Source organism: Nelumbo lutea, chromosome 6, assembly GCF_056320005.1.
Source record: "Nelumbo lutea isolate HS-2025 chromosome 6, American lotus-T2T, whole genome shotgun sequence".
In the NCBI taxonomy this organism is placed as follows: domain Eukaryota; kingdom Viridiplantae; phylum Streptophyta; class Magnoliopsida; order Proteales; family Nelumbonaceae; genus Nelumbo; species Nelumbo lutea.
Window position 1 is genome coordinate 36526371 of NC_142689.1, and position 72089 is coordinate 36598459.

The 72089-nt window shown below is 40.3% G+C and overlaps 3 protein-coding genes across 3 annotated transcripts in view; 1 reads left to right on the forward strand and 2 right to left on the reverse strand.

Annotated features, from left to right (window-relative positions):
- LOC148848556 (F-box only protein) overlaps positions 1 to 5310 on the reverse strand; it is a 6324-nt gene extending 1014 nt beyond the window's left edge. The window contains exon 1 of the mRNA XM_088950606.1: positions 5087 to 5310. Coding sequence (XP_088806732.1) covers positions 5087 to 5250 — 164 coding nt within the window. The 5' untranslated portion in view covers positions 5251 to 5310. The remainder of the gene's footprint in view (positions 1 to 5086) is intronic.
- A 19804-nt stretch (positions 5311 to 25114) lies between these two features.
- Positions 25115 to 53686, forward strand: LOC148848557 (plasma protein). Its single transcript, XM_088950668.1, has 8 exons — positions 25115 to 25817; positions 25883 to 26051; positions 26165 to 26266; positions 26354 to 26468; positions 28582 to 28697; positions 33040 to 33228; positions 43784 to 43926; positions 53237 to 53686. The coding sequence occupies exons 1-8, from the start codon at positions 25760 to 25762 to the stop codon at positions 53416 to 53418; spliced, it is 1074 nt and encodes a 357-aa protein (XP_088806794.1). The 5' UTR covers positions 25115 to 25759; the 3' UTR covers positions 53419 to 53686.
- A 14755-nt stretch (positions 53687 to 68441) lies between these two features.
- The window catches only part of LOC148848558 (bifunctional UDP-glucose 4-epimerase and UDP-xylose 4-epimerase 1-like), a 4612-nt gene continuing 964 nt past the window's right edge, over positions 68442 to 72089 (reverse strand). Inside the window, exons 3-9 of the mRNA XM_088949062.1 lie at positions 72047 to 72089; positions 70220 to 70321; positions 69821 to 70048; positions 69648 to 69729; positions 69354 to 69436; positions 69171 to 69262; positions 68442 to 68846 (exon numbers count right to left, since the gene is read on the reverse strand). The exon at positions 72047 to 72089 is cut by the window's right edge and continues 93 nt beyond it. Coding sequence (XP_088805188.1) covers positions 68762 to 68846; positions 69171 to 69262; positions 69354 to 69436; positions 69648 to 69729; positions 69821 to 70048; positions 70220 to 70321; positions 72047 to 72089 — 715 coding nt within the window. The 3' untranslated portion in view covers positions 68442 to 68761. The remainder of the gene's footprint in view (positions 68847 to 69170; positions 69263 to 69353; positions 69437 to 69647; positions 69730 to 69820; positions 70049 to 70219; positions 70322 to 72046) is intronic.

Here is a 72089-nt window from a genome sequence, read left to right on the forward strand (position 1 = left end):
GTTATTAGTTAATATGCTTACATCATGCTTCTGTATAGGACCCATTTGGTAATATGCTAAAATCTCAGACTGACAAGCATGAGAATGCAGGTTTCAGTCTGACAGCGGCCACATTGTGCAAAAAAAATGTCAAAGGTTAGGTCTATGTCCAGCCCACCTCTCCCAAGACCCCAGAATGCTGGATAATGGTCTTTTATATCATGCTTCCAAATATAGGATTAAAGCCTAAAGTGTCAATACTATATAATATAGTCTAGAAGTATACACAGTATTTGGTGTTGTCTTGGTTGCATATCACGACAGTCCAACACCAGGATGCTAATGTAGAGGTATCCTGGTATTATAGATGGAATCCAAACTAACCACCAAGAAAAAAGGGAAAGATAAAGAAAAACAAATTAATCCATTTCCTTGAGAATCTAAGGTTGTGATGGCAACATGACTCCAAAACAACATGCACAGCTCAGTGAAGCAAAATATGATTTGCATGCTCCCCCCCAATATATAAAATATGGCAGTTAACTAAAAATTTCTTTACTTATAACTAGCTCATAACCAGGAAGTATTTCCCGAAACTTGCAGTCCATAAGCAAGAAGGCTATCACAGAATGCATCCTCTAAAAAGGGGTCTAGAGCATGAGAGAAGTTCTGAACCAACTGTTGTTACAAAGGAGCTTTTAGTGAATACTCCTTTGTAGTTCCATCTACTGACTCTTTTATTCTTCCCTAAACCTAGCTTTGGCTAGTCTGGGTAGTAAAACAGCTGCAATATCCACAACCCATTCATTCATTGTTCCTCTTGAATCTTGGCACCCAAATCATATCTTATTTAGTCTTGTAAAGAAGCAACCATCAGCACCTAGCTAGCTGTGCATAGTCAATGCATAATTCTGTAAAGTCAATGTAACAATCACCCCATACCCTGTCACTTTTTCCTACCTCACACTGCATGTCTTATATTATATTTTCAAAATCTTGGAAACACCTCTCCAAGAACTTAACCATAACTATTTGAAGACATTGAAATACTCTTACACAAAATTTCTGCATACCATATTTCTACACTACAACTTTCCCTCGTAACTTGCTAAACATCCAAAGCCACTTGACAAGGAGGGTTATGTTCCCTCCACCATTCGAAGCCCCATCCTTCATGTACCCCCCCCCCCGGTTTTTTTCAATGAATGCTACCATTTAAAAAAAAAAAATCTAAGCCCCTTTAATATCAGTGATATTTCTTCTAATTTATGAAACCCCTTAGTTGGAATAAATAAGGAAAACCCTGTAGTTCCACTCTAGCATGAAGAAACTAATTCTAGAATGGAAAACAATGATATGTAGTAAATGTAGATCTTCAAAATGTATTTGCTATTTATTGTCAGTGGATCTGAGCCAAGGGTTTATTATCTTAACTCAAAACCTCAGTTGGAATCAATAAAAGGAAATCTCTTGAGATCTTTCTAGCTGAGAGGTAACTAAATCATTCCAACATGAAAAATAATGACATAGAAGAAATGAAGAGACTTCAGAATTTTCTATTTATTGTCATTGATTCTGAGCCTGCGATTGTGATAATGTTGGTTCAAGTCTGAATAAGGACACGTGTGCAAAAAATCCCAAAGGTTAGGTTTGTATCCAGTTCACCCCTCCCAACCCCAAGTCCCAAGACCCTAGGTTTATGGAATTGTAAATATTTGCAGTTTAGATATATTGAACTTCCTATTTCTCAGTCCATAACTTTTTACAAAAAAGTCCAAACATCACTTATCCATCTACAGTTTAAACCTAAAGGTTAAACAGAATAATTTTCTTTTTTTTTTTTTGATAAACAAAAAAAAAGAACTTCTATTACTAATGAGGGAGAGGATCCCTCACCTCAACCACAAGCTTTGATTGTGATAATGTTGGGAGTGATTTTTCTTCAAAATTTCGCAAGTTTTTTTTGTTTTTTTTTTTTTATGAGTAAATTTCGCAAGTTTCTTTCTTTCCATAGTACCCAACAAATGGCCAAAGGGGTAGCCTGCCATAAGCTGTGCCTTTTTTGGATAAACTACCCAGTTTCCAGGCTGAGATTAATCCCTGAATCTCAGGTGGGCTCATCCAATGCAATTCAAAAAGCCTCACAAAATGGGTCCACAAATGAAAGAAGTACCTGCAACAAACCAGCAGATGTGGACTCATTTTCTCTGTTTCAGCACAGAGGGTACACACATTGACTAGAGCCAAACCCCTTTGGTTAAGTCGGTCCATGTCAAGATTCTATCTAATATTGCAGACCACAAGAAAAATAAAATTTTCAAAGGGACATGGGCTTTCCAGATCCATTGCCAATGAACAGAATTCACAGCTTCCACCATCACGAGGTTGTAGTATGATTTTTTTAGCGAAGTTAACTTTCATTAAAAGGAGAAGAAAAAGGGTACATGAGATGATGTACAGCGGCCTGAAGAGGCAGAAGCAGAGAAAATAACTGTCACTAAACAAATTTTCTCTAAAAGCCCCCAACTTTTCTAGGCTATCAGCAACAGTGTTCAACTCCCTAGGAATCCAAACCAGCTTTACATTCATTGAGTCCAAGACATCTCTGGCTTCAGCCAACAAGTGTGCTAGCCTCCAAGGCCCTCCTTCCTTCTCCCTTAACCATGCTATAGTAAGATCTGGTTGAATCCTGTTGTCACCCACATTAGGCTGGCTGGATGCAAACTCTAGCCAAGCTGGCCATCAACTCAATCAGATCCCCAACCTCCCAATCATTGAGGTGGCACCTAAAGTGGAGACCACACGACCTGGGACCCCACCAGCTCACAATTCTGTGCAACGGAGGCTTCCTTTTTTGCAGAAATTGCAAAGAGAGAAGGAATGACTGTGTCAAAGGTCTGTCCCCGCACCAGACATCTTCTCAAAATAGAATCCTATCACCAGCACCAGGATTTAGCCTAATGGATTTCCTAAACCCATCCCTGAGTTTTAGAATTCCTTTCCAAGGGCTCCAGCCAAAGGGTTGGGAAGAGTCAAGAGATTCACAGCCCATTATGGCTCTACCAAACTTTTCCACAACTACCTCCCTCCAAAGCTTCCCCTGTTTATTACCATACCTCCACCAGCATTTAGATAACAGAGCCTTATTCATCACCTGAAGGCTCCTTAGACCTGTCCCTCCTCTTGATTTTGGACCACATACTTTGTTCCACTATACAAAATGGAATTTGTGCTCCCCTTCCTTAAATCCTTCCCATAAGAAATCTCTCTTAGCTTTGTCCAAAATGCTTGGCACCAATGCAGGTATCGTAAACAATGACATATAATAAGTTGGTAGGTTGGATATGGAACTTTGCAACAATCCAAATTTCAAGGTTTTGTTGAGAATTTTCAAATGGCCACTTCTGCCTCACCTGGTTCTGAAGGCTTGTGTCAAGTGTATGAAAATATTTAAGTTCTTGAAAGTAATATGTATTTGAGGTGCATCAGAGATGGCCATTTGGACAGTACCTTACATAATATGTCTTTGAATCCCAGATATGGTCTTTATTGATGGTCCTTGGTTTTTGAAAGTTCTTAGTATAATGACACTAGTAGGCTCCCCACTAGTTCCCATGCTAAAATGCCCGCTTGGAATACTTCTTCTTTGCCTCAAAATGCCTAGAACAAGGCCTTTGAACTGCATAACATTGAAAATCATCCCCACACATGTTTTCTGAACCGTGAAACAAGTCAGAGCTTTTTCATCTACTAGGCATCTATTTATGACATCAGTAGAGATACTGCAATAAACATTAGCTGTGCTAGTAATGTTCTTTAGGTTGTTCACAACTTGGAAACTACCACTAGATTATTATAACCAAAATTAATTCCAACCACAAATAAAACAATTTGGATGGTTCAACTAGGAACTTACCTAATTAAAGTACTAGTTTTAGTAGGAAACAATGAAACAGAAGTCATCCATTTCCCACAGGTGAATTAGCATGCCCATACTAGTTTTTAGTAATTTACTTGATCAGTTTGAAGAGGTTGAACAGGGAGTTTTCCTATCCGGTAATGGTTTTCAAATCATACGGTGAAGCCCATTCTTGTAACCAGATATCCATTAATCCATGTAAATGAACTACTAAGTACCCGAAGTGACTAAAGAAGGGAAGAAGAAAAGGCTGCAAGCATACGGTAGCATGAAGATGGTGACCACCAAAAAAAAAAAAAAAGAAAAAACCTTCTTGAAAAAATAGTGACTAAAGAAAGGAACGAAGAAAAGGCTGCAAGCATACGGTAGAATACAGATGGTGGTCACCAAAAAAAAACTTCTCGAAAAAATAATTATAAATAATAGAACATGCACAAAATAATACTGACCCAGTATATAATGAGAAAACAAGTTCTAGACAATAGTGTCAGACTCTGCAATACAAATACAAATACGTACAGTACAAATTGACAAAATAATATAAAATACAAGGTTTTGTACTCTACGTATTTGTATTTGTACTCCTTCAAAACTGAGCCTGAGGAATAAATTTGCACTCTATGGATTTCGCTATAATTTCAACTAGTGCGATAAAAATAACCACTTAGATCATAATAATGGGATCATATTGGAATACACCATCTGCTTTGTGGATCATGCCTCATAAAGGTAAAGTGCAAGGATTTCCACTAAAATTTTCTTTATGGAAAGTTAGATCTCAGAACCAAAGCATGTCTCAGTTCATGGTTACTTTTAATTTCCAAACGAAATCAAGGAAAACTTCAAGCATATACGCTATCACATGAAATAGATGTTGGTTTGTTCGCTTTATTGACTCAAGCCACAAAATTTAGAAAATTGCCCACAATTAACCATCAATCATGCAAACGAAAGCCAGGATGTTCATGTTGGTCAACACCCATCAATTACTATTGTGAGATAATAACAAAAGAGAAAGAAATCGGCCAAACATGAGAAATAATCAACCATACAAAAGAAAGACTATGCTATTTGTTATTTGGGCCAACTACCATCGGCTAGTATATCTAGATTCCAGTGGTTGAAGATGGAAACCAAAATAATTGTGCAAACTATGGAGAGAAACAAAGACAGGGGCAGAGAGAGAACCTCTTCTGATCGTCATGTCTTCGAGAAACGAAGAATGAAGGGTGAAACCTGCACGAAGATGTGTTGTTAGAGGAAGGGTTGAACGTTTCTTTGCAACGTCTGCAGAGCTTCTCCACCACCTTTTCCTTCTCTTCTCCACCATTTGCTTTCCCACCGTTTTCCATCGCTCTCTTTCGTTACCTTTGCAAAACCGCTGTTTCTGCGCCAGGTTGAGGGTACTCTTCGCATCATAATGAGATTTATGGATGATGATCACGTGAGAGCGATCACGCCGAATAAATGGTGTGAGCCCTACCGTATGAAGTATGAACCCGGATCTTCTGCAAGATCGGATTCAGTCCTCACGACCGTGTTCACACCGCTCGCCGACCCGGATCTGTTCCTCACAGAACGCGCCTCACACTGACATCCCAGGCACATTTCACTGTGCAGTGGGAACTGGAACATCTCCCTGATTAATATATAAGTAGAGAAGGGAGATGTTCCCGATACATGTTGGGATGTACCTGTGAGGTCAGTGTAAGGCGTGCTGTGTGAGGAATAGATACGGTCTCATTGTTTGAACAGGAGTTTAGATCTACTCCTCACATAGTGCATCTCACGATGACCTCACAACTTGTCTTGGCCACAAATCGGGAACATCTCCTTTATTTGTATTTATTATTCATGGAGAGATGTTCCAATGCAGGGTGGAATGTGGCTGTGAGGTGGGTGTGAAGCGTGCTCTGTGAGGAGCAGATCTCATTTCCTCGCACAATCCTTGGGAATGGTGTGAGAACGGTGTTGTGAGGATCTGCAAGCAAAAAGTTCAGCCACACATTGGGAATATCTCTTATATTGGTATATGTCGAATCCGGGTCTACACGTGAATGCAAAATTGGTGCACATGCGTTGAGAGCAAGGCATTCCCCATAAATTAGGAATATTTCCTTCACTTTATGTTAAATTTATGGGGAAAATCTATGATGCAAAAAATATGGAAAGAGTTTTGACCAATCAAAACCCACCCATGAATTTTTATAAATAACACTTTATTTGCTATCATGTTTGTGATTTCAGTTTATTGTTTAGTTGTTTTTCCAATATCATATCTTTTCGATATCATAGTGGAACCATAAATTTATTGGGAGAATTTTTCAATGTATGGATGGATGTCATATTCATAGGGTGTGTTGTACATTTTTTCTTTTGATGCAATCATCTAGAATGATTAAAGTATTAGTATCCAGTATCTATCATATTATTGGTATACAAGTATACTTTGGAAACGCATGGATAGGGATGAAATATGAAGATGCTTGGATAGACTAAGAAATGCATATAAATTTCATAAATATCTTAATAACATTATATTTAAGATCAAAATAGTCATAACTAGTATATAAATACATAATAAATGTATATTCTAATGGTATTTATGAAGAAATATATTATGCATAGAAATCATACAACTTTATTGATAATGTATCAATCAAGAGTCCTATAACATATTATAGATATTTTGACAAATTAATACATGTAAAAAGCTATTATTGTGTTATTTTCTATTGAAGTTCAAGGCACAAAATATATGCAACTATTATATGTGAATTATTACATCAATTATTTTACATTTTATTATTTTTAATTTTTATCATTAACAAAATAATCTACTAAAAATTAATTCTCAAATGTTTGGTAAAAATATTTTTACTTTTATAAACAATAAACATGTTATTATAAAATATAATTAAAATATCAATTAATAATTTATAAAAATATATAATCTTAACATAAAATATATTAAATATATATGCAGGGTAAAAGACTTAAGTATACCTTAAGTTTTCTTAAACATGCCCTATATTTTTTAAATAGACTTAAATATACTTGTCGTTATAAAAAGACATTTTTATCCTTCATCATACCTTAAATTTCAAAAAAAATAGCAAAAATAAAAAATAAAAGACCCAAATAATGTTCATCACTTTGTTTTTCCTTTCCCCTATACATAGAGTGAACTCTGGCGAGGTGAAGGAAACACACAGAATTTATATATTGTACCACTGTACAATTCATAATAGGAGCTTATGCTCTCTCTCTCTCTCTCTCTCTCTCTCTTAACAGAAATTGAAGGTACTCATTGTTGTACCGTGGCCAGATATTTGGTTCACCACTATAACTTGAACAAACTGCCCCCACCAGTCAAAGTTGATTCCTCTGTGTTGTATATTATAAACATTGTTCCAATTGTAGAAATTCAGAAACAAAATAAAAATATTATTTAAAAAAAGTATTATTTTTAAAGGGTAAAATAGGATTTTTAGAATATTAAAACAAGTTTATGATACTGGAGAAGAAATAAGGGTGCACTTAAGTCTAGTGGAGACAGCCCCCAAGGTATATTTAAGTTTATTTACAAAACTCCGGGTATGAATTCAATTTATCTTTATAAATTTTATGAAATGAAAAAACATTTTTGATATAAAAGTAGATTAGTAAATTTGAACACAAATTCAATTTATATTATATTCTCTAGTATTTTGTAAAAAAAAATATTTTCATTTTTGTAAATAATAAATATGTTGTTATTCAATGCAAATTAAAATATTAATTAATAATTTATAAAGATTTTAAGATACATATCATGCCCAAATTTATAAATTTTAAGTACTAAAATAATCAATCTATCACTAATATTTTTATATGTATAAATTTCTTGAGATTTAAAACCACTTTTTTATATAAATCTAGATTTGAAAAATAATTTATTCCATTAATTTACAAAATACTAATTTTGAATATTATTTTTTATTTAATCAGTTGGAATTGATGAACATAAATATATGTTATTTGTCTAGATTATATATAAACTAATTGATAATGCAAATTATGTCTATATCTTTCGTCCCATATCGGTGCATATACAATACGATACGGGCAAATACAGATGCATATGCCCTGTACACATAACTCGGGGGGGTTTAGTCGTAGCATGGGCAAAGGAACTGTATTGTTAACTTATGGGTATATCAGATAACCCCTAGATTGACAATAGAAGAAACGCCTTTCAACTTGACATTCGAGGCTGAAGTTGTGATAGCTATGGAGATTGGATTATTGACCTTGCCAGACCAAGTAGTCCAATGAGATCACAAACACTGAGCAACTTAAAGTGAACCTAGACCTACTATAAAAAGTCTAAGAAGAAGATCAACCTAGAATTGCCATCTACCAATAGATATGGACGACCTCATGCTACAATGCTCATGTCCATACGAGATAGTTCATAGAAGATGACCCCATTTTCAGGAAGGGCATACAGTCTAAACCATCTCGTATTCATGGAACCAAAGTTCAAAGTATCAAAAACACAAGGTGTAATTACCTGAACCAAAGGGAGACAAAGTCATCAATTAAATTTTGGGGAATTTGAAATTTAGGAAAACCAAGGATTTTGTAAGAAAATTAATGGTTTTCATAATGACTCATAGCCTACTAGGGAATAGAGATTCTTAGGGTTTAGGGACCGAAGTACAATGTGGGAAGGTGTTAAGCACCCTGCACAAACTTTAACTATTCAATTTAACAACTAGGCAAGAAAGATTATTGAAGACTAAAAGAATAAATTGATATATAAATAAAAGCACCAAGAAAGATTAAAAATTAATTATAGAAACTCAAAGATAAATCAAGATAATCAAACGTTGTATTAAATGACCCACTAACAAATGACACATATGATTGGTCAAGGAATTTAAGTAATGGAAATGCATGGTAAGTGAAAAAAAAAAGAAAAAAAGAAAACCTGAACTAAGACGGTGTCTGATGAGGGGTGATTTGGCAGGACACGTGGATGTAGCCCACCAATTGGACGATTACTCAACACTATGGTCACCTCGTACAAGCTGAGTCACCTCGGGAGTCCTAGTCACTCGAGTAGCGCCGAACTCCGGGACCTCAGATGGATGAGGCTAACAAAGTGACACATAGCAGGTTCTAGAAGATCACTAGTTGTCTCCAAGCTCTCTGGGATCATGACGCAGAACTATAGGCCTTATCCGAATCAGATGGACACGATAAGCCTTAACTAGTCGGCACGTTATCCACCTTCTGGAGCGGAACAGACTTCTACTTCCCGGTCCGAAGATCCCGGGGAAGGATCCTTGGGGCTCATGGCAACTCAACTATATAAGGACACTCAACCCATAGCGAAAGGTACGTGCAATTAAGTGCATTCTAGCTCTCTACTTTATTGATTTTCAGCTCGCATTTACCTACTAAGAACTAACTTAAGCATCGGAGCGACCTCGCTGGATTAGCCACCTCGGGTTCTCTGATCCCTCTTTCGCGATTGACTTGGTGACTGACGTCTGAGCTGCCTTACAGCTAGGAGCACCCAGATCGCACACGATCAATTGGCGCCGTCTGTGGGAAACATTCGAAAAGCTAAAGTTCTTTACCTCTCAATTATTTCATATTCAATGGCTTCTTCAAGCAATACTGGAAAGAGTGTTGACGTGACCATCTTTGGAGGACAAGATCGGAGCACAACCAACTAGGAGTTCCCTTTGGTCTTCATCGGCCAGTTTACTATCCCTCTTACTGCTTTGGGGATCTCTCCTCAACCGACTTATTACGGTACACAGCAGTTGAACATCTCGCTACCTCAGGTGAGCACCACTTTCTCTGTGCCGGAGCCCTCTGTGGTCCCCCTTGGATTCGGGCGCCAACAGTTCGACAAACTAGTCCAGAGCATCCAAACCATACAGCTACAGATGAATCAAATGCACCAGTTCCAACAGCTTCACTAGTACTATTTCTACCAGCAGCACCAACAACAATTCCCATCGTTGCAACACCAACAACATTAGCACCAACATCAATCTCAGAACCTGAATCTGAATAGGAATTCAAACCAACAGCAGAATGCGCGTCGGTTTCCTCCCCGGGGTGTGAGAAATCCCCAGGTTCCAGTTCTTCCCCAGAACCAGACCCCACCTTGTGACAGGACCGAGGGTCGGTGTACACCCCCTCCCCCTCAAGGGGGTAAAAACCAGAACGAGCGGCCTGAGGTCGGCCACCGAACACGAACCGACCAGTAGTAACATTTGTGGAGAGAGAACCATGGGCCCGAAGTAAGTAACCAACAACATCTTGGGGCCAGAGGCACGGGCTCACGCCAAGTCCCCTCTAAGCCCCACAATAGCCATCAACAAGTTCATGACCGAGAAGAAGCGGGAAGCCAGAACCCTCTCCCACCTTGCGATAGCTTCCAAGAACATGAGTGAATGAGGATCGAAGTCTAGGACAACACAGAGGTAAACAACACCAACGTGGAAGTAACAAAGATGCGGCGTCACCGCAAGTCACGCCAACAATCCCCCAGAAACAGCCCGACACCTAGGAACAGTCAGCCATTGGAGCAGAGTAGGGTGCGGGAGGAAGTGAGCTCCGTAGCTGCATAGGTGGCCCTCCCCCTTGTCATCAGACATCCTTGCAGCCCCAAGACCAAAGGACTTCAAGGTCCCAACTTTGGAGACCTACGATAGGAAGTATGACCCAATGATCATGTGGATGCATTCCAGTCTTAGATGCTCATCGCTGGGGCAGACGAGGTGAGCATGTACGTTGCCTTTTCTACTGCTTTTAGAGGGGTAGCCAAAACGTGGTACAGGAGTTTAGCGTCGGGCTAAATTACTAGTTAGGCTCAGTTCGTCGATTGCTTCAACGCCCACTTCATCACTTGTAAGAAGTGCTCGAAGTCCCAAGCAAGCATTCTGAACGTGGTGTAGAGGGAAAACGAGACCATCTGAAGTTTTATTGCACGCTTCCGCGTCGAACGCTTACAAATACCAGACCTCAAACCAGCTGTTCAAATCACTACGGTGATAAAGGGAGTCAAGCACAAAGAGTTCGCATGGCACCTCGGTGTTTATCCATTGAAGACCATCAAGAAATTTCTTTCCGACGCTGAAAACTTTATGAAGACCAAGGAGGCACTTAACCCCAAGTTTGAGGCCCCGCAAGGAGAAAAGAGAAAAATGGAAGACAAAGAAGCTAGCAGCTTGGTGTTTATCCGTTGAAGACCATCAAGAAATTTCTCTCTGACGCTGAAAACTTTATGAAGACTAAGGAGGCACTTAACCCCAAGGTTGAGGCCCCACAAGGAGAAAAGAGAAAAAGGGAAGACGAAGAAGCTAGCAGCAATAAGCATTGGTGAAGGAAGAGTAAGTCACCAAGGAGAAGTAGGTCTCCAAGAAAGAAGAGTAAGTCTCCATCTTGGGGTTCTAGATCAGGTCAGCAATTTAGGATAGCCCCCATTGAAAGGTCCTCCTACACTCCCCTCAACGTGAAGCGAGGTGAGATACTGATGTTAATAAAGGATGCCAGTTACCTCAAGTGGCCACCCAAGATGCGGGGAGATCCGACGACTAGAAACCCGAACATCTACTATCACTTCCATCATGACTTCGGGCACACCACTAAGAACTGCCAGAACCTACGCGACGAGATTGAGGAGTTGATCCACCGCGGCTATTTGAAGCAGTACATCCAGCGGGATGGTAGGGAGTCGGGAGATCTTCAAGCCGACCAAAGAAGAAATTCTCCGGAGTCGAGCAGAAGAAACGACCTAGTTCGGGAGCTTGATCAAGAAGCAAGAAACCCACCAAAGAGGCCTCGGATCGAAGAGCCCATTTATTTCACCAAGGATGACGCTCGTGGGATACAATACCCGCACGATGATGCCCTCATTGTCAAGCTAGTAATCAACGATTTCAAAGTAAAGAAGATACTGGTGTACTTAGGGAGTTCTACGAATATCCTTTTTCTGGAAGCTTTCGAGAAGCTACAATTACAACAAAGTGATATGCAACTAGCAAACTCACCTCTTGTAGGATTCAGCGGCGAAGTAGTTAGGCCCCTTGGACGAATAATGGTGCCAGTTGTAGCGGGAACATGGCCCAACCTCGCATGCTCGAGCACACCTTCCTTGTAGTCGCAACTCCGTCCCCCTACAACACGATTTTAGGTCGGCCCATTCTGCACACCCTTCATGTAGTCATGTCCACCTACTATCTGGCGATGAAATTCCCGACAGACTATGAAGTAGGAGTCGTACGAGGTGACCAACTGGAATCACATAAGTGCTACGTGGTCACGTTGAAGGGCAAGGCGAAGTTGGCAGACGATGTCGAACTAGAGCCTCCACCCGAGCATATAGAGGAGTGAGCTGCCTCGGTGAAGGAAGCCACCCATATTCGAGTCTCCGAAGATGATCCGACGAAGACCCTCCAGATCAGCGCACTGCTTAGCAATCCCCACAAACTACAGCTGGTAAGCTTTCTACTTGATAATTTAGATGTTTTTGCCTAGTCCACCATAGAAATGCCTGATATTGACCCTAGAATAATTACTCATAGACTTAATGTGGACCCCTCAGTAAGGCCAATTAGACAAAGAAAACGGAACCTCACCCCAGAGTGGTAGAGGGAAGTTAACAAGGAGGTCGGGAAGCTCCTGACAGTAGACTTTGTTAAGGAAGTCTAATACCCGAGTTGGGTAGCCAACCCTGTGCTGGTGAAGAAGGCCAACGGAATGTGGTGCATGTGCGTCAACTACACCGATCTCAATAGAGCTTGCCCGAAAGACTGCTTTCCACTCCCTAGAATTGATCGCTTGGTAGACACGACCTTGGGGCACGAGTTGCTGAGCTTCATGGACGCTTACTCCAGCTACAACCAGATTAGGATGGATATAATTGGCCAAGAGAAAACTACATTTGTAACCGAATTGGGGCTATATTGTTATAAAGTAATGCCCTTTGGGTTGAAAAATGCTGGAGCAACTTTCCAGCGACTTGTAAATAAGGTTTTTGAACCTCTTATTGGAAATAAAGTAGAGTGTTATGTTGATGACATGGTCGTGAAGACCCAATTTTCGAGCTCTTTAATTAATGATCTAAATTGCGTTTTTCAAATTTTAAGAAAATATAACATGAAGCCTAACCCAAACAAGTGTGTTTGGGGGCACGTTGGGCAAGTTCCTCGGCTATATAGTGAACCGACGTGGCATCGAGGCCAACCCAAACAAAATCAAGGCCATATTAGATATGAGACTGCCCCAAAAGATAAAGGAAGTACAAAGGCTAACTAGCTTGGTAGCTGCCCTAAACTAGTTTATGTTTAAATCGACGGGTCGATGCCTACTCTTTTTTAAGGTAATTAAAAAGAATGAAGATTTTGTGTGGACTAAAGAATGCCAACTCACATTTGACGAGATGAAAAAATATTTAAGTACCGCCGGTTTTGACTCGACTTGAGGAAGGCAACAAGCTGAAGTTGTACCTCTCGGTGAGTGACGAGGTAGTCAGCTCAGTACTAATTAGAGAAGTAGTCCAAGTCCAATGACCTGTCTACTACGTAAGCAAAGTTTTGCAGGCTATGGAAATCAGATACCCCAACATCAAGAAATTATCATACGTGCTAGTAGTACCAACTTGGAAACTACACACGTACTTCCAAGCCCACACCATCGTCATCCTTACCAACAAACCTCTGAAGCATGTTTTGCTCAAGCCTGAGGTGTCCGGTAGGTTGATGAAGTGGGCCATTGAGCTGAGCGAGTATGACATCTGGTTCGAGCCACGGCCAGCGATCAAGGCCCAAGTTTTGGCGGACTTCGTAGCAAAATGTACATTCAGCACGCCAACCCCTGAACTAATTAAGCCTGCTAACACGTTCGAGGAGTCAACCAGCGCGACACTGGTCCCGATCAGGGTAGGACCGATCTGGACGAGGAGCCCTGGATCCTCCAAGTTGACAGCTCGTCTAACCAGCGAGGAAGTGGTGTTGGACTAATACTGTATGGGTCAAGTGAGGTGAAGCTAGAGTATGCTCTCTGATTCAAATTCGAGGCATCGAACAACGAGGCAGAGTACAAGGCATTGATTGTCGGGCTCAGTCTAGCAAAGGAAATTGGGCATAAGGCACCTCGTAATGTGCAACAACTCTCAGTTAGTAGCAAAGCAAGTTAACGGCGACTACGAAGTTTGAGATTCTACTATGGTGGCTTACCTAGCAAAGGTAAGGGAACTCTTGCCCTGCTTCCATTCCTGGTTTATCAAGCAAATACTGAGGTCCAAGAACGCTGAGACTGATGCCCTATCGCAGTTGAAGAGCACCAGTGACAATACGGTGTGGATAGTGTACATAGAAGACCTGCCTCGGCCTAGCATTCTTAGGGGGGGCAGATGAGGTCGCTCCTATGTTGCAAGTAAAACCGAGCTAGATTGACCCGCTCGTTATTATCTGCTCCATGATACCCTACCACCAGAACACAACGCAGCTCAGAGGTAGAGCATCAGTTAGCTCGGTACGTCCTTATTGACGGGCGACTGTACAGGAGGTCCTTCACACTCCCCTACCTGCGTTGCTTGCAGCCATCAGAAGCAGAATTGGTACTTCATGACATCCATGAAGGACTATGTGAAGGACACTTGGGGGCTAGAGCGTTAGCCCAAAAGGCACTAAGATAAGGGTACTATTGGCCCACCATGAAGGCAGATGCACTCGAGCTCGTCAAGAAATGTGACAGCTGTCAGAGACACGTTAAGATCCTCCATCAACCCGCCACCGATCTAAAGTACCTGACTAGCCCGTGAACCTTCACGTAGTGGGGGATTGACATCCTTGGACCATTCCCACTGGCAACCGGACAAAGAATATTTTTGGTTGTGGTGGTGGACTATTTCACGAAGTGGGTGGAAGCTGAGCCGCTGGTGACAATTACAGCCCAGAACGTGCAAAACTTCTTTTGGAAAGACATAGTGTGTTGTTTCGGACTACCCAAGGTGTTGATCTTGGACAACGGGAAGCAGTTTGAAGATATCAAGTTCTAGAACCGGTGTGCCAACATGGGGATTCAGTAGAGATTCACTTCGGTAGCACACCCATAGGGAAACAAACAGGCTGAAGTGACAAATAGGGCTATCCTCTACAAACTGAAAGCTCGCTTAGTGTGAGCTAAGGGGTTGTGGGTGGATGAGTTGCCTAGTGTCCTTTGGGCTTACAGGATGACTGTTAAAATTATAACTGGTGAAACACCCTTCAACCTGACATATGGGACGGAGGCCATGATCCCTACAGAGATCGAAGTACTGACATTGCGGCTTGAAGCGTACAACGAGGAGATGAATAACGACAAACTCCAAACTAACTTGGACTTTATTGAGGAAGTATTCAACCTGGCTTATTTTTGAATTGCGGCATGCCAACAGCGGGTGGCTTGGTACTATAATGCCCAAGTCAAGAGATGGTAGTTTCGAGTTGGAGACCTAGTCCTCCGTAAAGTGATGGCACCTAAGCTTGGCGTAGGTAAGCTTGGTTCGAACTGGGAGGGTCCGTACAGGGTGAGACGAGTATTCGGGGAAGGCACATACGAGCTAGAGACTATGAAAGGGAGGCAGGTACCTCGAGCCTGGAACGTTGACAATGTGAGGAGGTATTATCTATGAGCTCGCAACTCCAACATTCCCAAAATTTCACTAAGTCCGCAAGACCACTGAGCTGGAGAGAGGACTATGAGTCACTCCTAGAGCCTAAGAGCCATGGTGTTGAGCTGACAAAAGCCTTCGACACAAGATAAGTCCTAGTCGCCTCTTCAACATGGGCAAATAAGTCCTAGTCGCCTCTTCGGCATGGGAAACCTAAGACTTAGTCACCTCGTCATAGGAAAACGTAAAAGTAGCATGTTCGCAGGTAGGTCGGGCACATACCCTACAACGTTTGCTTACTTTGGCGTACACTGAGATCGATTTATTCCTACTCGTGCCTAGCTCGTCAGTTCAGCACTTTGGGGTAATCCACACTTAGAAAAATTTGCACGATCAAAGCTTTCAACAAGATTGCTGGTAAACAACTATATTGTATTGATGCAAAAGAGTTTGAAGCACATTAAAAAAACAAAAATAGAAAAGGAAAGAAAGAAATACTACCGAGCTCGGAGGCTTGGTACATGCTGTATATACAGGGAGGTCCAAGAAAAGAGGTAGATTTTAGTTTTGGTGGGGCTCCTCGCCCCCTCCATGGATGTGCTTGTAGCAGTAACCTCATCGGTCTCCATGACCTCGTCGCCTGCTATGTCAATGTTCCCCAACTTCTCTCTAGCTTCTTCATTAGCGGTGTCCTCGCTATCCTCTTTGGATTTTGGGTCTTCCCCCTCTGCTTGCTCCACCATTTCCATGGAAAAGCCCTATGGTAGTCAATGGTTTGAGGTCAGATTGAGGGAAGACACGCCTGGCCAACCAGTGACAAACTTTGAAGCCCTTGCGGAACACCAAGGTCGCTGTCTCACTTATAAAATCATTGAACTCTGAAGAAGCCTTATAGGCCTAGATTGCATGAGCACCAACCTCCTTTAACTCTTCAGTGAAGATGTCCATGCATTCAGCAAGGAGAGATCTATGTTCTTCGACTTCTTTTTCTAGCTCGTAGATGTGCTCGTCCTTCTGCTTCGCTTCGGCCTCCCATTTCTTCTCTAAGTCCACGACTTTTAACATCTTGGCCTATTTCTCTGTCACCTTAGACTCGGCGGACTACAACTTGGCTTCCAAGTTTTTCGCCTTCGATTCGAAAATCTATAAGAACTCCATCTGGCGATCAGATTGTTCCACCAACGAGTGGATCATTGATTTTGTCTGCGAGAACAATCATGTCGATTAGCAAGACAAGAAGAAATGCATGGAACAAAGAATTCAATTCAGAAACCTACCACCATAAGATGCCCCCAGGCTGTGGTAGCGAGCTTGGAGTGTGGCATCCCGACATACTTGGAGACCTCGATAGGAAAGATAGCCTCCTTACTCTTGAGTGTGGCAACACGAGCATCAAAGATACTTTTGGACCTCCTCGGGGACCGCATTGGAAGCAGGCACCTCAGGTTAGATGGGTCTGCGAGCTGGGGTTGCTAGGGACTTAGTTCCCTAGTCTTCCTCAACCAAGTCAATCACAGGGGCATCTTCCTTCCTTTTCGAGGCAGCTGGAACAATGGTCGTAGTGACGGGCTCGGCGGATGGGGGATCGGTGGGAGATGCTTTCCTCTTCTTCTTCTTCATGTAAGAGAATAACTTGGAAACTGGGATATCTGCCATAGTACCTGCGAGAAAGAAAGAAGTCATTTTAATAAGAAGACTAGTACAAGAGAGACGAAGTGCGTGTAACCGAAGGGAAGACCTACCCGGACTCAACTCCACACTAACTAACTTCTCCTCAGCCAGGAAGGTGTCCAACTCGAAGTTGAGCTTTTCCTAGGCACAAATTTGCTTCTTCATGTCTTTGTTTAGCTTGATGTCGGGGTCACTGATGGTCATTCTCCAGTGCATAGGAAACGACCACCCCCCAACTACAGTAATAACAAAATAACGCCTCTTCCAGGTTGAGACATTATTGGGAAAGCCATGCAAGATTTTGTACCCGGGGCGGGAAGTTAGGTAGTAATTACGAAGCTCGAAAGATTGAAGGCTGGCTGAATTTTTCTTGATAGAACAGATCGAACTAAATGTGTCCATAGACAAAGGTCTATCAAAGTGATGAAACAAGGAAATAGTGCCTACAATGGAGTGAACTGAGTTTGGGTGGAGCTGGCCTATGGCGATGTTAAAGAACTTAAGGATTTCTACGATAAATGGGTGAAGAGGGAAGTGCAGCCCAGCAGTAAGCTACTCTTCGAATACAACGACTTCGCTAGGGTCATGATCCCATGGGTACCTTCCCATCGGAATACTTCAAACATGGTCGTTATGCAATTTGTAGTGCCGAGCTAGGATTTTGAGCCTCTCTATGGTCATCACTGAAGGACCAAAGCAACCCAGTCCTAGCCTCTGAGAACCGTGGGTGGTCAACGCCTCCTTCCCAGAGACCACTCGCTTCTTTGACGGGGAGTCCTCTTCGGACAAGCTACATTCAGAACTATGTGCCGAAGTGCCCACCTCGACAGGACCGGACTCTACCATCTGGCCCGAGGAGTCCACATCGGCCTCAGTTGACTCGCTACTAGCATCTAGTAAGCTACTAGTACTAATACTCAACATCATAATTAAAGGGAAGCAAGTAAAAAATGAAAAAGTCTTACCTAAACCAAAGAGGAGAGGAGACGATTTCAAGGACAAGGACAAGACGACACCGACCTGGAAGCAGGCACGCGAGCTCACACCACGATTGCACAACTTATGGTGAGGAAAATGGGGACCCTAGGGCCCCTATTTATAACCACTATGGCCGGTCTTGGATGGTCAAGATCAGTGGGATCCGATGGTTCCCAGAGAAACCGGCTGCATGCCCCTCGAGAGCGAAATCGGTTGAGTGCACGTTTTGACGTCTGCAAGGTTAAATAGCCCACATGACGTCCGCGCATCCCCAATACAAAATCTGGTTTCTTGGTCGATTCGGGCAGGTCAGTGAGGTTGAACCACCAAATCGGCAATAAACTCAGAAGATAGTTAAGGCCAAATCCACCTCAGCTCGTCATGAACTCCCAGTGCTGGGTCAGGAACCCCGATGCAGGGAATGGGGGGCAATTGATGAGGGGTGATTTGGCCTGACCTGATAAATAGAGGACACATGGATGTAGCCCACCAACTGGATGATGACTCAGCACTACGGTCACCTCGAAGAATTAGGCCACCTCGTACAAGCCGAGTCACCTCGGGTAGCACCGAACTCCGAGACGTCGGATGGTTGAGGCTAACAAAGCGACATGGAGCAGGTTCTAGAAGATCGCCAGCTATCTCCGAGCTCTCTGAGATCATGACGCGGAACTATAGGCCTTATCCTCATCCCGCCCGAATCGAATAGAGACAATAAGCCTTAACCGGTCAATGAAATTAAAATAATTTGTTAATGAATGAAAGCTATGTTAGATTTGGATAATGAATGTGCAAAGAATGTGACAATGGGAATACAGCTCCATACGTGTCAATGAAATGGTCTATCTCTTAAATGAATTTAAGTGATTGGGTAAAAGAAAGACTACAACTGAATGACCTAGAATGAATGCCTTTCATATATACAATTTCAATCAAATCAAGAAAATGGGTTGAATTGAATGGGTTATGTTTCCTGATGCAACTATAATCTACTAATACCTATATATTATACGATAATCACATGTGTATGCGTTCTGATGAAAAAAATAACTAAAAAGAGGCAGGTTCAAATGGCAGAGAGGGGTTAATAATGGTTTAACCATGTATTTTGCTGTTTGGGTGTTCATATCAAGGGAGACATCACAGAGGTAGAGTTCTGAGCAACTGAGCAAGTTTGTTTGGTTTCCTTGATATAGGTAACCAGGTTTTGTTTGGTTCCTTTGATATAGGTAACCGTCTTCCCTTGTAGTTGGAGTTCTTTTGGTATCTTAGGATGAGTTGAAATCAGCCCACCACAAGATAGTTTTCCATAATGTCCCACAGCACATCGTCGCCCTGTATTAGAAACATCTCTCGATGATGCCTCATCATTTCTGATACTTATTATTGGGAGATGTTTCTAATACACAAAGAAGATGTATTGGGGGACATTGTGGGAAACTATCTTGTGGGGGGACTGATTTGAACTCTGTTAGGATGGTTGCTTCTAGCCTAATTGCATGATTGACTTTGCTTGGTTTTTATTTACTTGATGCATGTAACATGTGGTTTTTTTTAGGTAATTTATTTAAATAGATGGATTTATGACTACTCCTGATAGTAAAGGCCTTATGCTTCCTATTGGGTTTAATTTGCAAGTGAGGTTCTGTTAGTGTTTTCTTTGTTTGGTTATGGTTTCTGTCTTTGAAGTTGGTTCGTGTAGTTGGTATTTCCTTAAAGTAGGTTTCCTTGTTTTTTCCTACACCCTTTGTGGTGTTCTCCCTTGTAGACTCTCTCTCTCTCTCTCTCTTCTCTCTCTCTCTTAGATTGTTTTCTCTTATTTGTAGTGCTTATTTTACTTGGACACTTAGCTGAGTTTTACTTGGTGTTTTTAGATGGAAGGAGAAGGAGAAGCTCAACAAGAGATAGATGATTTGGTGTAGGAGCTTGCCTTCTGATGAATCACAATGAGGATCAAGCTATGGTTTCTTTGATTTCGGTGATGCCCTTACTAAAGAGATTAGAAGCATATGGATATTATGTTTAAATGGTCAGATGTTTCCCAGGACTTGGATCTCAGGATAGTATTATTAATCGAGCATATGCTAGTTAGGGGCTTAAGAAAAAAAATGGTTAAAACCGTTGGATGGTTCGAACGGTTCAATCACTCGAATCAGTGGTTTATTGATCAAATCAACGGTTTTTGGTGAAATAACAGTTCTGAGATAAAAACGGAACCGATATGATTGATTCCCGTTTTTGGTCTGGTCCGATTTTGAAAATCATGGTTTTTTGCTCGAAGGCCCATGAACCATTATGATCCTTGGCTAAGGGTTGAGAATCAATTTAGGCTCCGTTTGGTTTGTTGGATGGGGATGAGAAAAATGGAATATTCCAAAAATATTTCTTTTTCTCTCATTTGTTTTGAGGGAAATAGAGGGATGTGATGAGAAAAATGTTGGATGTTAGATCCCAAAATCATGGACTTGGGGTCACATGGAAAATTTGAGAAATCACAGTAAAGGAGGGAGAGAACCATTGCCTTCCTTGTTACCATTGGTGATCTGTGTGAGGGGGTAGAGGAGGCGATGATGGCAAGAAAACCAGTACGAGGGGCAGCGATGATCTGCTACCTCCCCTTCCCCGTTCGAACCTAGAAGCAGAGCAGCGGTGATGGCTGCCCCTCTCAACCACTCCCCTCCTCCCTCTCTCCTTTCCTTTTCACTTTCTTCTTCTTTCGTTCATCGTCTAGTACCTCCCCTTCCCTTTTGAGCCCAGAAGCAGACCAGCGACGGCAGTGACCAGGATCATTTACCCTCTAGTACCTCTCCGTTCAACGTCTTTGCCTTCCGCCGGAGAACTATTGTCTCTGGCAGCATTATTTGCTTTCCAATGGTGACTAACAGCACTGTTCATCGTTTTCACTTTCCGCCCGCAAAGTAATGTTCGTTTTACTCTTGTTGGTGAAATAGTGATTTTCTCATTATTTTTCTATATATAAAACTAAACAATGGAAGTGTAAATTTTTATATTTTTCCATTTTATCCCATGCCATTCCACGCAAGTCTTCCCACAAATCAAACCTAGCCTTAGAAAATTGAAAGCTGCTTAATAGTATTCTAGGGATGGAGGTCGGAGTGGAGTTGATTTCAGGAATTGCGAAGAGGGTAATTCCTCGAGAACTGGGAATAGTAATTCAACCCAGGGTGGTGGATGATGTGGCAAACCACATGAGCCAAATAGGTCGGTGCAGTCTGCGCCTCTAGAAGATGTGAGTACTGGTCTTAATCATGAGCAGCAGATCTTTAGTCAGGCTCAGAAAATTCTCAAAATGCTTTATCAAATCCGGGTATGGTTAAGGGTTCGTACCCAGGGCTGGTTAGAGGTTCGGATCCGAGTCCTCAAAGGTTGAGTCATGGACCTAATTAACGACCTCTTCTTCTGGAAGGCAGGGAATTATAGAATTAGAGAATTAGGTCAGGGAAGTAGGGAAGTTCAGAATTCTAGAGTGGAGTATTAGGGGCCAGGGAATTAGAATTCTCAGGTACACTTTACTCTCAAATATTCTTCATCAATAAATAGGGTTGCTCATGAATTAACTGAGATCTCTAAATCTTTGGATATGTAGGAACGATGTGTTGGAGGAACAGCCCCCTGTACGTATTGAACCATTAGTTTTTCCCTTTTAATGTATACTATAGTTCTTTTATCTATCGAAAAGAAAGAAAAAACACTAAAAAGATCGGACACACGAATATCAACAGCTTACGAATACATACATGGCACTGCATATATTGGCTATTCTAACATACAAATCAAGCTATGCACGTCCCTATAACTGAAAGAAGACATTCATATAAATGGCCACACAAGTTTCTGCTAAGTAGAGAAAAGCTCTGTTGGGCATTTTTCTTACTGCACTGTTTGTCTTTTCTCTTGGCAAACTTATGAGCACCTTCTGACGCTATCTTTGCCTTCAATGGCTTCTATAGAAGATCAATGACCATTGAAAAAAGCCTCCCTTCTACTCTTGGGTGAGTGTGGATACTGAGAATTGATGATGTGTTTCCCAGGCGCGTAGGGAAACACTATTGGATTTTCTTTATTTACTATTGTATCATATGATCAGCAAGCAAGCATTTGAAACTTTCCATGGTTGCTGGCAGGTGTAGGGGAACCTCTTGGGGTTGAAACTGACATAGGAGGGTACAAGGTCATGGAGGATGGTCTCTTTTTGAAGCTGAAGATTTGAGAGATGGAGGGGAGAGACTCTTGGATGTAGTTGTCTAGCTATAGTTTTATCTAGGTGAAAGGTGGTGGAGGTATTTATAGAGTTTTGAAAAGAATTCTAAAAGAAAATCAATGGTTGGGGTTTAAAGTAATTTTGGAGGGAGGTTGATTGTAGGAAAGGGTTAGCAAGCCAGTCATGTGAGAAATTCTATTAATTAATCAAGAGAATAGATGGATGTATTAGTGATGAAGTCATAAATTTCCCTAAAATGGGGTTTTCAATTTTAGGTGATTGGCTTAATTGATTGTATATTTATTAAGTAGTAAATTTTAAATTTGAAAATTATTTTAGAGGCTGCAAGGAATAAGATATGGTTGTGTGGGTACCTTTGTTCAAAGAAAAAGATTCCAAATAGAAGATTCAGATTGAGTGTGACTTTGGGTTTCAAGATGGAAGGGTTAACAGTGTTGGAATTGGACAATCCTAGTATTGTTGGATTTGAAATTTCAAACTCTATGTATCCACAAGATTGGGTTTTTAACTTTATGTGAGATATGATGGTTCGGGATAAAAAAAAGATTCTAATTGGACGATTAGATCAGTTTTGGCTTAAGGTATTAAGAGGAAGGGTAAATGGTGTTGGATTTGAATGATCTTGGTATTGTTGGACTTGAAATTTTAGGATCTACATACCTATGATATTGGATTTCTGACTTAATATGAGATAAGGTTCAATGTCAAAAATATTATAATGGGATTATCGGAATTAATTCTAATTTTGAGACTTATGATGAAAGGGTAAATGGTGCCGAACTTGGGTGATCTTCATATTTTTTGATTTGAAATTTTGTGATCTATGTACCTATGGTATTGAGTTTATGACTTAATGTGGAATAAGATTCAGGATAAAAAAGATCTCAATCAAATGATCAAAACTGGCTCTAATTTCAAGTCTTAGGATGAAGGGGTAAATAATGTTAGATTTGAGTGATCTTGGCATTGTTGGATTTGAAATTTTGAGATCTATGTACTTATTGTGTCATATTTTTTGTTTTACTATGAAATAAGGTTCAGGTTTAAAAAGACATTCATTTTGTTGTTGGTTCTAGAACCATCAAATTAATCATGGTTTTAGAACTAGCATAATCCCCATTTTTTTTAAAGATTGTGGAAAATAGCTTTTCAAATACAATCACATGGTTTAGAAAGAAAATTGATATGGCCAAGTGATTTTACTTGTATGTATTTTTACACACGTGCATATCTTTTAACATTATATATATATATATATATATATATATATATATGCTATATTTTTACACACGCGCATGCATGTCACCATTAATTAGATGACATATAAGAGAGAACTAAAACTACAACCATGGATGCTTTCTTCCCATGATCATTAATATCATTAAACTTTGGCTCTACATCGATAGACCTTAGAACACCCTCTATTTGGAGTGTTTGATGGAGGAGGAAGGCAACTCTTTGAATGGGGTTGTTCTCTTGAACCACTACCATAGTTTCTTCATCTAACTAATTTTCTTTGCTTGCTTAAGAAACCAATGACTGATTTCCAACCCTTTGAATGGAATCATTACACGACCATTGCTCATCACTCCTTGTTGTCATAGCTGCATGCCCTTGGAATCAAAAGCTTTGATTTTGATTGAGAGTGAGTTTTGTCAAATTTCTATCCAATTGCTCATCATTAACGTATTGGATTGTTTACAATAAAAGGGTAATTTGGTAATTTTATTGTCCAATCTAACATTTGTTAACGATGTTGGCCTAATCTACTAGTTATCGAGAGTTCAAATACTGTAGTGGCAACTTTTGGTAATTTGGTTTTCCTTTTTTTTTGTTTGTCTTTTTTTTTTTTTCTTTTTCATTTTCTTTTCCTTTTTTTTTCTACATAGGTTAGGAATTTGATACAAACCAAATCTAGGTAGTTAAAATAAAATTTAAGGTCAATTACAGATAAGTACCCTACTTTAGGGGTGATGACACTTAAGGGCTCCAAGTTTCAAATGCAACACTTTACTACCTTGAACATTTCACAATATACACTCAAGTTTAACAATCAGCATTAATTCCATCATTTATCTTGTATTAATCATTCTAGAGTCTCAAAATTGCCATTCCTTTCCCATTTTCATTCTCAGATTTGAATGAACTATTCATTAAAGCAACACAATGGTTTGTGTCATTTTCCTTCTTAGTGATAAATGAATAAGCATATATGGCTGTACAGTCCTGTCCCCTTGTTTCTAGCAGCAAATAATGAACTCCTCTCTCTCTCTTGCTATTTCTATAAACAATAGTGAGAGAAATGTGAGGCGTGTATGAAACTAATTCAGATTAAAAAGAAACAAACAAATAATGAATGCAACATCCACTAAAGATGCATTTCCGATCTCAATACAATTATTATATTCTCCTAAGTTGTTTATTTAATATGTTCAATTTTTTCAAAAGCTGTGGCATTGATCTTAAATAAATTCACAAATAATGAACACTTTGATAATTTATCATCCACATTAACATCTCTTAATAATATTAGACTTGAGTGTATGTTTCAGAGGGTTCAAAGAATTTTCTTGAAAATTCTAGAGACATTAAATGCCTTTATCCCAAAGTATAAGGTAATGTTTTTAGCATATAAGGACAACTTTTGGAGTTTAATACGAATAAAAGTAATATTTTTAAAAATCTCAAAAATAGGTTAATTTTTTTAAAAATAATATCAATAAATAACAAAAATACTGTTCATCTGTCATTTGTTCATCGGAACCGTCGTCTGTCGCCGCTGCCTCCGCCCATCTCTGCCTTCGCTTCTGGCAATGTTGTCGAAGGTAGAGGTGGCGGCGGCAGCACTGGTGGTCATTCCTCTGTTTACCGCTATCACCACCTCTGTCTCCACCAATCTCCGACAACATTGCCGGAGGCGGAGGCAGAAGTGGGCGGAGGTGGCGGCGTTGGACAGACAAACCACTAGTGCCTCCGGCCACCTCTGACAATATTGACGAAGGTGGAGGTGGCAGCAGGCTACAGCGGACGACGATGGCGGGTAGTGGCGAGCGGTGGCGGGCGGCAACGGACGACAGTTCTACTGAATAAATGGCAACTCTGACAAACAGTGTTTTTGTCTTTTATTGATATTATTTAAAAAAAATTAATTTATTTTTAATTTTTTTAAATATATTACTTTTATTGAAGTTCCCCTTATATCCTATTACCCCTTTATTCTAAAATAAAGTACCCACACACAGTTGAGATGCTTTATAGATTTTATCAGAAAAAGATAAAAAAAAATACAACGTAAAAGAGTACAGCGATGGGCACGTCACACTCTTTAGTGATTCCGCATTTCCACGCTACTGCACTTCTCCTTGGTAACAGTGTTTAGCATTTTTATTTTGCATTATTCCTAGCTTACATCGTACATTTTTGTCTGCAGGAATTTCCAGACGGCTTCGCGTTTATCTGCGCCGATTCGACCGAATCATGTGGGTAGAGGTTATCTGCGGATTGGTGATTTACCGTCTGCTCCGGCGGTTTTTTCACGATGACGATGACTTCGAAATCGAAGCCACCGATTCTGATGCCAAAGTCTTGGTTGCAAGCAGGTGTGTGTTTTCGCCTATTGCTCATCTCTAATCTATTTCAAACCATAGTTAACATCAATACAGAAACTATGCAACGAATAATTTTCATTTTGGGTATCTCGAATGTTATGTAGGATCGAGAAACTTTATGGCGGGAAAGTGTACCTGGGACTTAGAATTCCAGACGCCGAAACGGGTTCTCGACAAAATGTCGATATGGTTCTTCTGACGAAAGGGTTAGACTTTTTACTCTTCTGGGTTGAATCCTGCGAAGAAATGCAAATGCAATTCCGGTTTTCTACAAGTCTAGTTTTTGTTTTCAGAGAGGCAGTGGTGGTTTCAGTCAAGAATTTCTCCGGTTTTGTGGGAATCGATGATGATGGAAGCTGGGTTTGTACAAGCGAAAACAAACACAAGACAGAGAGGCATCCTGATCCCGTGAGTCGCACTTGTTGGATTATTCCCTGCTTTACTGCTTGATTCAAATATTCTGTTTGTGTTGGTACCGTATACTCGGGTCTGGCACCCGCATGACATGCCGGCTACTATTTGTTTACTCAAAAAGATTTTATTTGTTTTGTTTGCTAATTGTTATATGTTTTACCAGGGTAGAATGCTTAAATAAAAAATCAAATGCTAACTGGCTTCCTGATATCTGTTTGTGAATTCTTGATCATTTAAAGACTCCTCCTTGGCCTATACCGATACAGAAAATCGTACTTGAGATTTTTATTGGTTGAAATAGTGGATTGGAGTTAACGTTAAGGATTAAGCAGTTAGATTTGACCACTATAAGATGCCTCAAAGATATAGCTATTGGTCTTTTTCCCAGGGGAGAATATTATATGTTATTTAATTGTAGTTTACGTTCCAACTGTATTGGATGAAAGAATCATTCTGAAGGGTGATCTTGGTTTGAAATGTTGATGATTTCCTACTTGACTGAAATGGGGAAGTATGAAATGCTGAATATAGGTAACGTCGGTGTATTTGTTACACAAGTTCCCAATCTTTGGACCATTAATTACATCTTTTCCTTTTTGGAAAAAAAATTGAACTTCCTATTTGTGAATTAGATTCATCATCATCATCTAAACCTTGTCCTAACCTTATGGGGTTAGCTACAAGAACCCTGTTTTGCCATTCCTTTCGTTTAGTGCCACATCCATTGTTAAATTATGAGCTCTTTAGTCGTTTCCTACTACTTCAACCCATGTCCTTTTTGGTCTGCTCCTAGTCCTTCTAGCCCCTTCAACTTACAACAGATCACTTCTTTGGGTGCTATAGATGGTTTTCTATGCACGTGACAAACTATTTTAGTCTACTTTTTCTCAGTTTATTACCTATTGGAGCTATTCCTAGGTTCCTTCGAATGACATCATTTCTAACTCCATCATTTCCAGTTTTTCCACTCATCCATCTCAGCCTGCACCTTTCTGCCACACTAATTTTTTGGACATATTGTTTCTTGACTTCCCAACACTCTGCTCCCTACAGCATTGTTGGTATCACAACTGTTTTATGGAATTTTGAATTTCCTTTTAACTCAAGTGCTATTCACCTATCGCATAATACTCCAGATGTGCCCCTCCATTTTGCCCATCCTGCTCTAATTCTTTGGGCGACATCCTCCTCAATCTCTTCCTATTTGTGCATTAGATTATTAACTAAAAACTATTTTATGTTTAAAACCTAGAAAGAAAACAGTAAAGGAAAAAAGAACAAGATGCATAATGTATTTGGAGCTATGATGCCTCCTAGATACCAGCACATGCCTGTTGCACTAGTATTGGACAGTATTTGTACTTGTGATAAGATGCCGGGTACTGCATGGACTGGATGCACCCTATAACATTGACACTCTTAAAATATGTATGATTGCTAGTTTTTAATAAATTATACTATAAAAAATTCTGCAGGTGTTAGAAATTTAATTAAATTTGGCAAGACATAAGTATTGAGAAATGACATCTAGCTTCAAAAACAAGATACATGATATGAGCATATCATATGGAATGCCTGTGCCTGTGTTAATGTTTGGGATTTTAGGAAAATGGGGAGTTGTATCCCCATTTCTTGTACCCATGTCCATGTTGGTATCTGTATCTGGGCATCACAAATTAAGGTTTGAGGTCCAACAATTAAAGAAAAAAATAAGTTGTATTGCCAAATATGTGGTAATTTTATGAGAAAATGCATAACAGTATGATTTAGATTGATTCTAAATCTCAAATTCTCAGATACGTATTTTAATAAGTCCATGCTTGCTTAATTTCATTTTCTTATTCCAAAGTGTTGGTAGTAGTCATATATGGGTTATAAATGTGTATTTCATGCTGATGTTATCACTTATAGGTTCCTATGAATCAATCCCCGTCTCTAATAACTTTCACAATTAACTTTCTACTGCATGCATCGTAGTTTCATGAAACCTTAGTCTAACTCTGTTGTGTTCTTTGGTTGATCATTTATTGGATTTATTGTGCAAAACAAAGAAATGGGGATTATCAACCATGTAACTTGATTATCATTTTTATTTTCTTTATTTCAGGTGCTTGAAACCAAACGACAAGTTACTGTTCTTGAATCATACCTGGAGCAAAGGGGAGTAACTTTGCCAGAAGGATATCTTTCTGTCAAGGTTGTACTCCCAAATCGAAATTGCAGGTTTACATAAATACCTTTTTTTTTTTTTCAGTTTTCTTCTCCTTTTTTGTGTTCATGCATGTTGTTGCAGTGAGGTAAGCATGGGGTGAAGCGGGCCTGCCTTGGAAACATTACATTACATGGAAACCAACATCATTCTCCAGCTACATGGATGGCTCTTTTGGTCACTGATTAAGTAGAACAATATTTAAAACATGACCATGGAAACTTCGGCTGTTTTATTGTTCTGTCATGTAGGAATTGGAAAAATTTGATAGTCTGCAGTTCCTTGTATGAAGCCAACAATTCCTTGATTATAGAAACAATGTTTTTTCCTCCAAAGTTCTTTTTGCAGATAATTTATTCTTAATACCATTAGAAGAACCATTAATGCAATTTGGTTCCCACAAGAAATGCAAGCAGTTCAATGTTCAAATTACGATGCATGCAGCAAATCCAAGCTTTGACATTGTTATCCTGTCCTTTTTTCAATGAAATTCTCTCTAGGAAACCCATTCTTGGTGCCAAGAAACCATGTTCAGTAGATAACCTGGTTACACATGATCTTGTTTACACTATAATTTTCTTAGTCACTGGTCAACATTTAACCAGAGATGGAGATATGGTTCATCATTCATCATTTGGGAGACCACTCTATTAGGCTAGGAGGGTCATGACATATCATTTCCCCATAAATTAAAGTCTTTTTCTTTGATCAATAACAAAGATACATCCAAGTCTTTTTAAAACTTTGTCCCCATGTCTTTGTGCTGAATTACACCAACACTGGTGCATAATGAAGCTCTTTTTAAGTTGGATGGGTATCAAAGTGGAATATCTGCCTTACGGTGTGAATATTGATTGTGATAACTTTCAATTTCTCTATCACTCATATCATTTTTCATGGAAAAGGGAGAAACTATGGCAAATAGTTTCCATATTTTGCACAATAATGGCCACAATATTCTTTTAGAAATGATAGCCAAGTTGCTATTTTTTGACCTGTAATAAGATTGGCAATATATAATACTTAAAGAAAAAAAAAATTCTTTGTTGCGTGTGGACCTTGCACCATCTTCTGTGTGGAGATGATGTGCCCTAGATGTTGCTTGTGTAGAGAGCAACTTGTGTTGTCATGCTTTTTGGTGTTGACTGTTGAGAACTTGAGATCTAATGGTCAAATCTAATATTAAAGAGAATTATAATTTGTTATTGGGGGTTTAGGTCAGGATGGGTTAGGTTGGGTTCTTGAGGTTATATCTAACCTGAACCAAGCTGTTGAACCCTCAACCCTAAGCCTAACTCAACCCAAAATTTGCGGGTTGGGTTTGGCTTGGGTTGGCTCGAGTTCTCTACTTCCTTTTGCCAAATATCCTTATTTCCTAACTCAAGGGTTGAGGTCAATTCTTACCAAAAAAAAAAGGTTGAAGTCAATTATTATATATAAAAGGACATGGCTATCATGCTTTACACATTTTTTTGATCAACAAGAAGAAAGTAATTTTATTGAAAAAACATTTTAAGTTACATTATAGAGGGTGACCTTTCACCCAAGAAACATAGAGCTGGGAAACAAAGCCTAAAAGATTACAGAATAGCCCAAACAACTGCTGCCTATAGACCCCCTGTTTAGCTAATGTGTTGGCCATCCCATTTACAGTCCTTGTTCAATTAAAATTGGCATTTAGGTCCCTTGCCAAGATTTCTATTTCCCTCAGCTTGTCTATAGATCCAAGGTATGTTGCACCTGTTGGTAGTCCATGAAACAACCAACTTCGAGTCCCCCTTCAACCTCCAAGTTTTAAAAGTTTGATTGTTTAGCAAATTTTAGGCCTTGTAGTAGGGCCATCAGCTTAGCCTTTAAGGAATCCCTTACCCTTATAGGTCCTGAGTACATAGCCAACACTTTTCTTGAAAAGTCTCTGAAGACACCACGAATACCTGCCAATCCCGGGTTTCCCCATTGAGCTTCCATTGAAGTTCAGCTTTATTCTATTCTTTGGTGGGGGTTTCCACTCCATCACTTTCCTTTTCTTTGGAAGAATGAGCCACTTCATTCCACACCCTTATTATATCAGTCATTGTAAAGCTGTGGAAGAGACCAAGTGTTTTTATCCAATGAGCCACTTTCACTTTTATAATTTCCACAATTTTTTCTTTTGACCTATGCTTCTCATTGAAGATTCTTGCATTATTTTCCTTGCAAATAGTCCACACCACGGCTGTCCTTACTGTTTCCACATAATTCTTCCTCTCTTTGTTGGTTGCCTTAAGAAGTTTGGGCTGAACAGACTTACCATATCTTGAGGAGAAATCCACTTGCACCCAAAAGGAGAGCAAATAGAATTATGTGGTAAGGATTCTCCATTTACAAATCCAATGAAGTACACATGAGGGGAGAGGCATTTATTTGGTCTCCTTTTTTGAAGCATTTCACAGGGCTTACTCCAAATCTCTTTCACTGGGAAGTTCTCCCCCCTACAATAGGTTGCACAAGAATGTTGAAGAAGAGGTGCAAGTAACATTACCATCAAGTGAGATAGTCCACACCCTAGTGTCTTCCATAGATTGAACCAAGAAAGTTGACCTAAGTTTGTCCAACAAAAGAATAAGGGCCTCACATTCGATATCTCTCAATCTCCTCCTAAATCCAAAATCCCAATTCACACCAGAAGGAGAATAGGTGACAAATCTCGAAATATGTTCACACTTATATTGGAAATTGAGTACAGGTCAGGGAAAAGGGTACTGAGGGGAATTTCATCCAACCAGAGATCTTCCCAAAAGAGGACATTTGATCCACATCCCACATCAAATCTAATGAAATTAATGAAGATTGGGTATACGCCTTGAATTTCTTTCCATGGAGAGGTCGAGGTTGAAGGAGCTACTTTTGCATCCCAACCATTACTCATCACTTTGTGAATGTTTTCAATGATCTTATGCCACAGTCTTCAGGTTCCCAATGAAAGTCTCTCATCATTTTCTCTAACTGTCCTGCTATCCTCATTGGAATCCTGAAAGTAGGGAGGTAATAGATGGGTAAATTATCTAGGGTTGCTCTAATTAGAGTTATTCTTCCCCCCAAAGAGATGTAGTTCCTTTTCCAGAGGGTAAACTTCTTGGTGAATCTCTCTACTATCAGCTTCTCAAAAGATTTCTGATCTTGGGTTCCCTCCTAAAGGTAGTCCTAAGTACTCCAATGGCCACTGTTTGATCTCACACCCTAACATCCCAGCCAGTACTTATTGTCTACAAATTGCAAGTGTGTAACTGTCACCTCAAGCCTTCCTACCCTCCACCATCTAAACAAATTATCATGATCAGCCTTAGATATCATTCTGCTCAGAATATATGCAAGTAGAGTAAACAAGAAAGGAGATAAAGGATCTCCTTGTCTTAATCCATTTTTTGCTGGAAAGAAGTTCCTTACCACACTATATACCAATATTGAGTAGTGCACTGAGATCAAACAACCTTTAATCCATATTCTCCACCTCTCCCCTAGACCAATTGTCTCTAATATCTGTAAGAGGAATGATCAATCAACAAAATATAAGCCTCCTCTAAATCCAATTTACACACTGGCCCTTTTCCTTTGTTCTGCTACACACTCATTTGCCACCAAACTTTGACAATGATCTGCCTTCCCTCAACAAAAGCTCCTTGATTTTGTGAAATTACCAATTACAACACCTTTTTCAGCCTCCCAGCTAAGACCTTTTTCATGCTTTACACATTTATCGATGCATAATTGCAACATGGTTACATACAAATTTGAAGTTAAGTTGGATTCATACTTTTCAACCAAACCCAACTTTTTTGGGTTGGGTTCAGTCTTAACTGGCTCAAGTTGCAGCCCTATTTGTTATGTCTGGTTTTCATATAACTTGGCTCCAACCCATTTCCTTGTATTGTACTACTAACTTTGTTAGTTATGACTTTTGTCATCTGAAAATGTCTTTGAAGGAACTTGTGTATGTCATGTTTTAGAAGAGAAAAATGGCATTTTTCCCCTTTTGAGTTTGGGTGTAAGGAGTTACCTGTAGAAGTTCTTATTTTAGATTAGAGGGTTTTACGAGACATCTGTTTGAATCAGAACATACTTTGAGAATGGGGATAGAAAGTGAATACATTTTAACCAATGAGGACAGATATGAGGATGGGGATTGCTATTTTCACGTTAAATTCCTGCATAAATATACTTTTGATGGCTGTTAGTTATAAAGTGTATGCTCATGGTAAATAAGACTGGTTAATTGATAGTGTTTTACCTGGTTGCTTTCAATTATAGATTTCCTGGCTGTAAATTACCCTTGAATGTAATCATGCATTTATAGGAAAATTTCCTTAACTTTTCTAGGACCATTCATTCAAATGATTTTCCATCAGAGGTCATTCCTTTTGACCAATGGACACAGCTTAAACCAGAGCCGAAGGGTACATTTTCTGGTTGGATTAAGGATGCTTTTCGTGGAGGAAAGAAAGATATGCAAGACGGACTCCATCAAAAGGTTCATTTTATTCTCAGCACAGCTCCAATGTGGGATAGGTTTGTTGCAGTATGAACCTTACCAATATAGTAGCATATTTTTTCACATTGGTTTATTGGAATAACACCTTATGGGTAGAGATATGCACCAGTAGTGGTATAAATTCTGAAAGAGGTATTTACCATTCAGTATGATAGATTGGAGATTTTATATGCTGAAATTCTATTAATCGTATTGTATTCTACTGAAGAAAAACATATGATAATAAGTTTTGATCATTTAATTGCATCAAATTTTGTTGGAATTTCTCTGGATTAGTTCTCTATACAACTCCAGGTGCCACGATATGCTGTCTTCTGACTTTCATTATATCCTTCACCTCTTGGTTGGTCATGTTGGTAGCTCTTGAGTTTTTTTTTTTTTTTTTTTTTTTTTTCCCTATTGGATTTTTATTTTACTCCCTATCATACAGGTATGACCAACTTTCTTCTATCCATTTTACCATTGAAATATGCTTTTCTTGTTTTTGATAACAAGTTTTTTTTATTGGCAACAGTAAATTTTATTGGTTATGTGATAAAAAATATGATATGTACAATTAATAGTACTCAAATTAGGCTAGCAATATACCTACCTAATTCATTACATTGTCATTCCCCCATATGGCCTGAAAACAATTGTTGTCCCCCCACCCCAAGTAATAGAAATTTCATTAGATCAAGCAAAAGCAAATAATTTTACAATGAAAACTTCCCAACTGGAGGCACGAGTTGCAGCCTCCAAAAACAAAAACAAATAAAAAAATAAGTTATACTAAGCCCAATACAAATGATCCTTAGTAATCCCTTGCTTAGCTAAAGAATCTGCCATCCCATTTGCGGATCTCCTTTTCCATTGAATCCTTACATGTTTGTGGTCAGCCACTTAACTCTCTCTATAGCTCCCCTTTAAGTCCATATTGATGTAATTGGCTTGTTTAACCACCCAACTACCAGTTTAGAGCCTTCAATGATTAGTGCTCTTGGTGGTTCGATCTTAACTAGTTTCAATCCTAGCGTAAGAGAGAAAGAATAGAAGGAGAAGAAGAGGAAGAGAAGAAAAGGAGAGAACTAGAGGAGAAAACCTTTGGTTCAGCAGCTTCAGCTAGAGAGACTTCAATTACTCACCACGACTTATTTGTATTTTTGTAATAGAAATACAAAGATACTTATGCCTCTAATTTAGTATGGGGCATATTACTTAAGTTGAGATATAATGAACATAACACCAATAAAATAAGGTATAAAGACCAAAATACCCCTGACTACCAACTCTAACACTCCCCCTCAAGCTGGAGAGTATATGTCATATAGTCTCAACCTATTACTTGTGTAATCCACTCTTCCCTGACTCAACCCTTTTGTAAACAAATTTGCGAATTAACTTCCTAAGTTCACATGTGTTGGATTTATCACTCTACTAAGCACCTTTTCTCTTACAAAGTGACAATCAACCTTTATGTGCTTTGCTCTCTCGTGGAAAACTGGATTAGATGACATGTGGGCTGAAGCTTGGTTGTCACAATACAACTTCATAGGGTTGTCAACTGAGTACCCAATTTCATGTAGGAGATTCTTCAACCACACTACTTCACATGTAGTGTGCGGCATGGCTCTATATTGAGCTTCAACACTAATCCTTGCTACTACAATTTGTTTCTTACTCTTCCATGTCACCAAATTCCCTCCAAGAAAGGTACAATACCTTGTAGTGGATCTTCTGTCAAATATTAAGCCGGCCCAATTAGCATCTATGTAACCTTCTGTCTTAAGACTTTCTCCAATCTTGTATAACAAATAACAAACCACAACTTGGAGCTCCTTTTAAATCACACAATTCTTAGAACTGCATCCCAATGTGGAACCGAAGTATTTTGCATAAACTGGCTTACCACATTAACTACAAATGATATATTTGGCCGAGTAATAGTTAAATAGTTTAACTTATCCACTAACCTTTTGTATCTCCCAAGATCCTCAAATTCTTCACTTGCATTAGCATTTAATTTGACATTTGGCTCCATGGGTGTTTTAGCTAGTTTGGCACTCAACAACCTTATCTCCTCTAGCAAGTTAAGAACATACTTCCTTTGGCACAAATTGATACCATGATTCAACTTTGTAACTTCTATTCTCAAAAAATACTTTATTTTACCAAGATCTTTTGTTTGGAAGTGATCATGCAGAAAGGCCATCAATCTGTCAATTCTTAATATGTTACTGCTAGTTATAGCAATGCCATCTACATATTCCACCAATAAAATCTTTCTAGCTCCAGAATTATAGTTGAATATTGAATGATCAACTTGATAGTTGACATTGCCTCATGCCAACATCTTTTACCACTTAATTGAACTTACCAATCTAAGCACGTAGAGGTTGTTTCCACCCATAAATTGCCTTCTTGAGTTTGCACACCTTACCATCCTCCCCCCGAGCAACGAACCTTACTGGGTGCTCTATATAATCCTCCTAAAGAAGATCACCATCTAAGAAGGCATTCTTGATGTTAAGTTGAAATAGGAGCCAATCATACATAGCTGCTAAAGATATCAAAACACGAACCGAGCCGATCTTGGCAACATGAAGGTCTCTTTTATAATCTACTCCATACAATTTTGAGTAACCCTTTGCAACTAATTGAGCCTTCAACCACTCTACCATGCCATCTGATAAGTATTTGACAATGTTCACTCACTTAAACCCACAACATGCTTATCAGGAGGAAGAGTGGTGAGCTCTTATGTGTGATTATGAGCAAAAGAAAAGTGTTCTTCCATTGCTTGGTCCCACCCTGGGGAGGTAATAGCTTCCTAGACATTCTTAGGGATAGACATAGAGGACAAAAGAGAAACAAATTGGAAATGAGAAGCAGAAACATAATTAGAAATCGGATGAAGGGTGTAACTACATTTACCTTTTCACAAAGCAATGAGAAGGTTAAGGTTAGAAGGAGGAGGCAATACTAATGTAGAAACAACTGCTAGATCTGTCAATGGAGAAGAAATTGGAGGAAGAGTTGGTATTTGTCAACGAGTATACACTTGCATGATTGGTGGCCATTTAGTATTAACCTACACTGGAGGCGAGGAGGGTTTGGTCACAACTAGAACAATAGGAATGGGGTCATCATTTGGAACTGGAAGTGGAAATGCAAGAGGTGAGGAGGAAACATTAGAGCCAATGAAGAAAGGAACAAATTCAAAGAAAGTGACATCATGACAAACAAATGAACACTTGGAAATGGGATTATAGTATTTATACCCTTTCTAGGTCATAGAATAGCCTAGAAAAATACACTTTGTAGAGTGTGCATCCAACTTGTCCATTGCAAGCCCTAGATTATGAACAAAACATAATCAAAAACCTTGGGAGTGAGAGGCAATAGAGATAAATTAGGAAACAAGACGGAAAAAGGCGAGTGACCTTCAAGGATAGACATGGGCATCCGATTATTAAGAAAACAAGATTTAAGTGCAACATCACTCCATAATCATTTGGAAGCATTCATATGATGCAAAAGTGACTGAGTAGTCTCAAGTAGATGGCAGTTCTTTCGTTCAACCACCCCCATTTTGTTGCAGGGTGTATGTACAAGAAATTTGATGAATAATTCCTCGTTCAAAATATTGCTGAGAAGGTATATAGAAATATTCTCAGCCATTAATAGAATGAAGAATCTTTGTGAACACCACATTGAGTGTGAATTTCCGCATGAAAATTTTGGAAAATGGAGAATAATTTTCTTTTTTCTTTCATAAGATAAAGCCATGTCATCTTTGAATAATCATCAACAAAAATTATAAATTACTTGCAATCATTGTACGACAATTATATTTGGACCCCAAATATTTGAATGAACCAAAGCAAAATGACTCAAAATTCGACTAACAACTCTAGGATTGAAGGAAACCCGATGGTGTTTCCTGTACTAGCACGACTCTCATTCCAAAGAAGAAAGATGACTCAATGACAGAACAAGTAACTTAAGTGCCTTGAGAGACGGATGACTAAGCTTGTAATGTCACTGGAGAGGAGCAAGAGATGACTGAAGTGCTACTATTGAATCACCACCATCAAGTAATATAGTCCACTAGCTTCATGCCCTCCACCAATATTTTTCCCTGTTTTGAGATCTTGAAAAACACAAGAAGAGGGGTAAAAAGTAATAGAACAATTAAGGGACTTGGTCAATTTACTAATTGACATAAGATTAAATGAAAATTTGGGTACATATAAAACTAAGGATAAAGATAATGAATCAATGTCAACATTACCAACACCACAAATAAGAGAAATAGATCCATTAGCAAGGGTAATAGTTTGGGATGTGGAAGACTGAGAAAGGGAAGAAAACACACATGGAGTCCCAGACATATGATCGAAAGCTCCATAATCGATAATCTAAACCACTCGTATTCATCACGTGTGTTGAGTTGGGCCGATTTCTAGTTATTGGGACCAGTTATTTAGCTCTTATTTTTTTAAGTTGTTAAGTTTGGAAGTTGTTGGGCTTTAGGCCCATTAGCTTATGCCTTTAAGTTGACTGTTCAGCTACTTTAGTAGCCACCCTACTAAGGGCATTCTTGTAATCTCTTATTCTTTTAAGTTAAGTATAAAATATAATGAGGGGTTGATGGCCAGAACCAATTTAATTCTGGTTGACATCTTACTCTTTCTTTCTTCTCTTTTCTTCTCTACTGCTGAAACTCTTCTTCTTCTTCTTCTTCTTTCTCTTCACAAGAAATTCATCTAGATTTCCAAACAGTGATTTCTACTACGTGGAACACTCATCATCTCCTTCCTAGAGGCATTTGCAAATGTAGAAGGTGTCTAGTCAACTTGCTAATTTTCACCTACTTCACCACCACCACTAGTTACTGCATGATTGGCCCATGTAAATTATAACAAAAATTAATAGTGTGCCCCTTCATTACATAGTATGTGCACTTCCTAGGACTATTACTGCGTCTTCTGCCACAACCTCCCCCTGAATCACGACCTCCACTATGCCCACTACCATGTTTAAACATAGGACCACCACGGTCTCCTTGAGCTCCATGATCTCCCCCTCGTGCCATTGCAAAAGAAGACTTATCAGAGATAGTAGGAAGCTATGAAGGTCCAATAGAAATCCTATGGAGGCAGGCAAACACCTCCTAAAGTAAGGGAAGAGCAGAAGCACCTAATATTCGTGCTCTCACCGACTCATATTCATCTTCCATTTGCCCACTAAAAATCTAGTCACATCAAGCTGTTCCCTTTGTTGTTGCTGAATTTTTAACATATGGTGTTAAGGGATGATAGACATTCAACTCATTCCGAATATTCTCATACTAGCGTGATACTCTTCAAGGCATTGATTTCCTTGTTGCAAATTAAAGTACTCTTGATAAAGCTGATATACTCTTGTAGTGTTGTCTTGCCCAAAATAAAGTTTCCTAGCAGGGTTTCAAATCTCCTTGGTTGTATTTAAAAACATAAAGTTCACACTAATTTTGGGCTCCATGCTATTTGACAACCATGTCATAATCTGTGCATCAAGTAAGGGTTTTTCATCTTTCACATCTTTCACCTTCTTGGCTCTAAGCAAAACTTCCATTGACTTGGCCCATGGCATATAATTCTCACCATTTAGTTTGATAGAAGTCATTTGCACATTTAGGTAATCATGGGGAATCGTATCACTTGATTTGTGTTCAGTACTCTCTCTTGTGGTTCCCATGGGTTTGAGAAAATAGAAGTCTTTACTCACTAATATCACATCGCACTACTTAACACCCACCACACTACACCACTAGACTAATTATTTGCTGAAAACATCTATTGTCACAGATTTCAGCAACAATAGTCACAGCTGTCACTCACTTTCAGCAGCAAAACCCACAAGGAAAAATACCTCTTACACATACTTGTAGATCAATAACCAATTGTGTTTGATTTCCACTGCAACACTAATCAAACCAACCAACCATCACACAGAAACCAAATATGTGACCAAACTCCACTACAAAGCTCTCTTCGAGTCATCAATTAGAGGGTTTCTAGCAACCCACTGAAACAGCCACTTCAGCACCCACTGGAGGCATGAATACCTCCTAAATAGAAAAATGATCACTTCGTTTTGGTGTCTCCTTGATCCTCCAAGTGGGCGATGAGTTATCTTCAAAACAGTAGGGTGAGAGGTGGTGAAGAAATTCTGGGTTGATTTCTGGGCTGATTACCAGTGTTTTGATACCTTGTTCTTGATTCGATGTGCACTGGTTTTAGTCCTAGGGTAAGAGAGAAAGAGAACAGAAGGATAAGAATAGGAAGAGAAGAGTCCCAAGGAGTTCCAAAGGATTTTAGACCAATAAGACTAGTGGGAAGCCTTTATAAGATTATAGCAAAAGTTTTGGTTGGGAGACTAAAAAGGTATTACCTTTGGTCATCTCACAACATCAAGGTGCTTTTGTTGAAGGGAGACAGTTATAGACTAGGCTTGGTGTGCAAGTTGGACTTAGAGAAGGCCTATGACTTTGTGGACTGGTCTTTTCTTTTAGAAATTATGGGGAGAATTGGGTTAGGAGAGCGGTGGAGGATGTGAATGAAGGGATGCCTAAGTTCAATGCAGTATTCGATCATGATTAATGGTGTGGCTAGAGATTACTTTCCAGCAAAAAGAGGGTTGAGACAAGGGGGTTTCCTTTTTCCCTTCCTTTTCACTTTAATTGTTGATGTTCTAAGTAGGACAATCATGGAGGCTGATCAGAGAAACCTACTTAGAGGATGGAGGATAGGAAGACTTAAGGTGACAGTTAGACATTTGAAGTTTGTAGATGACATTATTTTATTCTGTGAGGGAGGTAATCAAGAGAGTATAAGAAATCTGTGTGACCTCATTAGTTCCTTTGAATTGATTTCCAAGTTGAAGGTAAATTGGGGAAAAATAGTAGTAGGGATTAACTTGGAAGACGAAAATTTGAGAGTGCTAGTTGAGATTCTGGGGTGTGAGGTTAAATAATGGCCATTGGAGTATTTAGGACTACCTTTGGGAGGGAGTCCAAGATCAAAAGTCTTTTGGAAGCCAGTGGTGGAGAGGTTTACAAGGAAATTGGCACTATGGAAGAGGAATTATTTATCTATAGTTGGGAGAATAACCTTGATTAGAGCAACTCTAGCAAACCTACTAGTCGGTTTCTTATCAACCTTTAGAATTCTAGCTAGAGTAGCAGTAGAATTAGAAAAACTTATGAGGGATTTTCTCTGGGAACCTGGGAATGTAAGGAGGGATCACCTAGTAAAGTGGGAACAAGTCACCCAAACAAAGGAAAAGGGAGGTTTAGGATTGGGTCACATGAATACTTCTTTGTTAGGAAACTGGCTTTGGAGGTTTCCATTGGAAAGAGATAGGCTGTGGCACAAGGCGATAGAAAGCATTCATGTGCTGATGAACAATGGCTAGGATGCAATTGTAGCCCCCACATCATCCTTGAGCTCTTCGTGGAAAGCAATACCAGAGATACATCCAATCTTTTTTAATCTCCTTAGTTTTGATGTGGGTTGTTATTCTAGGGTGCTCTTTTGGGAAGCTTTAGCTGGGTGATATTCCTTTTTGCTCTCTTTTCCTTGAACTTTATTCAGTTTCTAACTACAAGTTACAACCTATATCAAATTGTCACTTTTTCTTACTCTGGACCTCTGGACTGAGTTGGGATTTTGGGTACAGAAGGGGTTTGAGGGATAGTGTAGTGAGTTCCTTATTTGTTTGCTTGATAAACTTAAGTCAGCCTTCTTGGTTCAATCTTTGGAGAACACTAGAGTTTGGTTTACTTCATTGGATGGCACCTTTACCTGTGCTTCTTTTTTTAATACTATTGTGCAAACAGTTGTTGGGGGTGAGAATTTCCTGGTGAAAGAGGTTTGGAGCAAGCCCATTCCACCAAAAACTCAAGTTATGTTGGGAGGTTTTTCTTGGGAAGGTGAACGCCTGTGACATGCTTCAAAAAGGAGGCCAAATAAATGCCTCTCCCCTAATCTGTGCATTCTTTGCTCTGCAGATGGTGAATCCCTACCCCATTTATTGATCCATTGCACTTTTATGCTCTTTGTTTGGGGATCTTTTTGTTCTCTCGTTGGTTGTAGGTGGAGTATTCCCCAAGATGTAGTAAGATTCTTCAACCCAAACTTTCTAAGGCAGCCAACAAAAAGAGGAAGGGTTATGTGGAAACCAGTTAGGGCAGTGGTGGTGTGGACTGTATGGGAGGAAAGGAATGCAAGAATTTTCAACAAAGTACAGGTCAAAAGATCTAGTGGAGGCCATAAAGATAAAAGCTGCACACTGGGTAAAATCACTTCAGCTCTTTCAGAGTTTCTTGATTATTGATATAGTAAGTGAGTGGAATGAAGTGGCACACACCGCTGAGAAGAAAGAAAGAAAGGTGATGGAGTGGAAGCCCCTAGGTCCCAACAAAATCAAGCTGAATTTTGATGGGAGCTCTATAGGAAACCCGGGTCTGGCAGGCATTGGTGGTGTGATCAGAGATTCCTCAAGTAAAGTATTGGCTATGTACTTAGGACCTTTAGGGGAAGGTGATTCTTTAAAGGCTGAACTATTAGCTCTGCTGCAGGGGTTAAAACTTGCCAAGCAAGCAGATCTTAAGAACTTGGAGATAGAAGGGGGACTCAAAAAATAGTGATATCATGGATGAATTCAAGCGGTAATGCTCTTTGGATTATAGACATCCCCTAAGGGATATAGTAAGCCTAGCAAGGGAAGTCAATGCCTTGTTCACATGGATCAGGAGAACTGCAAATGGGATGGCTGATTCATTAGCCAAACGGGGAGTTCATAGGCAGCAACTTTTTCTGGGTTTTATTGAACACTTTGTGGTGCAATGTTTTCTTTCTACTTGCTGTAATTCTGTAACTGATTCTTTTAATTAAATAAAATTTTCATTTTTCTGATAAAAAGAACTAAAGGAGAAAACTTTCAGTTCAGCTAGAGAGAATTCAATCACTCTCCCCAGCCGACCAGATCTTATTTATATGTTTGTAATAGAAATACAAAGATACTTGTGCCCCTAATTAAGTATGGGACATATTACTTAAACTGAGACATAATAGACATAACACCCATTCAATAAAATAAGGTATAAAGATCAAAATACCCCCTGATTGCCATCTCTAACAAGTAGTCTTTCAACCACTCAGTCATGTTAGTTTACCCCTTGTTTAGGCTAAGGCATCTACCATTCTGTTTGCTATCCTTGGGTCTAGTTCTTTAAAGTTCATATCCATTCACGATTGTCTTATATCCCTCATATTGGTGCAGAATTGCCATGGAACAGTGCTGCCATGTATCAGCCAGCTCATCACTACTGCAGTCTCCCTCCACAATCAAGATTAATATTATCAATTTTTTGATAAAAAATTTACTGATTTATAAAGGGAAAACACATAGAGTACTCACATTCAAGTTTGGCTATCGTTCTTGAATTCATTCAGAATGGATATCTAATGGAAAAGGAGTGATTAGTTCCACTTGTTAACTATGTTAATTACTCCATATTTTCTTTGGAAAATAAGAGTATTCCTTTTCTCTCCTGACAGTATCAATTGAACATACTGACAGAGGAAGCATGCACTGTGGGGCTGGTCCCCAACAGCTGGAGGCTGGGGGAACCAATATGTGACCACCCCACAAAATTCAACGGGATTAAACATTGATGTTGAAAGGGGAAGAATTTGCATAACTAGGATATAAACTTAAAGTAGAGAAGGTGATTTACCATTTTAAAACTAGCCAGACACATGAAGTATGCAATATATAAGATTTTAATCTTCAAATGAGATGATTTCAGCATGCCATCCAAAGGAAGAAGGCAATCTTGGTTGAGACTAGGATCTCAAAATAAAATTGGTTGGAGGAGAATTCAACGAGTTGAAGAAAAAGCATGCAAATGAAGTCCCATTGTGGATTCTGACAAGAATGGGCACTTGTCCTTATTGATCAAAAAGGGCACTTGTCCTTTCCAAGACATATAAGTCTTCATCAACCTAAACTATCCATGTGATGCAGGATAGACTTGCAAAGTAAGAATAAGAAGATAAATAACCTAGGAAACAGTACTTAAAATAGCCATTAGGAATTAACACTCAATACCTTCTTGAAGGAAGCAACCATCAAGAAAATTAGAAGTGGACAACCAAACATTATAAAAAAGGAGGCTCTTACATAACTCTTTACTTGCTAATATAACTCTTAATCTAATTGGGAAAACCAAATCCTAGTGCAATTAGGAAAACCATCTGCTAATACGATTAAGAAAACTACTAATAACTCAAACAATAAAAAGATGGATTTTTTTTTTTTCCAACAGTAGTCCCTATGAGGTTATCTGGATTTCATGATGACTTATTCTGGACAATAACTATTACAGATTGGGGGAGGGGGGGTGGAAAGGTCCATTTATATATCTTATGTTTATCGCATTCCAACTTTCCAAGTGGGGAAATAAATTTCATTATGCTTCCCTTCTTGTTATTGATTAAATATGTTTGCTGAATTGAATTTCTTTTTCCAATTTGTGTGCAGGTTGGTGCTTAAAAATAATAAACACCTTTTTGGAGAATTTCTGGAATTTAAAGGAAAGCAAGATGATATCCAGGCTTTGAGAAATATCAAGAGATCAAAAGTCAGTCAATTGATTATCCAGAAGTTCTCTATGCTTGGTTTAGGTAACTGACAATGCATTCATTGGCCTTCCCATTATATGGAAACAATAACAAAATAACATGGAATATATATATGTATGTATATATATATATATATATATATATATATATATATATTATGGGGGAGGAGCCCAAGGCCCTCAAGGCTATATTTGCATCCTTATTTATTGGTACAGGCTGTTTTCTCAGTCTAATCGATTGTGATGTTTGATTAATTTGAGACTCGGCCGATGTCTCCTGGGTAGTCTTCGGTCTTTAGGATTGCAGTCTATGATATAACAATACCTGTACATTACCGTATTGGTGTTAGAGACAGTTAGTGCCTATATAAGTATGACATGGGGTACTGCATGGACACTTACAGATAATATCTATAGCATTAATGCTTTTTAATAAGTAAATATACCATAGTTTTCAAGGCACCAAGGTCCAAGGGGAGGTTAGGCGACAGGGGGGGGTGCCTTGTTGCCTGGTCGCCTAGGCATTGCCTAGGCAATGGATTATTTTAAGTAAAAAACATATATCCTTGGGTAGTTCCCTAGGTTCCATAACCATATTTCCTTAATAATTATCCATAATTTTCATAAGTATAAACTTCGTGTTGCAATATAGAAGATCAACATATTCATAAGAAAAAGAAGAAAGAAAAGAAAATTCAAAAAATATGGGGGCTGAACCACAAGTTCTTCCTTACTTATTGGTTCAGCTTTTGAAGTCTTTGAGGGTTAAATACAACATTTAACAATGTTTGTGTTGATTAAACCCTAACAAATAAGAAAGCAATAAAAAGAAATTAGTATATAAAAGCACAAAATGAATATTTTAGTTTAATAATTATAATCTCAAAAAATTAAGAATATAAAAGTATTTTATAACACAATGTATAAAATTGCTTGGTGATTAGGCAAGGCGAGCCTCCAAGGGTGCCTTGTCGCCTAAGCGGCTGCCTAGACGTCGCCTTGACAACTATGAAATATACTATAAAAATATCTCTACATGTTAGAAATTTAATGAAATTTGAGAAGACATAAGCCTTGAGAAATGGCATTTAGCTTCCAAAACTAGATATAAAAGCATGATAGAACCATATTATATGAGATGCCTATACCTATATCTTTTTCTAGGATTTCAGGAAATGGGGAGCTGTGTCACCATTCCTTGCCTCTAGGCCCATCCAGGCCAATGATAGAGCTCAGCATGTGGCCACGTATGCATAGCACATGCACAAGGCTCAATGGCATCATGGAGTCATCCACCATCCATTAGATGAGTTATTTAAGTCCACTCTACCACTTTTTGATCAATAATAGAAACATTTCATTTAGGATGATAAAAGACGTGAATCAAATACAATGGAGGGGGGAGCTAAACTCTCTTAGCTCTCCCCCAAAGAGATGATAAAAGATGACAATCTCAAAAGCATGCAAATTATAATGTAGCCCAAAACAAGTGATTTCTTCCCACCCCTTGTTTGGCAAGTGCATCTACAAATGAATTGGCACATCTTTTTACCCACTTTAGTATCACTTCTAGGGGTGTAAACGGATTGAATTCGAATAAGATAAGGCAATATCCAAATTTGAATCCGATTAGAAAATTCGATATCCGAATTCGATTTGATATCTGACGGACATTGAAAATTAATATTCGAATTTGAATCCGATTAAATATTTGAATATTCGATTTGATTCGAATTCGACTAAGTAATTGTTTTAGGTAATTAATAAATATATAAAATAAATATTTTATTTATGTAAAGTATATAAATATATAAATTATTTATATAATTTAATTATTATATATATAAATTATATAAGACATTTAATTATTTTATATATTATATATAAGAATTAAATAATTGGTCGAATTCGGATATTTATCGAATCGAATCAGGTCATATCTGAATTCAACCGATTAGATATTCGAATTACCCAAATTCGATTAGAATGTTGAATGAAGAATCTTGAATTCGAAATTGAATTTTTGAACTTCCATTCCTTGAGTTAGCTACTTGAATTGTCTTTTTTCATTGATGTATGTCCACATGTCCTCATCTTCCTTCCCTAACCATCCTATTACCACTTTTGAGTCTCCTTTAATGACTAGCCTGTTGACATTTAGTTCCTTAGCCCTTTTCATACCCTCTATATTCTGCTCTTAGTGAGCCCTAAACACCAATTGGACCAAAAAACAAAGCTATGACTGAACCTTCCTCCAACCAAAAAACACCAATCCCTTAAGGCCCTAGATTACCTTCACATCAAAGTTTAACTTGATAAAACTTGCACAAGGTGGAGACCATATAGAGTGGACAATACTTTTGCTTGGAGCTTAGGCCGCCACTTCCTACCAATTATTAAGTATACTCTGTGGGAATGCCATTAAGTATCTCCATTGTTTTTACCCAATGGGCCACCTCGTAAGAGATCACTTCTATATCTTCTCTACTCTCTTTTTTAGCAAAGATTCTTTGGTTCCTTTCCTCTCAAATTTTCCAACAAATCGCCGCTCTTGTACACCTCCACAATATTCTTCCCCTCTTCTTTGTCCAACTACTGACAAAAGAGTTGAAAAGGCTTTGTATGTTTGGTGGTGGAATCCACCTGCAACCAAATAGAGAAAGAAACCACAAAGGCCTCTTTCTTTGGATTTGATTGCAAGTGTTAATTCTTTCCAAGACTATTTCTTAGCAAAGTGTCCCAACCGTTGGTGGGACCGGTTTCCCCCACACTTCTTTAACAGGAAAGAAAGTTTGGGACTAGAAGAAGGTTGTGTTAGGGCTTTGAAGAAGGATGTGGAAGTAAAGGAGCTAGAGGTGGAGAGGGTTCAAATCCAAGAGTCCACTGTGGGGGGATCCAAGAAAACCTCTTGAATTATTTGAATCAAAGCCGAAACCTTGTGCACTTTTGATTATCCAAATCCCCGTCTAAACCCCAAGTCCCAATTAGGCTAGGCCTTAGCCCAGGATAAGAAAGTGGAAACAGGCTCATTTTTTTAGCTAGAAAGGGAATATAATGAAGGGAATTGATCTTTAAGATGTAAATCCCCCACCCACACATGTTCCCAAAATCTTACCACATTATAGAGCACAAGTTATACCTAACAAAGGGTAGGAAATGTGGAAGGATGGCATGAATAGTTTCCCAAGGTGCTGCACTAGTTACTTGAGGCAAAACTCCCGCATCCCAGCCATCAACTACCAGCCCATGGATGCTCAAAATCACATTTGTCCACAGTTTATCCTTATCCATCGATAATCTCCAAAATCATTTTCCTACCCAAGCCATATTCCTCTTCTGTATGTTCCTAATCCCTAAACCACCAAATTCCTTGCTTTTTTTCTTACCACTTCACATCTAACCCTATGGTCATTCCTTTCCTCTCCAAGTTCCTACAAGAATATCCTCATTAACTTCTCTAGGCTTCTACAAATCTTCACAGGATTCTTTGAAGACTGATAGGAAGTAGACAAGCATATTGGCTGGAGTTGATTTGATCAATGTTATTGTTCCACCTAAAGAAAGATAATTCCTTTTCCAGGAGGTTAATCTTTGTGTAAATCTATCCACCATTGGGTTCTAGAAAGTCACATTTATCAGGTTTCTTCCTAAGAAAATCCCAAATAATTCATTGGCCACTGGGAAACTTGACAGCCCAAAATTGTTGCACACTTTGACTCCTCTCTTTCATACATATTAATACCCTCCACACAACTCTTATTGAAATTAATTTTCAGATCTGACATCTTCTCAAACACTTGGATCACCACCTTCAAATTTCTCACCCAATTCATATCATCTCCGTCACAAAATAAAATGGTGTCATTAGCAAATTGCAAGTGGGTAATAGGCAACCTTTCACTTCCCACTCTCCAATCTCTCACCAAACCCCTCAAATTTTCTCTTTGGATTAGGATGCCTCGTACATCAGCTACTAAGGTGAATAAGAAAGGAGATAAGGGTCCCCTTGTCTAATTCCTTTGATAGTTGGGAAGTAATCCACAACTGTACCATTTACCCAAATTGAATAGTGACAGGTACTCATGCAGCCTTTAACCCACTTACACCACCCATCTCCAAACCCAAAATTGCTCATCACTTCCAATAGGAAGTCCCAGTCCACCAAATCATATGCTTTTTCCAAATCAAGCTTACAAATTATACCTTCTTACCAATCCTGTTCATCTTCTCCACACTTCCATTGGCAATGAGGTTTGATCAATGATCTACCTATTCATAACAGAATCTCTTTGATTTGGGGAGATAATGGAAGGAAGCACTAATTTAATTCTCCGAGACAGCACCTTAGCTATGATTTTATACAGGCTATTAACCAAGCTGATGGTTTTAATCCTTAGATTGTCCCAACGTTTTTCGGGACCAAAGCAATAAAATTGGAGTTCAAGCCTGGATTTATTATCCCTCTACTAAAGAATTCATTGAACATTCCTAGAATATCTTCTTTTAGGATGTCCAAGCAGTCCTGGTTAAAGGTGACTCGGAGGTGGTGATTAGATGGCTAAAGGATGAAGACATTGGTTTGTAGAGTTTTAACAATGAAAAAAAAATTCAAATGGCTGAGTAGGGATATTGTAATGCAATATAGCTGGGTGAAGAGGACTGCTAACTCATTTGCAGATGGGTTAGCCAAGCAAGGGGTGAATAGGGAATCTATGTTTTGGGCTAATTTTTAACTTTCTTCCAATGTATTCTGTTGGTGGGGAGTTAAGACATCTTACCTCCCCCCTTTTGTAATTAAAGTTTTACAAAGCTTCACATCATTAATAAAGTTTTTTGTTACTAATAAAAAAAAGTTCCTGGTTAAATGCCATTGTAAACTCATCTGGACCTGATGCTTTAGCTCTACCCATAAAAAAAAAAAAAGAAAAAAGAAAAAACTTCTTCCTTTATTTCCTCCTAGGGGTGGATTTGAGCCGAGTCGAGTCGAGCCGAATAGTACGAGGCTCGAGCTTGAGCTCGATTTGAGAAAAAAGTTTTTATAAAAATAAAAACATATATATATATATATAAATATTTTTTATTTGATATTTAAAAAATTAAGAATTATAATATTATATATATTCGAGCTCGGCTTGCGAGCCTCTTGAGTGGAGCTCGAGTAGCTCGTGAAGAGCTCAGCTCATGGCCACCCCTATTTCCTCCAATCCAAACCTCCTTTTCTAACTAGAGCTTGTTGTCTCCCGATAACCTTGGCCGATCCAACCCTTCCAAACTTAGTCTTCCAATAAGGGGCTTTCTAAAGATTGATTTGAAATGGTTCACAAAGGATCCAACAATTTCACTTTGTTGATCAATAATCTCAAAATCAATCTCTAATTGGAGTTCTTCCTCCTATCATTTGTTAAAGCATGGAAGAATTTTGTATTTCTATCCCCCTCCATCCAATTTTGCCTACACCTCTGTCTCCAACTTATTTCTTCTTTGAACAAAATCTCTTCCAGTTCCTTTCTTAAAATCTCTCTCCTGCTTCTCCCTTTCGTGAAAGGTTCCTTCAACTTGTTTACTTTCTAGGAGCACAATTTGATTAATCACCTCTTGTTTTTCTCTTCTATTCATGTAACCAGCCTTCCCCCTAGCTGTGTCATACAGTTTAGTACCCTTGGACCACTCCAAGTAGTTCAGCCCATCCAAGAGAGTTATAGTCATAGAAAAATTCATGTTGGCCATTCCTCCATTCATGTTTCCTTGAGAAGAGGTAACACTAGAAGAGGCAGAATCTTCAGTAGCCATTAGACGTGTAACCACACTGCCAAACTCTCAAGAAAACCAAGGTTCCTCACACATCACACCACAGCCACTAAGCTGTAACAGGTCAAACTGACCAAAAAGGAGGCTATGACAGCACAGACAAGAAGACACAAGGATTTCAGTCAAACTTCATCGCACAAAACCCAAAAACCAGCATACTCAGCAATAATAGGGGTTCGTAAACCCTAGATAAACAGTCTCTTTGCCCTTATTCTTAATAAAAGAAGAGATACATCCTTGCAAAACTCCAAGCTGTGACATTCACAACGCACTACACTTTTTTCCAGCTTGAATGAAACAGGTACATACCTGGTGTTAAGGGCCCACGAATAGGATCTCATCACAGGTCGGTTAACGGGGAAAACTTCTTGTTTTCCCTTGTTTCTCCTTTTCTCGAGGAACCTATCTTTAGCGCCTTTATGGTGATTTGTTAAAGAGATCACCAACTCTCCTCTGCTCTTTCTTGACTGAAATTATCGATTGTTTTATTAAATAACATCTGCTCCTTTAAATAGGAATTACAAGAGTCCTCCTTGAGGAAACTTTCTAAAAAAGAACTTTCTAAAAAACATTAAGAAACTTTCTAAAAAGAGACTTTCTAAAAAACATTAGGAAACTTTCTAAAAAAACATTAAGAAACTTTCTAAAAGACATAGGAAATAATAATGCTACTGCCTAATTAATAGGAACACTGAATTTAGCTAAGAGATAAGATAGGAACACTGAATCTAGCTAAGAGATAAGATAAGATAGGAAAACTGAATCTAATGCCCATTACTGCTGCTGTCTGCGGCTGTCCTTTCCAACAAAAGCATCCACAATACCTGGAGGCTGGAGTAGAGAAGGATCCCCATGATCCACAGTCCGAAAAAGGAAGGTACACACCTCAAGAAGGCTGATCGCTGCATTTGACTGTCACCACAAGTACCACAGGTACCTCTTCTTGGTACAGTGTCCAAGAGAGAAGAAAAAAAGGGAAAAAAGGAAGTCTAGATCTGTCCGATTGAGATTTTCCTTTTTTCCAATCAAAAAAGGTAAGTTTCAGGCACTCAAAAAAACAGGTAAGTTTCAGGTGAGAAACCACAATCTGAATGTATTTAGAGCCCAGATCCCTGCTCTGATATCATGAAAACCAAGAAGAAAGGAGAAGAGGGAGAAGAGGAGATGAAGAAGAAAGAAGAGAAGAGAATTGAAAAGTCACCAAAAAGAATGAGCTGGCGGTGCCTCAGATTTTATTTATACTTAGGGTGACAGCTTTACAATAAAATAAAGAAAAAAGAGAAGAAAAGACAAAAAAGCCCCTATAGCTACATAGTACCAATGTTTTAAAATGTGGAGGGGAGGCTTCCACGGCATGAGGCATGTAGTTCAGAACGTAAGAGGCGTAAGCCTCCCAACACAAGGAGGCATAAACCTCCTTAAAAGAAGAATCTCATTTTTCTTTATTTTTAATAAAATTATTTTATATTAAGAAGAAAGAAGATGCATAGCACTAGTTGAAAGGGGGGGGGGGGTTCAGTGGGGGCTTAGCCCCCGACCCACTTTCTTTCCCCTTATCTTTCCTTCCCTCCCCTTATCTTTCCTTCCCTTCCCTTTTCTTTTCTTTCTTTTTCTCTTTTTTTTTTTTTTTTCTTTCCCGTCCCTTTCTTTTCCTTTACTTTTTTTTCTTTCTTTTTCCTTTTTTTGGTCTTTTTACATGAAGTGTGCATGAGGCGTATGCCTCATGAAAAAAGTGTACGAGGCGTATGCCTCAGAGGTGTAAGCGTCTCTGGCATATGCCTCAGGGCGTTTTGGGGGCGCCTCACCTGGAGGCATGCTTCCTACGCTTTTAAAACCCTGATAGTAACATAATTACAACAAGTTTGTATTCAAAAGTACTGGTGGAATGATATTCTTGCAAGTTTTGGTCCAATTAGCTAAGGTGGCTTGAAGAGAGCCAAATTATTATCCCTTATTCAGGGATCCATGTAATCAGTCTCTATGAGATATCATAGGACTTCTGTATAGGGAGGTTCTTGGTTATGGGATGGATGGGTGATATTAGGTCAGGGATCCTTTTTCTCTCTCTGCTATTTGTTGAGGTTGACTCATCCTATTTGATTCTCAGGTTGCCTAATTCAAAAGATAATAGACTTCTTCCAAAAGAGTTTATCAAGGAGTGAGCTATTCTGGGGATTTTCTGGCTGAATTGAGGTCTCTTTTTTTACATTTTTTATAGGACCCCAGCCTTTGCCTTGGCAACCTAGGGGTGGATCAATAGGTAATAAAATGAAGTAAACTTAAGATGGTTTAGTCACGTGTGGAGAAGACCATCTATGGCACCAATATGAAGATGTGATCTGTTACAAGTTGAAGAACATGGTTGAAGTAGTGAGAAATGATTCAAAGGCCCATCATTTAACAATGGATTTTCTCTATGGGTTAACAATGGATGTGGCACTAAACAGAGCGGAATGGCAGAATAGGATTCATGTGACCAACTCCATCTAGATGGGACAAGGCTTAGTTGTATTTAATACTTCTTACTGTTGCTGGGAAAGAAAATAAAAGTGCCTTGATACTTCCTATCGGAAACTTTTTTTTTTTTCTTTTGAGAAAAGGGTTACTTTCATTCAATCAAAAAAAAAAAAAAGAGGGATGTACATGATGAGAAGATGCACAAAAAGCACGGCAAAAAATAGCCCTGTCAAGATGTAGGTAATATATTTACATTATACAAACAATCCCTGCCCAAACCAGATTTGGCTAGAAGTCTGCAGATTGGTTTATTTCTCTGGGGATCCATCAATAAATGCAGTTTAAAGAAGCTGACAGATCATAGATTCACAGAGTAAGTGTGCAAGCCTCCAAGGACCAGTCCCAATGTTTTTTTGCCACCCAATTGCATTCCTGGAGTCACCTATGACTGATGGGTTGTTCTGTGATCATATTAGGAGATTAGCATTTTAATTCTAACAAAGCAGGGATAAGAAATAGCTAATATTGCAATGTCTAGAATTGGGGCAAGAAAAAGGGGATAATTTATTTCAATATTGTTAAAAATCTGGATTCTTGCACTGTCAATGAATGTGACCTTTTTGTTGGGTGTAGACAACTTACAAAGAACAAACAGGAAGGTGGGTAGCAAAATCCAGGGGGAGGGGCATAATATATGGTGGCATATTTATTCCATAATATTTGCTTTTTCGTATAAACTTTCTTTAAACATTTTGTCTATTACTCTTGAGAAATCACCATTTCTCTTTTTCTCTCAAAAAGATGCATTGATATGGTATGGGAAGAGTTTTGACCAATCAAAATCCACCTATGAATTTTGATAAATAACACCTGATGGATAAACCGGTGAAGCAATAGTAATTTTATGCTCTCACAAGATCATAAATAGGTTGAATAGTATGTAACAAGGATGTTTTAGGTTTGTTCATTAACATGCAACTAGTGTTCTTTCCATAAAAGCAACTCCATATTGTACTGATTTATCCTGTTCCTCATTGTGTCATTAGAGAGCTTTTTAGCATTTCTTACTCACTTTCAATCCAATGCAGCTCATTCAAAACTTCAGGTATTGTACTCCCCTCGCGATTTTAGAAATGACGGTGCTTCAGTGTCTGAGTGGAAGGAGGTAACAGTAAGATCAAATACCGAAGTTCTATTTCAGCCGCAGAATTCTAACAAGGTTCGGAAATTCAAGCTTTCATCAATCATTTCCATGTCACTTAGTGCCTGAAAAGCAGAAGAAAAGTAGAAGGAACCTCCACAGCACAGTAAAAGCCACTATTATATTACGCCAGGAGATAATCACGGAACTTCCTCTCGATCCCAATCCAAAGAACATTATGTACTGTCCATCTATCAAAAAAAAAAAAAAAACGAAGAACAGCATTGTCTAGGTTTTAATTTTATATTTTGCGAGTACACCGTGTATGTATATATTACGACAGAGTTCGAAGAGACTTACGTTTTAAATGAAATCTCCCTAGGTAGTTGAGTGCTTATTCTTATACACATTTATACTGTGTTTGGTTTGAACGAAAAAGGTAGGGAGTAGGGACCCTTCCTTTGCTTTCAAACCAAACACAGGGTGTTTTTAATTCACTACAGACAAGTAGCTTTTGTACTGATATCAACGGGAAAGTCTATGATGCGGAAAAGATATGGTATGAGAAGAGTTTTGACCAATCAAAATTCATAGGTGAATTTTGATAAATTACACCTGATTGGCTACTTTTATGATTTCAATTAACTGGTACCTGATTGGCTACCACTTTTATGATTCCAATTAACTGGTCAGATATCATATCTTTTCAATATCATAGTTCATAGTTGAACCCGATATCAACTATCGGTGGAAAAGTTAAAAAGCTTGTTTGGTTTCCCATGTAGAAGATAGCTTTGACAAGTTGATTAATAAGCTCGAGTAAATTTGGCTAGTGAAAGAACCTTACAGGCGACCATAAGTAACTAATGTGATAAGCCTAACGAACCAAACTTTAGAGTCAAATGTGTTCAACAAGCTTGGTATCATGCCTTCTGTGTTCTGTACTCTGTTGTCTTTTTACCTTTAGATGTTCAAATCAGAGTTTGACTAGGCGGAAGGATAGCCCTTCAAATGACTGGTGGACAGCCAATTTGGACTCTCTGGATTTTTTTAGGAAGAATGGCAGTTCAGCCCAGGGTAAAAAATTTTAGGCTCAAAGTACAGTTGGGCTGGGTGTTAGATTGATGCCAATTTACGGGCGGGTATTGGTGTATAGAGTGGGGGTTTTTGACATTTTGAATGCTTATAGCTCTGCAGTGAAAAAAAAAAATCTGCATTGGGCCTGTCCGTACTTTTCCATTATTTTTACAATACAGCTTAAGGCTGTTCATGTGGAGCTCATCTTGAAGAGACAGAAGCTGTTGCACTTCAGCAGTTCAACTTTCTTCCAAGCGAGTGGGGTTGTTGGTCCATTGCCCTAATCCAAACAAAGAACATTGGGGCTCAAAAATTATGACACGGCTAACAGTGGCATCAAATGTACTTGTCAAAATCACATTACAGTCACACATGGAGAACATCTCAACCCCGTGAATTGGGAACATCCCCCCTACAGTCACACATGCAGGGAGAGATGTTCCCAATTCACGGGGGTAGTGTGTTGTGGGTAAACATGGACAGGAGATCCGTAGTCATATTTCCAGGTTAATATTTTAGAGATAAATGGACTGCAATCCACCTCAGAAATTTGAAATTGCAGCCCCTTCCTAGTCTACCAGTAACCCCTCGTAAACCGCATCTTGCCCATAAATTTAACATCAATCGACAGTCAAAATTCAGTCCACCCCTAGAAATCTTAACTCCACCGTAGGGGTGGACTGAACATAGGTGGAAATGGATTTAAACTCTTACCCTCAACTGCTCAACAAGTGACGCAAGGTAACATTTTCTTACGCATAAGGGGCAGCATGTCAATGGTAATAAAAAGAATGGAATGGCTACACAGAATTCATGTAGATGACACACAATAGTTCGCAGACTTTCGATTCAAATATTTTATTGATCGAATACAAGTTTGGATAACTGATCTAATTTACCTTGAGATTCAAACTCGATTAGCATCGATGTCGAAACCAAACTGTTTGATTAAAATTCAATTCGAATGCATCGCACCCTAGTTGGGATAAGGCTCAGATGATAATGATAATGGTGAAGGGATAACATGCTACAACAAAGGAACTAATAGTCATACCCCCGTGCTAATGTCGCAGTTTTAATCCTATTTTATTTGAACAATCTTTTTAAAGAAACCTGGCAGAAGTCCATTCTTCCTTTAGGCTGTGTTTGGTTGTAATATAAATAAATTTGCGCTGATGCAAAATTATGACAATGCAAATGATTTGAGCGTAAATTCTGACTTATTTTTATTTTAAATTTTAATTTATTTTGTTTGATTGCAGTATAAATAAAATAAATTAAGACATAAAGCAGAATAAAGTTGATGTTGCACGATCTGGGAACTCTTAGCTGGCTGAAACCTAGCTCCCAGCTGTGACAGACGGCACCTGAGACGGAGAGGAACATGAAGGATTCCCGAGGAGCTCTTCTGGCGGGAACACTCCGATGACTAAGTTAGAATTCTGAGAAAAACTCAAGGAAAGCATAGAGAGAGTTAAAAGTGCTCAAAGTGATACCTTTGCTTCGCGAGGGTCGGGGTCCTCTTATACCGGAGCTCAGTCACATTAGGCGTAGCTGCCACTGCCCTAGCCGTTATTGTCAGGGCTGAGATGGCGGGTGCAGGCTACTGCTGCAGGGTACAGACCCATCAGGCGTGCCATGCTTTTTAGAGATGGTAGGCACAACGCCGCCTGGCGAGAGACGTGGGCACTACCACCAGATCCGGCAGGTATGGATGTCAGGCGGATCTTCCCTGCAGGTTGCCAAGCTACTTTGCACCGAATCGCCCGGGGTTGAGTTACCTTGCACCGAGGTGCCGAGGTACCCTGAGGTGCTCACACTGGAGGCGAACCTTAAGCAAGTAAGAACAGGAGTGTTGACGGTGTTGTCCCGAGTCCCTCGGAACACTTAGCCAAAAGTTGGGGTGCTCCCTTCTTAAGAAGGAAGAGCTCGAAACCTCTTAGGAGGAGCTCGGGTCTCAAGGGTAGCTCGGGTCCCCTTGCATGGAAGGAGCTCGGGGCGCTCCACCCTTAGGGCTTGGGGTGAGCTGGGCCTTGCTTCCCGGCGAGTTGTCACACCCGCCGAGTCGTTCGGCCGGGCTTCGGTGAGCTTGCTACGCCGAGTTGTGGCTAAGCTGTCATGCTGAGTTGCCACTTATGCTAGGTCATGTCCACGTGTCCCCATGCTACAAGGTCGGGCCAAATCACCCTACATCAATTGCTCCCCATTCCCTGTGCTAGGGGTTCTGACCCAATGCGGGGAGTCCGCGGTCCAGGTGAATTTGGCTCGAGGCTTAAGCCTTCTTGTCCGCTAGCTCATTGGTTGGACTGATTCTCTGCTTGGCTCAACCAGGCGCAGCCTGGGTCGTCTACAGTCTACGTGCGGACATCATGCGACTTATGAACTCCGCGGATGCCAAAAAACATACTAAACTGATTTTGCCTCAGGGGTTGCGTAGCCGGTTTTCATGAGGACCGTCAGATCGTTTCGATCTCAACAGTTGATGCCCGCGTATAGCGGCTATAAATAGCAGGGGTCCTCGCCATTTTTCCTTCAACACAAATCCTCAGCCTTAGTCTTGAGCTCGCATCCAAACCCTCCAGCTCGGGTGAATTCTTCCTAGTTCAGTCATCTTCCTTTGGTGAGTCACCCTAGCTTCTTTTCCTTTAATTTCATTATGGCTAGTTTTGATAGCCAATTAGATGAGCCCGAGGTGGGTACCTCGGCTCAGGGTGACCCCATTGGAGTCCAGTTTCCCGAGGCACGGGAGGCCTCAGGTAACTTGGCGTCCACCTCTCACCGAGGTCGGATGTCGGGCAAGTTCGAACCCTCCACTATGACCCTGGAGAGGCTCCGCTACCTCATCCGATAGTACAACCTGCCTAGGGAGTACACCTATAGTCTACCTGCGGGTAACTTCCCATGGGAACACGACCTTGACGAGGTCGTTATCTTCCGGGAGCAGCTCATAGCCGAGCTCCGTCTTCCTTTCCATCCACTTATTGTAGAGGTCCTGAATCACTTCAACATTACAATAGACCAGCTCCACCCGAACTCGGTCTGTAACGTGGTCAGGACCATCTCCCTTTGCTACGAGTACGTCCTCCCCCTGAACTTGGACATATTCTATTCCATTCTCACCATAAAGAAGAGCGCTTCATGCGTTCTCCCCGAGCACATGAGGGCCTATTACTTGTCCCCTCACTTGGGCTTCAAGTTGCTACACAAGCTTCCGAGTAAGATCTCGACTTGGAAGCAGGACTACTTCGTAGTCCGGAACCCCGCGGGGTGGCCCTTCCTTAGTCAATGGAGGGCGGCTATCCAAGACCCCGACATCATTCTTGACAAGAAGACAAGGGAGACGCTCCAGTCGTGGGCTGAGTCGGGTTTAGTTACAAGGATTACATCACCAAGAGCAAGCTCATTCAGGCCGGCTTGAGCCCGGGTAGGTAGTCTTAGTACCTTAGTCACTTGGCTTGCACCTTCTCCTTTTTCTTCTACTTGAGTACTAATGTTGAGCTCTGTTGCAGGTCCCATGGAAGCGGATAAGCTCTTCAACCATATGAAGGGGAGGAAGAAGCGGGCTACTAAGAGAGCTCACATTGAGTCACCGCTGGCCCCCACTCCCGAGCCCAAGATTCCACCGGCTCCCTCTTCTGAGCCCGAGCTCCCTGACTCTCCTTCGATCATCGACTTGGAGGAGTCTGTACCACCTCAGGAGCCTGAAGCGAGCTCTAAACGCCGAGTCGTCCCGTGCAGCCCATGCCGATCTGAGGGCAGCTCGTGGCCAAATCCACCAATTGGAGAGTGAAGTCGTGGTCCAAAAGAACGTCATCACGGCATTGATGGCGGAGAAGGATGAGCTGGCACGCGAAAAGGATGCCCTCAAAGCAGAGCTGGCACGTGAGAAGGGCATGCTAAGGGGCGAGCTGGACGCCCTCAGGGCAGAGGCAGAAGGCCTTAAGGAGAATAAAAAGGCCCTTCTGCACGAGGTGGAGTTCCTCAAGGCTGACATCGAGGAGAAGACCAAGATCTTTACTCAAGCCATAGAGGAGACAAAGATCAATGCTGTCATGGAGTACATCCAATCAGACAAGTTCGATGCCATTCTGGGGGAGGCCTATCATAAGGGGTTCAAGCTCAGCAGGTGGCTGATAAAGCATACATACCCCGAGCTTGACACGAGCACCGTTACCACCTCATGAATCACTAATGAGATAGCTCATCAAGCCATAGAAGATCCAGATTCCAAGGAGGAGGATGGTGACGAAGAAGCAGATTTTACTGATCGGCATGAAGCTTCTGAGTAGGTCCCGCGCGGAGATGACGAGCCCCCGAAGTAATTGTTTTTTGTACTTCGAGCCTGTGAGCTCAGTTTTAGTTTCTTTTTCCTTTTTCCCCCTTTTTTTGTCAAGCTCATTGTATAGAACTTATTTGTTAATGAAATCAACTTTTTCTTCGCCAAGTGTTGTTACTTGCTAAAGCATCTGTTTTGTCCGAGCTATCGTAGTAAAGTGTATGAAGTAGGGTTTCTCAACCGTTGCCATCCCGAGCTCTCCTAGTACCTCGCGGGGGTGGATCTTGTGGTGTACACCGAGGTGATTGACATAGTAAGGCATATGCCCAAACTGTCTTCTAGTTGTACGCCGAGGTGAGCTAAGCGTCGCGAAATCTACCAATCTGCTTACACCCTTGACACATTATGTACTATGGTGCTGAGCTCCTTGGTCAGCTCGGTATTTTAGCCCCTTGGTCGAGGGGGAGTGGTTTCAGCCACCCTCGGAGTTCGTTTGTGTCGTAGAGGCAGCTAGGTTATTACGCCAGAGTCTGTTAGTTCAACATTTTGGCCCTTAAGCTCTGAGAGTGACTCATGGTCTACTCTTGGAGTTCGCCCATGGCATAGAAGCAACTGGGTCTTATTGCGCTGAGGTCTTTGTTAGCTCGACATTTTAGCACTTAGGCTCTAAGAGTGACTCCTGGTCTACTCAGTTATTTATAGGTAATACTGCCTTAGGTTGATAATATTCCATGCCTGAGGTACTCGTTTCCCTTCCAAAGTTTCGAGCTCATATGTTCCTTCCCCGAGTGCTCGCTTTACTCGGTAGGGTCCTTCCCAGTTCGGACTGAGCTTACCAACACCGGGCTCAAGCACCATAACCTTACGGAGAACTAGGTCACCAACGCGAAGAGTCCGCTTTTTGACCTTGGTGTTATAGTACCGAGCTACCTTTTGCTGGTAGGCCGCGGTCCTAATGTATGCGAGGTCCCGTACTTCGTCAAGTAATTCGAGGTTGGTACGTAGCTCGTATCATTTGCCTTGTCATCATATGCTTCTAGTCTCAGCAAGGGAACTTCGATCTTGGTTGGAATGACTGCTTCGGTGCCGTAGGTGAGGTTAAAGGGGGTTTCTCCTGTAGCGATCTACTCATAGTCCCATAATACACTGGGCAGGTCGTCTACTCATAGTCCCTTAGCTCGGTCTAGATGTGCCTTTAGTCTGCGGAGAATAGCTCTGTTCATGACTTTCACCTGACGGTTTGCTTGAGGGTGCGCCACTGAGGTGAAGTTCTACTGAATTCCCTTGTCTTGGCACCAGTTCTGGAATTTGATGTCTTCGAACTGCTTACCATTGTCGGAGATCAGTACCCAAGGTAGTCCGAAATAACACACTATGTTCATCCAAAAGAAGTTCTGCACATTCCTCATTGTGATTGTTGCGAGGGGTTCAGCCTCGACCCACTTCGTGAAATAGTCGACTGCCACCACTAGGAACCTTCTTTGCCCTGTTTCTGGTGGGAATGGCCCGAGTAAGTCGATCCCCCATTGTGCAAATGGCCATGGGCTAGTGAGGTATTTTAGGTCGGCGGCAGGTCGATGGTGGATGTTGGCGTGCTTCTGACACTTGTCGCATTTTTTGATGAGCTCAGTCGTGTTTGCCTTCATCGTTGGCCAATAATACCCTTGTCGTAGTGCTTTCTGAGTGAGGGCCCTGCCCCCCAAGTGTCCACCGCACAGGCCCTTATGAGTATCGCGGAGGATGAGATTGGTTTCAGAGGGTCGTAGGCAACGCAAATAGGGGAGCATGTAGGATCTTTGGTATAGTTGTTCGTCTATCATGACGTATTTGGTTGCCTGATGCTCTACCCTCCTGGCGGCATTACGATCTGCGGGGAGGGTCCCATGTACCAGGAAGCTTGCGAGCGGATCAATCCAGCTCGGTTATACTTGAACAATGAGAGCAACCTCCTCTGCCCCCCTGTGAATGCTAGGCTGAGGCAAGTTCTCTATATACACAATTTTCATGGTGTTATCGCTAGTGTTGGCTAACCGGGATAGGGCATCGGCCTTAGTGTTCTCTGAGCTTGGGATTTGCTAGATGAAGTGTGACTGGAAGTTGAGCAGGGCCTCTCTTACTTTGGCTAAGTAAGCTATCATAGTTGGTTCGCGAGCTTCATACTTACCCGTAACTTGGTTGACCACGAGCTGGGAATCACTTCAGACAACAATGTGCTTGGCTTTCACTTCCTTTGCCAGATCCAGCCCGACTAGTAGCGCCTCGTACTCTGCTTCGTTGTTGGATGCGACAAACTCAAAGCGCAGTGCATACTCCAATTTCACACCATTGGGCCCGTATAGAACGATCCTAGCCCCGCTGCCCTGCTGGTTTGATGAGCCATCTATGTGCTTGGCTTTCACTTCCTTTGCCAGATCCGGCCCGACTAGTAGCGCCTCGTACTCTGCTTCGTTGTTGGATGCGACGAACTCAAAGCGCAGTGCATACTCCAATTTCACACCATTGGGCCCGTATAGAATGATCCTAGCCCCGCTGCCCTGCTGGTTTGATGAGCCATCTATGTGAAGGATCCAGGGCTCCTCGTCCTAGTTCGCGCTTGGCCTAACTAGGAGAGATGTCATGCTGGTTGCTACTTCACGACACTCGAGCTCAACCGGCCTGGGAACCCCGGGCTCGCCCGCACTGGGGGCCTTGTGTTCCACCGACCTGGGGACTTCGGAGCTAAAGGTGCATTCTACGACGAAATCCGCTAAGGCTTGGGCCTTGATAGCAGTTTGCGGCTTGTGCTGGAGTTTGTATTCGCTGAACTCGATGTCCCACTTTGTCAACCTTCCGAGACCTTGGGCTTGAGCAAGACTTGCCTCAAAGGTTTGTTGGTAAGGACAACGATGGTGTGAGCTTGGAAGTACGGGCGGAGCTTCCGGGATGCTATGATTAGTGCATAGGCTAACTTTTCTATCTCTAGGTATCTTGTCTCTGCTCCCTGCAACACTTTACTAACATAATAAACGGGTCATTGGACCCGATCTACTTCTCTTATTAGTACTGAGCTGACCACCTTGTCACTTGCCGAGAGGTATAGCTCTAAAACATTACCCTCTTCGGGTCGGGTTAAGGCTGGGATGCTGGCGAGGTGCTTTTTGAGCTCGTCGAACGCGAGCTGGCACCCTTCGGTCCATTCAAAGCCTTTGCTTTTTATGGCCTTAAAGAAGGGCAGGCAGCGATCTGCTGACTTGGACATGAAGCGGCTCAGAGCGGCCAACTGTCCGTTCAACTTCTGAACCTCCTTCAATTTTCGGGGTGGTCTCATTTCTAGGATGGCTTTAATTTTGTCCGAGTTAGCCTTAATGCCGCGCCGGTTAACGATGTACCCTAGGAATTTACCCGAGGTGACACCGAAGACACACTTGTTCAGATTTAATTTCATATTAAATCTACACAGAATTTCAAAAACTGAATGTAAATCTTGTATTAAATCATGTGAAAATTGGGTTTTGACGACCATGTCATCTACATAACACTCTACTTTTTTGCCAATTAGTGGCTCAAACAGCTTATTTACAAGTCTTTGAAAAGTGGCCCCAGCATTTTTCAACCCGAAGGGCATGACCTTGTAATAGTATAGGCCGAGCTTGGTTATGAAGGTAGTTTTCTCTTCATTAGTTGGGTCCATCCTGACCTGATTGTAGCCCGAATAGGCGTCCAGAAAGCTTAACAACTCATGCCTCAAGGTCACGTCCACTAGACAGTCGATCCTGGGGAGTGGGAAGCAGTCCTTTGGGCAAGCTCGATTCAGGTGGGTGTAGTCAACGCACATGTGCCATTTACCGTTAGCCTTTTTCACCAGAATGGGGTTGGCTACCCAGCTCGGGTAATGGACTTCCCTGATAAAATCAGCCACAAGGAGCTTCCCGACCTCCTCGTTGACTGCCCTCCATCTCTCTGGGGCTAGGTTGCGGTATTGAGCTTATGAGTTATGATGTCGGGGTTTATGCGAGACATTTCTACCGTGGACCATGCAAAAAATATCTAAATTTTCGAGTAAGAAACTTACCAGTTGAGACCGCAGAGGTTCCTCAATAGAAGCGTTGATCTTAAGTACCCAAGCTGGGTCCTCTGTCGAAGCCGGGATGGGGATGGTCTCTTCGGTGGGTGCGGCTTGTTCTGTGAACTGCTCCGCAGGTCGTTCTAGCTCGAGGTCGTCTGCTACCTTGGCTTTTCCTTTGAAGGCGGCTACGTAGCACTTGCGAGACTCAAGCTGATCGCCTCGCATCACCCCGACTCTGAAGTCTGTAGGGAACTTCATCGCCAGGTAGTAGGTGGAGATTACTGCTCGTAAGGCATGGGTGATGGGCCGACCTACTATTGCATTGTACGGGGAGGGAGTCGTGACCACCAGGAATTCATGGTTGAGCCTTACCATGCTAGGCCAGGTGTTGACCTCCACAGGTATAGTTACTCTCCCTAAAGGCCTGATCTCCTCTATGCTGAATCCCACTAGTGGAGAGCTTGTAGGCTTCAGGTCACTTTCCTGGAGCTGAAGTTGATCGAAGGCTTCTTTGAAGAGAATATCTGTCGAGCTGCCCGAGTCGACGAGGACGTGCCTGACCTCGAAGTCGTTTATCTTTATCTTTATGACAAACGCGTCATCATGGGGATAATGGACCCCTCGCATGTCGTCTTCCGTGAAGAAGATTAGTTCCTCCATCCTTGGCCGCTTCGAGGGATTCTATTCTTCCCTGGAGGCCTCGCGGGCAGATGACCGAGCTGTAGCTGAAGTGCAACCTGCGACAATTGATCCTTCGACAATTACATGGCTAGTCCCCTAGACTGGTCTCTCATCGGGAGGCTGCCTTTGCGGTTGTTCTGCTTGTTTGCTGGACTCGGGAGCATCCTTACTCTGCTCCCCCTTCCGACCTACTTTATTATTATTATTGCTTTGTACAAAATTTCTCAGATACCCGCGACGGATGAGTTCCTCTATCTCGTCGCAGAGGTTTTTACAATTTTTGGTACTATGACCGTGATCTCTATGAAAACTACAATACAAATTTTTATTCCTAACATTGGGATCGGCCTTCAGTTGAGGTGACCACTTCACATATGGGGCTTCCTTGATCGCCATGAGGATCTTGTTCCACTTTGCGTTGAGGGGCGTGTAGTCCCTTTCCGCTGCTGGAGCTTGGAAAGGCTAAGTTGGCTTTGCCCCCCGAGCTGGGTTCTTCTTCTTCTTGCTGTCGCTTGGAGCAGGGGGCTCTGGTTCCCTCTTTCTTTTTTCAAGGGCCTACTTGCCTTTTTGGTTGATCTCCTCCTCTGTCCCTATGATTCGATCTGTGAGTTCGAGGAACTCGGTCACGGTCTTGGGTTGATTGACAACCACGTGCCACTTGAACTCCTTGTGGATGATGCCCCGCTTGGCCGCAGTGAGCCGGACTGCGGAGTCTAGGTTAAGTATCTATAAGCAAGCGTCATTGAACCACTTGATGTAGTTTCGGATGGACTCTCCTTCCCTCTGAACTATGCTAAGGAGGCTCTCTTGGGTCCTCGGGCACCTTTTACTGGTGACGAAGTGGGAGGTGAAGACCTGTACAAACTACGCCCAACTCCTTATCGAACTTGGTGCGAGGTTTCGGTACCAGGTGCGGGCCACTCCTTTGAAAGTGGTGGAGAAGGCCACACACATGCAAGATTCACTCGCCCTTGTTAGGTGCATCTGGGACAAAAAGATGTCCACATGGTCATTGGGATCGTAGGATCCATTGTACTTGTCCAGTGGGGGGAGCTTGAAGTCCCTTGGCATGGGGACAACAAGGAGCTCTGGTGATAGGGGGAAGGAACTGAAAGAAGCGGAGTAGCTTTTACCTCACCCGAACTTACCTCCACCTTGACTCCGAGTTCGGGCAGATCGTGGGTGGCAGTTCGGCGAGCTCGGTGACGCCTTCGCTGCTTCTTAGCCGGCTCGGCGTTGGTGCTGCTGGCCTCAGTATTGCTGAGCTCGATTGGCCCAAGGAAAGGCTCAGACCACTATCGGTAGCTTCGAACAGAGGGACCTTGTCCCAGGTCGTCAGCCAGCACTTCTAACAAGTTTTCGGCAAGTGGAGGTTTGAACAGCGAACACTGAGGTGATACGGGCCTAACCAGCTGGGAAGCCCCCGACCTAACTACAGGCCATGAGGTGGGAGTAGGGGGTCTTTCCTTTCTTCCATGAGGCTTGGTTGGTTGTGCAGCTAGATGCCGAGGAGGGAGTGAAGGAAACTGTTGCTGATAATGGTATTGGGAAACCTGGTGCAACACTTGTTGCTGGTGAAACTGGAGTTGCTAGAACTGTTGCATATGAGCCTGCATGGCTCGCATGCACTGCATCAGATCCTCAAGCTGACCTTGGTTGGCCACCGGAGAGAGAATGGTTGGTTCAGTGAACCCTGTCCGCAGAGAGGGGGACAATGAATTGTCCGATGCAGACGGTGGGTAACTAGGGTTGTTCCTCAAGGGTGTTTCGGCGTCCGACATTGCTAGAGGAAGCCATGGGTGTCAATGATGCTGATGAGTTCTTTAGAGAAACTTGCACAGAATTTAGATGAAGGCCTTTTGAGCGTTCCCACAGACGGCGCCAAATGATGTTGCCTGATCTGGGCACTCCTATCTGGCTGAAACCTGGCTCCTAGCTGTGACAGATGGCACCTGAGACGGAGAGGAACATGAAGGATTCCCGGGGAGCTCTCCTGGCGGGAACACTCCGATGGCTAAGTTAGAATTCTGAGGAAAACTCAAGGAAAGCACAGAGAGAGTTAAGAGTGCTAAAAGTGCTAGCTTCAATACCTTTGCTTCGCGAGGGTCGGGGTCCTCTTATACTGGAGCTCAGTCACATCAGGCGTAGCCACCACTGCCCTAGCCGTTACTGCCAGGGCTGAGATGGCGGGTGCAGGCTGCTGCTGTTGCAGGGTACGGACCCGTTAGATGTGCCATGCTTTTCAGAGATGGCAGGCACGACACCTGTCGAGAGACGTGGGCGTTGCCACCAGATCCAGTAGGTACGGATGTTAGGCGGATCTTCCCTGCAGGTTGCCGAGCTACTTTGCACCGAACTGCCCGGGGCTGAGTTACCTTGCATCGAGGTGCCGAGGTACCCCGAGGTGCTCACACTGGAGGCGAACCTTAAGCAAGTAAGAACAGGAGTGTTGACGGTGCTGTCCCAAAGTGTTTCTCCCTCGGGACACTTAGCCAAAAGTCGGGGTGCTCCCTTCTTAGGAAGGAAGAGCTTAGAACCTCTTAGGAGGAGCTCGGGTTTCAAGGGTAGCTCGGGTCCCTTTGCACGGAAAGAGCTCGGGGCGCTCCACCCTTAGGGCTTGGGGTGAGCTGGACCTTGCTTCCCAGCGAGTTGTCACTCCTGTCGAATCGTTCAGTCGGGCTTCGGCGAGCTTGCTGTGCTGAGTTGTGGCTAAGCTGTCATGTTGAATTGCCACTATGCCAGGTCATGTCCACGTGTCCCCGTACTACGAGATCGGGCCAAATCATCTTACATTAAAAGTAAAACTCAAGACAAAATTAAAAATAAATATGCATTTTTTTCATTTGCACTCCCCTACATTTGTACTAATGCAAATAAAGTTGCACTTTAACCAAACAAACACAGCCTTACTCTCACTTTCAACCGAAGAGCCTCAAGTTGACCACAAGTGGAACGAGGATAATTATTAAAACTACAAATACAAGGATTTCAATCTTGAAATAATATCTTCCATAAATAGTACATTTATATTTTTACAGTTTTGAATTGCAATCTTTTATATTTCTAGTTTTAAATGGAAATTATTTTAAATTTCATAAATAATAAGTCTCCTTTAACATTATGTTTGGTTTGAAGGAAAAGGTAGGGAACATGGTTTGTACAGGTTCCTACCTTTCTCTACTTTTTCCTTCAAACCAAACACAGCCTAAAAGTTCATAATGATTTTGTTAACAAATACCTCTTAATATGAATGGTCATTCATTAGTTTTTGGTAATCTTCTAACATGTATGTTTTTTGTTTTCTTCTTTTCAGAAAATGTTACATCAGTAAAAAACCCGTAAATTATTTAAAATATTTTTTGCTTGGTTAAAAAAAAACAAACTTTTCCTTAATACCAACAAAATGTTGCTTTTAAAGAAACGAATTTCATTTCTATATGGCTGATTTGAGCTATTACTCAATAGCACATAACACCAAAATATCTTATAAAAGAGTTCTTTTGATCAATGTTTTAAAAACCGACCTAGAGGTCGAATGGTTCAGACTGTGACATGTCAGCATATATACACACACACACACATATATATATCTATCTATATATATATATATATATGTAAAACATATTTATACATTATTTATTGTTAAAATATATATTTATACACACACACATATATACAATATATATATATATATATATATATATATATATATATACATATAGATAGATATGTGTGTATAAATATATACATTATTTTATATTTAATATATGTTTTTTGATTTTTTATTTATAAAAAAATATTAAAATTTGCAATTTAGGCCAGAAGGGGGGTTTTTCGTGAAAATAGCATAGCAAGACGCCTATTAAGGATGTTAATGGGTCAGGTTAAATGGTAAACCTGACTTGATCCAACCCTATAGGGTTAGGTTAGGGCAAAGTATATTTAGTTTAAGGTCGGGTTAGGGTTTTCATTCTTTGACCCAAGTCAAGTTCAGGTTTTGGCTGACCCGCCCCACTAGGTCATGATACCCTGCATATATACCAAATATTCTTGCAATTTTTTTACTTCTAACTTTATAGGCTTAATATTTATAATTTTTTTATACATTGATTATGATTTTCTTCTTTTTATTAAATGGAAAAATAACACCTTAGAATCTATAAAACAATTTCCTTACTTTTTTTTGTTCTTCATGGGGCTACACAATAGGGGATAGCCCAACCCCTTTCCCTTTCAGGTTTTGGCTGACCCGCCCCGCTAGGTCATGATACCCTGCATATATACCAAGTATTCTTGCAATTTTTTGACTTCTAACTTTATAGGCTTAAAGTTTATAATTTTTTTATACATTGATTATGATTTTCTTCTTTTTTTTAAATGGAAAAATAACACCTAGAATCTATAAAACAATTTCCTTACATTTTTTTTGGCTTCATGGATTGATTTCGGGTTGGTGGCAGTGGGATTTGATCCCTTAAGCCTATAGGGTCAGGTAGGGTCAGGTCTGGGAATCAAGTATTTTTAAGGCGAATTGGATTGGTTTCGGGTTGGGGTGTTGGAGAGTCCAGTTAGGGTTAAGGCAAACCGATGCCAAACCCGACCCATTGAGATTCCTAGTACCTATAGCTCCTTGGGTTGCATAGATCTTGAAATGTTATCCAAAATTAAAAAACAAAAAAAATTCACCCCAATCGGATATCAGAGTGTAAAGTTATGGCCTCTGGAAGTTTGCATATATTCAATGTGCAACCCACAACTTAATCACCAAGTTGAATGGGTCAATGGTTGAATTGGCTAGAATGGTTCTTGACCAAATCAATGGGTTTTGACCGTCTAACAGGTCTTGAGTCTTGACTGAACTGGACCAGAATCCTGACTTGAGTAATGGTTGTAACAGTTCAAACGACCAGATCAATGGCGGGTTGACAACATTGCTTTTGATCATAAATCAATTTGGGTCCAAAGTGTAAATAAAAAATTAAAATTAGAAGAAGAAATACAAATAAAAAATGTGAACTAAAGCTATTCCTTTCCTGTAGCATTTGATACCAAAATCTTCAAAGCTGAGCATGATTAAAACATAATAAAGATTAACCATATCATGGAACTACTTAAACTTCCACTGCCATGGTTCATCCCCTGCGGACTTTCTCTGTTATTTTAATGTAATTATGCCTTAAATTGCATCATTACAATAATCAAAATTATAAAGCACATACTAAAATATTGAAAGGATAAAAAGAAAAACTATTAATAAGCTCAATTTTTCAAGGGGACAGTGAATGTGATCCCATAAATTGAACCATCAAAATACTTTTATAGTATTTGCTTATCAAGTTCAATTAAATAGGAGAAGCCTGGTAAATACAAGCGGCATTCCTTATTCATGCCATTCACGGTTTGGATTGGTAACCCCATGGATTATTGCTTGCCCAGTTCCATTGATCTCTACACATTTCTTCTATTCCGTACTTTGCCCTGTGGAGAAGTCAAAATACAAATAAATCCGTATTTAAGTGGTCTGGTGAGAGAGGAGTTATAGATGTTATACAAAAATTTAAGGAACCACTAATAACAGAAATGGGAAACTATTGCAATCCCTCTTTTCAGTGACGAATAAGCATTGATAGAAGCATCAGAAACGAAGTCAAATTATCAGATCAATTTTAAGGTACAAAATCTCATAGGGTGGAGTCAACAATTCCATAGCCATGTTTCCAAATATTTTCCATTTTGCAGCTACTATTTGAATGATAAAAACTGAATTCACGTGAATATGGATATATAGATTTACAAACTTACTTCCAACCAAGTTCCTTTTCGGCCTTCTCGGTAGAAGCATAAACTGCAGTAGCATCTCCTGGCCGCCGTGGACATAGTTTGATGGGGATTTTCTGGGAGTAATTAAATAAGCACAATATACATTAGTATTTAGTTTAAATTTCGACGCTTTTGGTTTGTGATCTATAAACAATTACAATTCACCTTGCCAGATGCCTTCTCAAATGCCGCTACCATTTCAAGCACAGACGTACCACACCCGGTTCCTAAGTTGTATGCAACACAACCTAAAACAGGATGTCCATTAGAAACTCATGCGCAAAAGAATGCATAATATATATAAATATTGATGACTGAAAAATATAAATATTTTTAGAAATTTACAGTTATTTCCTTCACTAATAATGGAACAGTGCTCGAAAAATTATATGGAAGTGTAATAGATCACAAAAAAATACATGAAAGTGTAATTGGTAAAATTACACATAGGAAATGTACCTATATTATCAGTTGTGAGAAGCTTCTGAAGGGCTGCTATGTGACCATCAGCTAAATCCATAACATGAATGTAATCTCTAACCTGTTTACCATGGGATTTATTAGCACCATGAAGAGAGCAGAGAGAGAGAGAGAGGTTAAACTGAAATTTAAGGTATAAAAAATTCACATACTGCACTGCCATCCTTTGTAGGATAATCATGGCCATACACATTCAGCACTGGCAATCTGCCTACAGCTACTTGTTGGATATACGGCATTAGGTTATTTGGGATTCCCTTGGGATCTTCACCAAGTTTGCCACTCTCATGAGCTCCAACAGGATTAAAGTACCTTAGTAAGATAATTCTCCAGTCTGGCTCTGCCTTTTGAATATCTTGGGCAATTTCTTCAAGAAAAAGCTAGTATGTTGAAAAAAGATTGAAGTCAAATTGATTAGAAACACACGAATACAGCCCAAAGATTTAAGAGGTCAATAAGTTCAAAGAAAACCATGGAAATCAAACTATACTTGTTATATGTCTAGAGTAAAAGAGAACTCAGATGAAAAAACTAAAAAACAAGAGGTGTACCTTGGTTCTCCCATAGGGATTCATAGCCATTAAATTAAAATCTTCAACACATGGAATCTTTTCAGGTTGGCCATAAACAGTTGCAGATGATGAGAAGACCATCTACATTGTACCAAACCATATAGAATCTTTCAGTGGACAAAAGCAAGAAACTGCACTAATCAATAAGGGAAAAGAAACTGAATGTAGAAATCAAAAGTAAACGAGCAGAAGTCCTATGAGATTGATCAACTAGAGTAAAGGCATTAAGCAAATGACAAAGATCTGGAAAGAGGTACCTTGTTCTGTTCTATGTACCTTAAACAAAGAAAGGTTCCTGAACAACTTTATCATAACTGGGTTTTCAGGGGAAAAAGCAGCATCAAGTAATTAGTTGTTTCCTGATTTCCTAGGGACAACTTTGTCTATCTAATCATTGAGGTCAACATATTTTACCCTTTAAATTAAGTACATTGATTATAAATGTTTCTGTTAGTATAATAATTGATTCTCATAAATTTGTGTAATAATTCTAATACCCAAATAAATATAACATAAAATATGAATATTTATAACATCCAACTTTATTCTCTCTGATTTTAGAAAGGGGATTGATTACCATTTTTTCGATAAACAGGGCACATCATTAATCAACTCAAAAACTAATTGTATTAATAGACAAAATACCCTATGTTTTAACTTTTGTCATAAGCAAAGGTTGTTTCTATCTTTTCACCACAGATGTACCATGTTTACCACAAATTGGATGCACCCAAATCACTCTCCTTTGAACACTTAAACTTTGCACATAATAGAGAATCATGGTAAGTTTATAGATTGTAAGAATGAAAGAATATTATGTGAAGAAAAACATTCCAATAGACCATACAGAACTGTATTTTATATTTTCCCCTATATATATTATAAGCCTTATGCTTTCATGTTGACTGTAATTTTCAGTTTGTTAATTAGTATTGGCATCCCATCACATGGAGCTTCCCTCCTTTAGAAAATATCAAATTTGCAAAACAGGGGATTAGGCCCAACATATGGTGTCAAAGACTGGTTATAGGTGTTGAGTACAATAAAATCACATAGATCCCAAGGGATTCTCACATTGCAAAGAAGAAATCAAATCATTTTTCCTCATGCAAGTTTTTTGCGCGAGGAAGACCCTCAAAAAATAAGAATCAGTTGATCCCGGTTAACTTCTTCAATCATGAAGAGATTTTGTCTTGGCCAGGAGAGTTTCTTTTCTTCATTATTCTTACTGCTGCCTGAAGGAAATGAGAGAACCATGTACCTCATATGAAGTATGAATCACTTCGGTCTATACAAGAAGATAACACCGACAAAAGAGTGGTTCATCAAACTCTTCACAAGAAGAAAACAACACATAATACCCATAAAACAATATAAGAAATAACGTTTTCCTGCAGAAAGTATAAACGGTTTAGTCATGGCTTATAAGAGAATTCTCGCATGACGGCATGAGGTATGAATCACTTCAATTTAGATAAGATACAGCTGACAAAAGAGTGGTTCATCAAACTCTTCACAAGAAGAAAACAACACAGAATACGGAATACCCATATAAGTAATATAAGAAATAAAGTTTTCCTGCAGGAAGCATAAACGATTAACTCAAGCTTTGTTTTTAAGTCAATTCTCTCAGACATTAAATCGAAATATATTGGCAGACTACTGGACACCGACGGGTCCACATTCAATATCCTATAACAATTGGCATGAAACACTCAGAAATGCCCAAGGAACGAAGAAAAACGCGAATGGCTTGTGTGTAGATGCCTCTTGGGAAATGCCAAAAGAAAGCACTCAGTAACTTACCTTCTTACAACCATATTTTGTCATGACTTGGTACAAATTCAAC

Excerpts from the sequence above, each read along its gene's own strand:
- LOC148848557 (XM_088950668.1), top strand. The coding sequence starts at position 25,760 with ATGGGCACGTCACACTCTTTAGTGATTCCGCATTTCCACGCTACTGCA. Across the intron at positions 25,818-25,882 it reads CGCTACTGCACTTCTCCTTG|GAATTTCCAGACGGCTTCGC; the intron begins GTAACAGTGTTT and ends TTTTGTCTGCAG. Across the intron at positions 43,927-53,236 it reads GTTCTCTATGCTTGGTTTAG|CTCATTCAAAACTTCAGGTA; the intron begins GTAACTGACAAT and ends AATCCAATGCAG.